General features: G+C 36.7%; 2 protein-coding genes and 2 pseudogenes across 2 annotated transcripts; all 4 read right to left on the reverse strand.

The window, feature by feature from the left end:
- Nucleotides 1-19,291: 19,291 nt before the first annotated feature.
- LOC132268584 (cucumisin-like) lies at nt 19,292-24,048 on the reverse strand. Its single transcript, XM_059769414.1, has 10 exons — nt 23,974-24,048; nt 23,286-23,374; nt 22,132-22,223; nt 21,787-22,027; nt 21,185-21,698; nt 20,866-20,966; nt 20,484-20,714; nt 20,273-20,384; nt 19,971-20,184; nt 19,292-19,815 (listed from the first exon to the last, which is right to left on the reverse strand). The coding sequence occupies exons 1-10, from the start codon at nt 24,046-24,048 to the stop codon at nt 19,292-19,294; spliced, it is 2,193 nt and encodes a 730-aa protein (XP_059625397.1).
- Nucleotides 24,049-26,786: 2,738 nt separating this feature from the next.
- On the reverse strand, nt 26,787-31,483 carry LOC132271247 (beta-amyrin 16-alpha-hydroxylase CYP87D16-like). Its single transcript, XM_059772573.1, has 9 exons — nt 30,241-31,483; nt 29,521-29,845; nt 29,257-29,406; nt 28,920-29,168; nt 28,743-28,832; nt 28,574-28,652; nt 28,376-28,482; nt 28,094-28,221; nt 26,787-27,231 (listed from the first exon to the last, which is right to left on the reverse strand). The coding sequence occupies exons 1-9, from the start codon at nt 30,438-30,440 to the stop codon at nt 27,138-27,140; spliced, it is 1,422 nt and encodes a 473-aa protein (XP_059628556.1). The 5' UTR covers nt 30,441-31,483; the 3' UTR covers nt 26,787-27,137.
- Nucleotides 31,484-33,062: 1,579 nt separating this feature from the next.
- On the reverse strand, nt 33,063-35,932 carry LOC132270035 (beta-amyrin 16-alpha-hydroxylase CYP87D16-like; annotated as a pseudogene).
- A 15,611-nt stretch (nt 35,933-51,543) lies between these two features.
- On the reverse strand, nt 51,544-60,562 carry LOC132270036 (beta-amyrin 16-alpha-hydroxylase CYP87D16-like; annotated as a pseudogene).
- Nucleotides 60,563-64,323: the final 3,761 nt, after the last annotated feature.

The raw sequence follows: 64,323 nt of genomic DNA on the forward strand, positions 1-64,323 counted from the left end.
TGTTATTCAGAAGGTTGAAGGTGTGGTGGCTTTTAGGGTTCCTACAACCTTAGAAGTGCAGATCTTGAGAAGAGAAGTGCAGTCCGTGACGATAGAGATGAACTCAACACAGATGCTATCCAGTCTTGTCATGAATAGCTAAATCCTTTCTTAGGGTACTGATGTAACCCAACCTAAATACTATGGTTTGATTGTTTTAACTCTGGGATTAATTTTAATATATGTATTTTCTTGATTATATGACTATAACCACTTGAGACAACTCAAGTGGTTTTCATACTTTCACAGATTATAAACTGTTACTACCTTGTCTTAGATGTAATAGTCTGTTCTCTATACTCAACCTACCTTGTTGTACGATATTTGGCGGAGCCTTGTCGGACACAAGAATAGAGGTCATATAATGGTACTCTAATGTTTTTTACAGAAGAACGTTTTCATAATCTATGCTTAGGAAAGGTGGTTCATCGCAAAGTAGTTAAAGTTAGTAGAGTAGGTAGGTGAATAGTCCACGCTAACCACAGATAGGTTATAGTTAGGTAAATTTGTAAAATATCTTTCTTTAAAACCCGAATTGATCTCAATTCATTTGGAAAATCTCATTATTAAATTCCCAGAGTTAGTATAATTAACTGTAGTATATGGTTGTGGTGAAGCCAAAGCCCTAAGATTCCTCTCTCTCTAATCACTCAATTTATTTACTTTACTTTTATTTGATATTTTACTTTTAATTCTAGTTTGTTAAACTGTAACAATCAACAAACTTTCCAACCAAGTTATCTGTAAACCACGAAATTAATGTAAAGGCTAATACAAATCTCATCTCCCTGTGGGTTCGACATCCTCTCTACATAGAACTATCATACATGATATCGTTCGATTGTGAGAGACACATCACTTACAGCCTCTAAAAACCCAAAAATACCTCAAAATACATATACTGGTGTATTCACAAAAGGGGAGCCGGCAAGGAGCCGCCTCATTTACATGTGGAGCCGGCTCCACTCCAATGGAACCACCTCCATTGAAGATGGAGCCGCCTCCACTCCTTTCAGACTCCATCTCTTTTGTCTCTAGCGAATTCCAGTTCCTTTCCATTGTTAAGGTTCCTAGGTGTCTAAACTAAGTCCCAACACATCCTTATCATTTATATAACCCAGTATGCATCACTAATACCAATTAAAACACACATTCATGTAACTCAATTCAAGATTAAACAATTTCAAACAAAATCACGTAATACTGTTTTAATTCAAAATTAGCATGCAATCAAGACCAGTTTTAATATCCAATTTAAATCCTAGAGATTAACTAGGCATGTACAGAACACAAGTCTAGGGGGAAAAGTAAGAGATAGAACTTGCCTTTGAGATTTCGGATTAAAATTTTAACGTCGTCTTCCTAGATTTTTCGGCAATCATCGACTGTCTTCAACTCCTCTGTTGCCCTTGGTTCAACCCACGAACAACACCCCTTCTTCCTTTCCTTGGTTCAGCCTTAGTTCCTAGCCAAACCCTAATTCTCCCTCTCTCAGTTTTCTCACAACTCTCTGTTCTTTCTCTCTGCCTCCACTGTTTCGTGAATAGGGTTCTAAAACCCTCGACAGACATATAAAGCTATATATATAGGCTTATAAAAACAAACCCTAATTCTACTTACCTAAGGAAAAGGAAAAGAAAAATAAACTAAATACATATTAAATATATCGGCACCCTAATCTAACGTGATATCATATATATATATATATATAAACTTATATAATTATAAAATATATAGCATATACTGAAAATCATAATTAATGTAACTATTAATTAATATTAATAATTAACAAAATCTTATATACATATATACCCATATATATATGTATAACCATCCATGGATAAAATCATACCCATTTAATCTCCTATCCAAGTAGTCTATGAGACCCAAATGGTTGGTCCATTACTACTATCCAAGCCCAACTCCTTAAAATAAAACATAAAATAAAACCTTTAAAGTCTAACAATTAAACTACACATAGTACACATCATCAAAATAAATAATTCAATTAAAGCATTTGAATTCAAATAAACCAACAAATTATAGAAAACCACTTAATCAAACTAAACATATAACAAATAATCAATTAAATAATTTAAAAATGCAAATAACTACAAATAAAACAAATCAAGAAATGCCGAGACTATACTTTTAAAATTAGGGGTATTACATTAACCAAAAGAATGTTAAGTCCTACCTATATTCAAGTCAGGTTAACTGAACAAGTTGAATGACTTATAAAGGATTACTTTATACTACTAGTTATTGTTGGATTGACTAGGTTGTATACGTGTATCGGATCTCTACTTGGACTGTAGTAGAGTAGAACTTGTTTGTGGGCCTGACCCACTATTATTTTTCAGGTGTTCTTCAGGTGTTGAGGATTGTTCATGCTGAGCAAGAATCAGTCTACTTCACTCTTCCTAGTCTACTTAGGAGATTCATTTATGTTTTATCTTTTAGATGTAGACAGTCATTATGGTTACTTAGTCAATTATATTTTTCTAAGAGTTCACACAGTTTGGATTCCAGAGTTGTATTGGAAGATTTGTTATATCAGAATATTTTATTATTTAATGAAAATTTATTCTATGGGTTTATTAGATTATCATTTTAGTGTTCATTTCAGCATTTTTATTTATTCTTATTTATCCTCTTGTATTCTGTATTCGATTATTACCGATTTGTTTTTGATATCCCTAGGTATTCGGGCGTGGGCCTGGCCAACCCGCATTCAGAAATCTGGGGGTATCACATGTGGTAACTGATGCTTTAATCTGGAAATCTTGTGGGACTTTGGCTGGGTTAGCCATTTGGAAATGGAAGATGCTTAAATATTTGGTAGAGATGTGGTTGTATTGCTTTGATGATGATAATGGCAGTGAGTTGGCATTCTTGTTTAGTCTTGTGGCTCAACCCACTCTTGTCGAACGGGTAATTGAGTCACGTAAACAGTATTCGGATTTAGATGCCGTTTACACTTTGATCTCCAGTGGTGAGACAATGAAGGATTAGATCTTACATATAGATGGAGGTCTACAGTTCAGAGGTTTATTGGTTGTTCCCATAGTTTATTATGAGGATGTCTTATAGGAGTTTCATACTTCCCACTTTGCAGTTCATCCAAGTGGTACCAAAATGTATCACAATTTGAGACGTCAGTATTGGTGGAATGGAATGAAGAAGGATGTTACACAGTTTGTAGCTAAGTGTCTTACCTATCAGCAGGTGAAGGCCGAGCACCAGAGACTAGTTGGTTTATTGCAGCCATTGCAGGTAGTGTAGTGGAAATGGGAGTAGATTGCCATTGATTTTGTTACAGGCCTTCCTAGGTCACGGAAGGTAAATGAGGCCGTATAGGTCATTATTGATAGATTAACTAAGACGGCTCACTTTTTGCCTATTAAGGCAACAGATGATGTAGAGGCATATGGTGTACTGTATGTGAAAGAAATTGTGAGGTTACACGGAGTTCCAGTATCTATTGTGTCGAATAGGGATGCTAAGTTCACCTCACAATTCTGGGAAGGATTTCACGCAGCGTTTGACTCACCGTTGCATTTTAGTATTGCATTTCATCCACACAAACGGACGGCCAGTCGGAACATACCATCCAGATCTTAGAGGATATGCTTCAGGCCTGTGTTCTTGATTTGGGAGGTAGTTGGGAAGATCACCTTCCACTTATTGAGTTTGCCTACAACAACAGTTATCAGGTGAGTATTCAGATGGCTCCATTTGAGGAGTTGTATGGTAGACCTTATAGGTCTCCTGTTTGTTAGACTGAGGTGGGTGAGACAGCCACCTTAGGACCCAACATTATACTCGAGACTACTGAGAAGATTAAGTTGATCAGGCAGAGATTGCTTACGACTCAGAGCTGACAAAAGAGTTATGCAAATAGGTGAAGACGGCCGCTATCCTTTAAGGTGGGTGACCATATTTTTCTTCGGGTTTCTCCACAGAAGGGGCTGATGAGGTTCGGGAAGAGTGGCAAGTTTTCACTACGCTTTATTGAACCTTTTAAGATCTTGGACCGTGTAGGAGATGTTGCCTACAGACTAGCATTGCCACCACAGATAATATAGTCCATAATGTTTTCTATGTATCGATGCTACGAAAGTGTGATTCAGATCCATCTCGCGTTTTGAGTTGGGTTAATGTGGACATTGATGAGAATGTTTCCTATGAAGGGGGACCAGTTCAGATCCTTAACACATGACAGAAGATGCTGAGGAATAAGACGATACCGTTGGTAAAGGTTCTATGGAGGCATCATGGAGTTAAAGAGGTTACTTGATAGCTTAAACAAGAGGTTCACTCTAAGTATCCGAAATTGTTTTTTCCCTCAGGTATGGTTTGATTTCGATGACGAAATCTTTTTAAGTTAGGGAGAATGTAATATTTCCAATTTTTACTATTTTTCATTTTCTGGAATTTTTCTAATTTTTTTGGTTATTTCCGTCATGTCTCGTTTTGCGTGCCGAACATTGTGGGGTGTGTAAGGTGTGTTTGAGAGTTCGTTAGGGTATTTCCTTGAGTTCAGAATTCTTGAAAATGTAATGGTTGTCATTTTGGTATTTTTTTTCATTTTTCGTGCTGGTAGGTACCAGGTGAGACCCGTGACCGGATTTGTGGTGCACAAGTATTATTTTTCGAGTCCAATGTATTTCATTCATTGTTATTCTGTGCATAATTATATAGTTTTATGTTTAATGTGGTTGTAATGTGGTTATATATATATATATATATATATATATATATATAATTATTCAAAAGAGATATTTTATTTTGTGGGACCCACCATCACTTTAACCATCACATATGACCTAATGGGTCATTACAGACCCTCAGTTTCTTTTCTCTCTCCCTCTATAATTCTATTTTCTTTTTCTTTTTGAAATTTCAAGGCTTAATATCTCTTTCACTACTAAGAATTAGACTTTGTCACTGAACGCAAAGTCGACGAGCGTGTCAAGGCCGACGTTTTGATAAGAGTAAATCGCTAATTGGGGCATTTTCAGAAATTTAAATTTGGGGGAATATTGGAACTTTTTCTTCTAAGTGAGGTAGGGGTGCTCTAATACACGTATTTTTTTGCTTTAGTGAGTTTCCCCTTTTAATTTGTTTATAAGCATGCTTAACTTGATTGTTTTATTTATGGCTTTGAGAATTTTATATATTAATATGTTTCTTGAGCTGAAAATACATGTTATTTGTTATGATGTGATGAAATATGCTTTGCTAAAATTATTGGATGACATGTATGTAAATAACTACTGAGATTTAATTTTTGTGAAATATGGAGACGATCCCTTGAAAATTTTCTTAAAAACATGTTGTTTAGATATTGTTATAGTTGAATGTAAATTATGAAAAATTACGTACACTCATGGTTTAGTATGGCATGAGGCATTCATACATTTCATTGGGAAGAAAAAAGGGGAAAAATGTTTTGAAAAGCAAGAAAATCATTTTTTAAAAATGTTTTGAAAATGAGTTGCGAAAACCTGGCAACTCGGAGTTGCCTTGTGGTCTATGGCATTAATATGATATAAAGGGAATTAGGAAGAGACCCTAGTGTGGTTGAGCTACCTAGGCCCAGAACAACGTCATGGAGGTGCCATGTGGTTGGGGATGGCTAGCCAATCCTTCCCTCGTGGCGCCATAGAGGTGCTATGGGTCGGGTTACATTAACGATTTGGAATGGTGAAACGAAGTTATTTTGAAAAATGGGGAGCGACATTAGCATGACATTGCACTTCATTGGATGACATTTATTTATATACTTATTGTTGTAATTATTGATGTGCATTCCCTATAGCATGATCCCGACTACTTTTTACCTATTCTTTGCGTGGATTCACGGGGTCGTAAGAGGTATGTCTTAGACTTTAATAACCCTGTCATTTTCCTTCCCAATTTTTTTCGAGTTTTCTTTTTCCGTCACTTTTCACTATCTTTTCATTTTGCGTAACCTTTCGGGTCATACTTGGATTTGATTCCAACCTTGCATACATTCATTTTACTTGATTTCTATGTGATCTACATTTTTACTTCTGTAGAAAAACACCCTAGATGTTTACTTTAGCCCATAGGGATATAAATGCAAAGATTCTTGAAAATTATTTTCTTTACTTGGGGTAATTTTTGTAATTATCATTTGATTAAATTTTGTATTTAAGGTTCTTTTAAATGTATCTTTTGAATTGAACTTCATTTTGAACATTCTGAGAAATTCACTTTTTGAGTTATTCAGTAGGGGGCATTTGTGTAATTATGAAAAGTTTTCAGAAATGTTTCTCGTTTTGGGTTCAAACTTTCATGAAGGGTTTATTTTCACTTTTTATGGATTTTGGCAATTCCAAAATATTTTTCGGATTTTTATTTCATTTATTTTGAATTTTCGAACTCCGTTAGTTATCAATCTTGCCTGGGGCATATCTTCTCGCTCGGTACTCTGTTTTTGATCTCGTTTCTTCCGTTGAACTTAGAATTTCATTTTAAAACTTTTTTGTTCATAGACTATCTGCATTTGAGCGTGTCTTCACAATTTCACATTTTGGACCCGGACGGGGCCCGTTCGGACTGTTCGGGACACCTTTTTAACCTATTTCGGGTAGGTGGATGAGAGAAAAAGTATCTTTATCATTTTATTTCCTAGAGTAGCAATTGCTGCCGCCATTGTAGAGCTTGAAGGCTGCCACCTCTCTCCTCTTTTCATCTATTTCCTCTTTAATTTTCATCTTCACGGTTTATACTTTTTTACTTTCCTCGGCGATGCGGTCATTTCTATCCGATCAGTTTATGATTTGTAACACTTTAATTTTTAGGCTGGGAGTTCAAGGTTTATATAACTTGTATGCATGTTTAAAGTTTAGATCTAGAAATAGGTTTTGTTTTAATTAAATGATGATTTAATTTCATAGTTGAAGTATGCTTAGATTTAATTAATAATATGATATTTGGAGAGCCCATGACTTGTTGTTTAACATATATTATTTTTGAAATTTTTGAATGACTTTTGAAATCTAGAGATTTTTAATTAATTAAGTTAATAAAAAATTAATTAAGTGTTTTAGTGGCTTAATTAGGCTTTTGATTTGATATTTGAGTTTTTCATGGTATGTTGCTTATTATGTGTTAATTTCATGTCATTTGATGATATTTTGCAACCTAGAGGAATTAATTAATTTTTTTTTTATTAGCTTACATTAAATGAGATGATGATTTAATTGCACTTTTGATGTTTTCAAGACCTATTATGTTACATGATGAGCGCTGAATATATGCATATTCGAGCCCCTAAGTATGTATATGTTGATTCTATCCATTATTAGACTAATTTATACTTAATGTGTGTTTTCAAGTACTTTCCTAGATAAATGGTTAAAACCGGGACTTTATGATATATCAAAGCTTACAGAGTCATTGCCGGTCACCCAGAGCAAGCTGAGAGCTGATTTGGTGAAGTTCGAAGCAATTCAAGCCTTAGAGCTCGAGCCCAAGTGTTGAGGCTCGAGCATCATAACAAAGAAAAGTCAACAAAGCCCAAATGCTCGAGCATCAGTACATTGATGCTCGAGCCTTACTGCAAAGATGCTCAAGCCTTACTGCAAGGGTGCTCGAGCCTTACTGCAAGGGTGCTCGAGCTTTAACAACGAGTGCTTGAGCCTTGACCCTGAAGCTCGAGCATAAAGCGGGGAAATTAATGAGTTGATTTTTATTAAAAGGCTATGCTCCCAGGTCTCGTGCATCACCTCTATGATCAAGCACTATCCACAAAGGATCGAGCATCATCCATTGATGCTCGAGCATTGAGCCCCTGATGCTCGAGTATGGTACCTAGTGCTTGAGCCCATTAAGTTTGGATCGAGCAATGTTAAAGGAATTCAATCCAAAAATATTCTAAGTCTTGAAGAAAAAGACGCTTCAGAAAATAGTTGAAGAAAATTGGCTAAGTGTCAATCTGATGATCGACCACCATATACTGAAGCTCGAGTATCTATCCAGAAATGCTTGAGCGTTTGTTCCTGAAGCTCGAGCATGAGCCCTAAAGCTCGAGCATCCGTGCCTGAAGCTTGAGCATTCCATGACATGTCAGATTAAAAGCTGCGGGATTACTCTCTTTACCAGCCATATCTCATCCTAATTGGGCCAGAAGACCTAAAAGCCCACCAAATACATATTTTCTTCTATAAAAAAAGGCGTAAGCCTTGATAGAAGGGGTCCAAAATTTTAATCTCTTTTACGGTGTTATTCAGAAGGTTGAAGGTGTGGTGGCTTTTAGGGTTCCTACAACCTTAGAAGCGCAGATCCTAAGAAGAGAAACGCATCCCGTGACGATGGAGATGAACTCAACACAGATGTTATCCAACCTTGTCATGAGTAGCTAATCCCTTTCTTAGGGCACTGATGTAACCCAACGTTATATTATGGTTTGATTGTTTTGACTTTGAGTTTATTTTAATGTATAATGTTTTCTTGATTATATGACTACAAGCACTTGAGACAACTCAAGTGGTTTTTCATACTTTAGTAGAATATAAATTGTTATTACCTTATCTTACATATAATAATTTATGTTATATTCTCAACCTACCTTGCTGTACGGTATCTGGCGGAGCCCTACCGGACACAAGAATAGAGGTCATATAATGGTGTTCCAACGTATTTTGCAAAAGAACATTTTCATAATCTATGCTTAGGAAAGGTGGTTCATTCGAATAGTAGTTAAAGTAGGTAGAGTAGGTAGGCGAATAGTCCACGCTAACCACAAATAGGTTATAGTTAGCTAATTTTGTAAAACATCTTTCTTTAAACTTCGAACTGAACAAATGTTATTGAGTTCAGTTCATTTGAAAACAGAATTGGTTAAAATCCCAAAGTTGATTCAATTAACCATAGTATAACGATTGTGGTGAAGTCAAAGCCCTAAGATTTTCCCTCTTTGATCATTCACTTTAGTTTAATTTGCTTTAATTTAATATTTTGTTTAATTCAAGTTTGTTAATCGTGACAACCAACAAACTCTCCAACCAAGTTATTTGTAAACCATGAAATTAATTTAAAAGCTAATACAAATTCCATCTCTCTGTGGGTTCGACATCCTCTTTGCATAGAGCTATATCCTATACGATATCGTACGATTGCGAGAGACAACATCATTACATGCCATGGTAGTTGAGGACCTAGAGCATGTCTTGTGTGTTTTCATAATTTGATTGTGTATGATATTTGATTAAATGCATTTAGTATATGTGTATATACTTGTTGTGCATTATTTGTTGATATTGGAAGCTTGGGGATGTTGTAAGTTTGACTATGGTTAGGGCTTGGCTCTAGTACGGGGGATTTGAGAGCCCTCTATTTTAGTATGCACTTAAGGTCAAACACCTACGGGCTAGTAACCCAAATGATGCTTGGTATCGGTTTTATTCCGGCGTGACATCCATGATTCCACTTGTTTGATTTCGCATTTAAATTCTAAGTTGTGTACTTTGTGAATTTATATCTTGTTATTTGCATTTAAGGTTACGATGTTATTTAATTGCTTATACATTGTGGTTTATGATGTGGATGTTCTAATGTAGTTTAGGATGATCCCTTAGTCTCACCTCGGAATAGACGTTAGGTGGCATGAACCACATGGATTGATTTATTTCAACTTATAAAAACTTGCAAAACTTTAGGTTATATGCATGCTCATTTCCTACGAATAAACTTGTTTACTCACCCTCGTTGTTGGGACATTTTTCAGGTAAAGAACCATGTTTTAGGGATATGATGTTTCCAATTTTCAGCATTTTTTATTTTTTCAGAATTTCGTCGCCGCGAGGGCATTTATGTCTTTTCACGTTTTTCGTACGGGATTTTAGTTTGGTCCATTTGCATCTTAATTATTTTTATTCATTATGTTTTAAGTTGTTGCATGTTTAATGTGCATTTATATGTGTAAAAGGGAAGTCTAAAGAAAAAAAGAAAAGAAAAGATAATTTGGTGGGCCCCACCACTAACCACATAAGTGGTCTAGAGACCACCTTGCTTCCCCACTTTCTCTCTCCTCGTAATTTCTTCTTCTCTCTCAATTCTCTCTTCATTTTTCTTTTCTTTTGGGAACAAGCTTTGATCTAAGGCTTCTCTCTCAATTTTTGGCGATTTTAAGTGTCGTATGAGGCAAAACGGAGAGCATGATGAGCTCTACGCGTGAGTACTAACAATTTCAGTTTTGAGCCTCCTTAGGGATTCTGAATTTCTTGACCCATTTGAGGGTTTTGCACCAAATCAAGGTAGGGGTTCTTAATCCATGAAGTTCTTGTGCCTTAGTAAGTTAATCTACTTGAATTGTGCCTTAGCATGTTTAATTGCTTGATTATAGTTTAAAATGACTTGATTGAGTATATGTAATTGTATGTGGATGGGTGTTAATTAGATTGTATGAAAAGCATGCTTATATGTTGAGTTCTTGTTTCTATTACGTTGTTAACATGCTATAAATGATGTATGAAAACATGCTAAACTATGTTGTGAGAAATTTCTTAATATTATTGAAATTGAAAGCATGAGACACACATAAACACATCATTGGGTTTGCATAGAAAGAAATTGTTTTGAATTGATAAAAAGGGGATTTTGGGAAGAAGTTTTTAATTAAAGTGTTTTATGAAAACCCGGTCGCCGCCGGGGTACCAAAGGGCCGAAAGGTTAATATAGCCTAGAGGGAATTAGGGAGATTGCCCTAGCGTGGTTGAGCTAGATGGGCCCCATAATGACGTCGCGGGGGTACCAAAGGTCAGGGACACTAGCCAATCATTCTCTCGTGTCGTTACGGGGTCACCAAAGGTCGGTTTATATTAACAGTTTGAAAGTGATGATTTTGAATGTGAAAATGGGGAGCGACATCGACATGCATTGTACTCCCATTGCATCATATTGTGTATACTTGAGATTGATTGTTATGGGATATTGTCCCGACATTGTATGATCCCCATTCCCATTGCTCTATTCTCTGTTTGGATTCACGGGGACACAAGAGGCATGTCTTAAGTGCCACCTACTGAGCAAATTGCTCACCCCACATATTGACATTTTACAGGTCATGGCAAAGGGTTGACGGATGATAATCCACCACAAAACTGACGGAGTATTAGAAGCCTTCATTTTGCTGTTTCATACTTAGGCTATACTTTTGTATATCTATTGTTTTGGAAATGTAATCAAGTCACCGGTCATGGCCTTGTAACATAAGAATGAAACTAATGTAATCATTGTGAATATCTCCATGTAATTGTAGCAAGTGATGTTGTAAGATGATTATATGATGGTATATTAGTTCATGATCGTAGAATGTCTCATTTTGATGGTTTAGTTTAAGTATGAATCATTTTAAAGTCTCCGTTTTAGTTTTCCTTTCATTTCCAAAGTGCAGCATTTTAGTTCCAGCTTCAAGGCTCGAAAAAGCCACTTTGATCAACCGAAATGGTGCATCAATCGACCGAACCCCTTTGTTGACTCTCGGGATCTCTTGTTTCAATCGACCGAAATAAGGTTCGGTCGACCGAACCATCCTCTTGCTCTCAGTATCTCACCTTCGGTTTACCGATGAAGGGTTTCGGTCGACCGGTTTCTTGAAGGCCTGCTTCGGTAGACCGAAGCTCCACTTCGGCCGCCCGAAGCACACTTGTTTGGTACTCTCTGCTCCTCTTTTCATGTTAATCTACTCTTGACTCTTGGAATTCGTTTAGAGACTTTGTGAGAGCCTTGTGTTGATCATCAGGACCATGTTTTAACGTTTGAAATGATAAGCTTGACATAGATGACCTCGGGTTAGAGTAAGGACCCGGCTAACTGTTCGAACCTCCGGGTTCAGATCGTCACAAGGGATGTACAACATCCTTGAGCTTGCTTGTGGCTTGATGAGATTGGAGTACTTCCATCCATGCACTTACTAGAATGATTTTGCTTATTTTGGGCTCATTATGTCAAGACTTGTAATTTCTATTTGGGATATGTAATAAATGTCTTAACACATCCTTTGAGACTTATTTGACATGTATGTAATGGGGTCAAGGGCCAACAACCTTATGTTTTATTTTTATTCTACTTGGTTACATACTTAAATGTGTGAAAAATGGAAAAATACGAAGCTTTAGCATGTCCATTTCATTTTGGTTGGTGGGAATTGTGTTTTATCACTTTCCCTAGTGTTCTTTTATTATTTGTGATGTGTGGCCAAGGGCCAAACGGTTCTTTGAATGTATCTATGGTGTTTGACTTCTTAATTTGTTTAGAAAGGGCATTTTTCATGATTTTAGGGTCTGGACATGTCATATTTTGCATTAGGCATATTTGGGGGTCACGGACCATTCCTGCATGTTTTAAAACACTTTTTACACTTGCGTACACAATTGTTTTAGCACACAACTTCATATTTGACCATTTGAACACTTGAAGCAAAATCGTATTTTTAGTTTTTGTCAAAACTAAACATAAAGGAATTTTGGGGTTTTTATGTCAAAAATAAATTTTCCTTCCATCATGGTCAACCAGAAAACGTGATTTTAAGAGGGGTTTCTTCTTTGTGTTTTTCCAAAAAAAATTCATTTAAGCCTTGAAAATTGCATTTTTCAGTAGCCTCAGTCTTGTTTGGGTCACAACCGAACGACCAGTTCTCATTTCGGCCGACCGAAGCACATGACTTCATTTCGGCTGAGTTTTTCCTCTTATTTTGGTCTGCTGAAGTGATTGAGTTCATTTCGGTTGACCTAAATGCCCCAGGCACTCAGCTCTCTTATTTTGGGACAACTTTGTTGCCTGAACTTCAAACAGTCATAACTTTGTTATTTCTAATTCAAATGGGGTCATTCTTAAGCCTAAACTAAAGGATTTTGAGTCAGCTTTCCAATGGTACCAATGTCATTCTTAGATTCAAACCACAGTGTAAGTTATTCATATTTTTTGTGGGATAGTGTCAGATTTTTCTTCAACCGGGAATGGATATTTTGCAGGATTCTTGGCCAAAGTTCTTAGAACCTATTGGAATGTTGTGAAATGATTAGATTAGGTTATATGGGTCTCATTTGACTTCCTTGGAGTCAAATTTTTCCTTTTTATTTGTAATTTGACCATTTTGCCCTTAGGGGCATACTTGGTCCATTTTTAGTCTTTTGCTTCCGCTTTTGATTTCGTTGTGTTCTGTAACTTCATGAAAAGTCACTTGGGCTTCCTAGGGATGCTGTATATCCCTAAAGACTTTGTTTTCAGTCTTCTCTTTCGCATTCCGGATCCGTTATCGAATCAACTTTTGGGTCACATTGACACATCTGGGTTTATGAAAATTCGAAACGTCACATAGACACTTCCTAGTGAGTGGTTGGCTCACCCCATTACTTTAATATTTTCACGACAAGAGAAAGAGGTGGCGGACGACAATCCACCACAAGTTTAGATGGGATTCGAGATTTATATTTTATTATCTTTTGTAATTGAACTTTAATATTTTATAAATATAACCTTAACTATCTTGTAAAACTTTAGTTTAATTTATCCAATGTTGTAAGTTATGAACTTTTAATTTTAGCTATATTTCATGGAGTGTAACTTAATGTAATTAAAGTACGTTCCTTGTAAAGGATTATGGTACTAGGTAGTATTGGATTGGTGTTTCCATGTTTGGATGAGATGGAGGAACGGAATCTTCTTATATGTATGTGTTGATTTTGGGAATGTTGTATATTATTTGAATTGTGAGTTGGGATAGATTAGTTTTAAGGCCAAGTGAGGCCATTGCATTTTATATGTATTTCAGCAGGTCGTAGTAGGACTTTTTTTGCAGAGGTCGTGCCCTTTTTTTTTTTTTTTTTTTTTTTTTTTTTTTTTTTTTTTTTGTACCGTCGATCGGTATCTTTTTGAGTCGTTACATATATATTTTCTCCATAATAATGTTTGATTTTAGATTAAAAACACAGAAATAATATATATTGTTGCGTAAAAGAAAAAGAAGTAAGGGTCAGTTTCTATTACCTGTAGTCATTATTTTTTTTTTCTTTTAAAAACTTAACCACATGTTGATATTTTATTGGGCCACCTCATCATAAGAAGGATGCCTAAAATAAGCATTGTTCTTAAAAAATTAGTACTTTTAATTTTGAATTGTGACAATTATTTTAGGACAATAAAAAATGGTGGACACTAGGAAGTATATAGCATCATGAAATATATATATAATACATATATATTGGCACGTGGGTAGCATAAAAATCGATAAGTGACAATTCGATGATTAATTCAGTAAATATCATTCTCATAACAACAAAAATAATAATAATAATAATTAATATAGGTATTTAATAAAATCGATAAGTGACAATTCAATTACTTATTCAGTAAATGTCATTCTTCATAACCAATGAATTGAGTTTTCATTCTTTCTTTTCTCTTATACTCTTTTTTTTCCTTTTTTTTTTTTTCATCCCACCATTTCCTCTCTTAACACAAGGCAACGATTATTGTGTGTTTAAGTGAAGGAAAAACTCTTTTCTCCATCAAATACACCAGCTTGACCAGTACTTGGGAGTAATTCCACACACCAAACTCAACATGAATCAATAAATACATATATCACCTTGATGTATGTTGAATATGGTTGACTAGCCCCATCGTATCAATTTATTGTCATTATTGACGTGGACACAATTATTGGGGGCTTCATGGGGAACTCCAGACGATAAATTTAAAGATGATACCGAAATATCTTTTATATGTAGTATCCCCATATTTTTTTTTTTGAAAATTATATATTTATATGTAGTATCCCCATATTTTTTTTTTTATAAATCATTAAACTTTCCAAAATTACTATTCAGTAATTTTTGTTTTGTTAATTACAGGGAAACAAAAATTGATATTGCCTGTTGATAAGGAAAAATATAAACCTACCCTACCCTCGATAAGATTGATTAGATTTCATTATCAAAAATAATGAAATCAAATCTGACGTGGTTCAACAAGTAAGAATAATCCTACTATAACGGAGGAGGTCAAAAGGATTAAATCATATCCCGACAAATCTGGTAATAAATCTCCTATGATTTCGCACAAGCGGAAGATAAGGTCAACCATCGATATCAGCGGAACGATTTTGATTCCAATCGACAGCCATAAATAGGGCATCAAGCCATTAAAGAAGGTACGACGTAAAAACTATTGTTAATCCCTGCCTTCTTTTTAGACCTCCGTGACTAATTTGATCGTCGGATAGCTCTTGGCAGGCACCACACCGGTGCCGTCAAGGTTCATCGATCTTCTTCTCTCTTCCTTGCAGGAAAGCGGTATCGTATCGGACTGCGCGAATTTCAGCCTCAACAGTTGGCGCCGTCTATGGGAACCACGATTCCCTTGAATCAATTAATTACTCATTGGGTATATACGTTTGTAGTCCGGTATGGTTACCGAAGGAACACCGTCGCAGGGATCTGGTCAAAGGGTAGAGTCGGGTGAAAACCTGGACGTCCCAAACGACCAGGCACGGCTTGCAGCGTTGGAACTACAGGTTCAAACTCTGAGTCAGGGTATGAACCAGTTGATCCAGCAAAATGCAACGCTCTTGCAACACCTTGTTCCACCGGCTCAACAAAACTTTCCAGGACAAGATCTCTTAAGTCCAAACGGAGGTAATGAAAATCTTGAAGAGAGGGATAATCATTCCCCCCAAAATGAGACTGAAGTGGAACAAAGCCAGGTGGGAACCCGACATAGAGAGGTGGTTCACCTATCTCTCCTACGGAGTTCCCGACATCCTGAAAGCATAGCTTTCTGTCTTAAGGAAAAGACAAAGAAAGTTACCTATCTCGACTTGCAGATCAAGGATCTCAAGGGGAAAATGGAAGATGTAATGCAGGCTATGAAAGGGAAAGGTCCTGCCGCCTTAGATGATCTGGTACAAAGGACCAACTTGCCTTTCAGCCCCGCCGTTATGAAATGTCCACTACCTAGCAAGTTCAGGATGCCCTTGTTCGAAAGCTTCGATGGGACCAAAGATCCCCTCAATCACCTGGAAACTTTTCAAGCTCTTATGCATTTACACGTTGTGCCAGATGAAATCATGTGCCGAGCTTTTCCCACTACATTTAAGGGATCAGCGAGAGTTTGGTTCAACAAGTTGAAGCCAAGAACCATCAACACCTTCGAAGAATTGAGTAAGCAGTTTGTGAGCCACTTCATTGCAGGTCAGAGGCATAGGAGGCCGGCTACCTACCTGTTTACCGTGGAGCAACAAAAGGAAGAGTCGATTCGAGAATACATCACCCGATTCAACGCAGAGATGTTGCAGGTAGAAGAGGCGGATGACAAGGTAGCTTTGACCGCTTTCATAGGAGGACTCCAAACCTCCAGATTCTTGTTCTCCTTATCAAAAGAACCTCCCACCAGCATGATAGAGTTGCTAGTCAGAGCGCAAAAACACATCAACGCTGAAGACACCATGAGTGCACGGAAGGAAGGAGAGGACAAGAAGAGGCCAGCCCCTCTCGCCAGGGATGAAAATAATACCAAATATAAGAAATCGTTCTTCAGCCAGAGTGACAGCACATATCATGAGAATGACTCAGATGAGTATACCGACTAGAAATTGTCTCGCGGCTGGAATTAGCCTTATCAAGTCATTCACAATAAAGACTGGGGGCATCTTAGTTAATCATTTTAAATGGAGGGTAGCTCCATCACGTGTTATTTTGTTTTTAATAATGATGGTCTTTAATAAAATTCCTTTTAGTTTATACGTGCAGTATCCCCGTACTATAAGGGATAGTAAATGAGTGTCCTGTATTACAAGGACCCGGGCTGAATGAATCCCGTAATCCGTATCCCCGTACTAAAAGGAGATAGTAAATGAGTGTCCTGTATTACAAGGACCCGGGCTGAATGAATCCTGTAATTCGTATCCCCGTACTATAAAGGAATAGTAAATGAGTGTCCTGTATTACAAGGACCTGGGTTGAATGAATCCCGTCATCCATATCCCTGGACTATAGGGGATAAATATCTTGTATTATCAGGACCCGGGTTGAATGAATCCCGTAATCCATATCCCTGTAATATAAGGATAATAAATGAATGTCATGTACTACAAGGACCTGGGTTGGATGAATCCCATAATTAATATCACCTTACAATAAGGGATAGTAAATAAAAATCATTTATTAAAGAGGTGAGCTGAGTAAAACTCGTAAAGTTCAATTCCCTTACTAAAGGGACGAAACTCGTATAATTTATTGCCTTATAAAAGGAAGAGTACTGTTCCCTCGGGTGAAAAAAAAAAAAAAAAAAAAAACCCTGAGTTACTATTCACATGAATAGTGCCCGCAGGAATAGTACCCGCGGGTACTGTTCACCGGGGTTGAAAAAAAATATATTATTATTACTATTCATGAACAGTACCCGCGAATAGTGCCCGCGGGTACTGTTCCCTCGGGTGCCAAAAAAAAAAAAAAAAAAAAAAAAACACCCTGAGTTACTATTCACATGAATAGTGCCTGCGGGAACTATTCACAGGGGTATTAAAAAAAAAATTCCCTAAGTTACTATTTATGTGAATAGTACCCGCGGGTACTGTTCACCAGGGTTGGAAAAAAAAAAAAAAGTATTTTATTATTTATTACATTCATAAAGCTAGACGTGCAAGCTTGGGAATGGGGGGCAACGGATAAGGAAAAATATAAACCTACCCTACCCTCGATAAGATTGATTAGATTGCATTATCAAAAATAATGAAATCAAATCTGACGTGATTCAACAAGTAAGAATAATCCTACTATAACGGAGGAGGTCAAAAGGATTAAATCATATCCCGACAAATCTGGTAATAAATCTCCTATGATTTCGCACAAGCGGAAGATAAGGTCAACCATCGATATTAGCAGAACGATTTTGATTCCAATCGACAGCCATAAATAGGGCATCAAGCCATTAAAGAAGGTACGACGTAAAAACTATTGTTAATCCCTGCCTTCTTTTTAGACCTCCGTGACTAATTTGATCGTTGGAGAGCTCTTGGCAGGCACCACACTGGTGCCGTCAAGGTTCATCGATCTTCTCCTCTCTTCCTTGCAGGAAAGCGGTATCGTATCGGACTGCGCAAATTTCAGCCTCAACACCTGTAAATGGTAAACAAATTAAGGGAAATTAGTATTAAAATTATTTTCTTCAAATGAAAAGTGGGAAAAAAGAAAGAGTTTTCTTGAATGACTCTGCCCAGATGCCACTGAGGAGAAGAAGTGGTATTGCATGTCATCTGCATCATCTCCTTTGTCTACATGCTTCATCCTCCATCTTCTTTCATATAATTGCATATATGATACCACCATTTTAATTTCTCTTCCACCAAACAACAAAGTAAGCTACTGCAAAACAGATTGTACAATGTGGACTGATTGTACAAGCAGTCACAAACACCCAAGTCAGTTATATATGTTAGCTTTGGGAGTCTTGCAACAATTAATGAAACCGAATTCTTGGAGATGGCTTGGGGGATAGCCAACAGCAGGCAGCCGTTCTTGTGGGTGGTTCGACCAGGACTAATACGTGGCTCAGATTCAGAATGGCTTGAACCACTACCAAATGGGTTCCTGGAGGCTGTGAGCGGAAGGGGACATATTGTAAAATGGGCTCCCCAACACCAAGTGCTGGCTCATCCTGCCACAGGAGGCTTTTTGACTCACAACGGATGGAATTCAACGTTAGAGAGCATTTGTGAAGGAGTTCCAATAATCTGTTATCCTTGTTCTGGTGACCAGAAGGCCATCGTAAGATACACAAGCCATGTTTGGAGTGTTGGGATACAATTGGAGAATGGGATCGATGGAGAGAGGGGAGGTGGAAAGAGCAATCGGAAAACTAATGGGGGAGAGTGAAGGGGAAGAGATGAGAGAGAGAATAATGTGCTTGAAGGAAAAGGCATATCTTCGTCCTAGGAAAGGTGGCTCTTCATACCAATCCCTAGAGAGCTTGGTCAATTACATACTGCCATTCTAAACTAATTTTCTGACTTGGGGACTTATTCACAATTGTTTGATAATGCTTGATCCTTTGTGCTTTTATGCCATTGTACTTGGAAGCCAATTGGCTAGCTATCTATGAATAAAGGAGGCAATTTTCTTCGTTGTAATCAGAAACACACCATGCTTCTATTTTATTTCATTTTGAAGGAAACAATATGTCGATCAACAAAAATTTATTGTCCAACATAAATAAATTTTCAAAAGGAAGAATATGCCACAATGGGGCTCCTCACTTGATACACCCCATCATCCCACACCAATGACCCGGAAAGTGCATTATTGTTTAGGGCCGCTGTGACTGTAACTACAAAGGATTGCTTCTGACCTATTGACTTGAATGTAAGGACACTCGGCTCAACTAGGATCGTAAGTCCTGCAGGGGCTACCACAGTTGCCTTGTAAGTGGACACCGGTGAACCAACATTGGTGACGGTCCTGTGGAACACACGGGTGATGGGTTGTTTAGTCTGAGAAGAAAGAGCAAAAGAAGGATAATTTAGATCCCAAACAGTTCCATTGTTGGCTGCAGAGCAAGTGCTATTGTCTCCAGTGACCAGCTGCAATGACTTGGTGCTATAACCTTGCCCACACAAAAACTTCACATAGTCAAGCGCTCCGGCATCGTATACTAAACCAGGTTTTGCAGCTTTTAGAGGATCAATGTGACCAGACCCGTATGCAAACTCAGCATCTGTGTTAGTGACTGCACTCATAATAGAAGCTGCAAAGAACAAAAGAAGCATGGTCATGTTAGCTACAAATAATGGATGTATTCTAATACATAAAATTAAACGTCTTGAGTAAACTTTTCCTTCTTTTTTGTTTGGAATTGCTTGCTAACTTCACTTAAAGAAAAATTACAAGTAATTTAATTACCTGTTGTCATCAGAGCAGACTTAATAGCAGCAGGGGACCATCCAGGGTTAAACGATTTCACATAGGCAGCTGCTCCGGTAGCATGTGGGCAAGACATGGATGTGCCGGAAATAATATTATATGGAACTACTCTCTTGTCTCCCTGTTGTCCCGTCACAGTGGTAGCTTGTGACCATGCAGCAACAATGTCCACTCCAGGAGCAGTTAAGTCAGGCTGCACAAAAATATAGTTTTGCGATTTAAAACCAAAACCTATATTTGTATGTATGCATGTACTATATATGCATATATGTATAAGATACCTTGAGAATGTCCCTTGTAATTGGATTTGGCCCTCTTGATGAAAATGAAACTACAAATGGAGCCAATTTGTCTTTAGTCTCGATACTCTTCATAATAGCTGCAGTGGGCCTACTGTAGAGTTGGATTTATCCAAATTGTCAAATGTGTTGTTATTAATAAAGTGTCAAAAGAAATATTGTCTAGAAACCTAATATATATATATATATATACCTAGTTGAATTTACAGTTGAATTTATGTACTGGTAAACACCACTGCCATCTTTAGAGCTCAAGTAGGAGGCAGGCAAAATGTAAGAAAAGCTATAATCTTTGAAGCCATCATCGTTCATTATGGTACCGACTGCACCCGCGGCGAATGCTGCGTCCCCTTCACTCTGCTCATCACATAGAACGATTGTGCCATTCACTAAAGTCGGGTCCAATGAATCTGAAATGCAGTACCTGCATTTTATCATGATCATTTTTTATGCATTTTCCAATCCTCAATTATCTATGATGTAACTACATGATTAAGCTTGATTTTCATTACTATCATCATTGATAAAAAATAAATAAATAAATAGTTTATCAACATTTCTTTTTTCTTCCTTACCTGGATTCAGATCCATCAAAACCAGCTCGAGTATTTGGTACATCCCCACCATAAACTAGAGGGTACTGATCCTTCATGTCAAAAGTGTTTATAGTGTATCCCTACATGTAAAAAGAGTATAGAACTATATCACAAAGCACATTAATTCAAAGGCCAGAGGACAACATAAACTATGACCCATTAATTGGATGGCATAAATCAAACGGATACACCTATTAATGGGTAAGTGATGAATTGTGAATATTATGTCAACAATCTAGAAATACCTATATATATAGAGATATGCAAGAGACGGCATATATCATATATGCTTGCTCACCTCATAAGTCACATTGTTGCCCAACTGCACCATTGTCACAAACTTTCTGTCTATGGTGCTAGCAGCCACAGAGAGAGACCATGGTGAGAAATTTGTGATGCTTTCAGAAGCAGGACCTGAATTACCAGCAGAATTGGATGTGAGTATTCCGTTCTTCATAGAGTGGAAAGCTCCAATGGCAATGGGATCTTCCAAGTAATCCAATGGAAAGGAACCCCCAACCGAAAGTGATATTATATCAACTCCATCAGCAATTGCATCATCAAATGCTGCAAGGAGATCGGCGTATGAACAACCATCAGCCCAACATATCTTGTACACTGCAATGCGAGCCGAGGGAACCCCTCCCCGAGCTGTACCCAAGCCAAGGCCTAATAAGCTTGCATCGTTGACTACGGCCCCTGCTGCTGTAGATGCAGTGTGTGTCCCATGACCTTCAGAATCTCTTGGTGAAGCAAAATCATTTGGACCTACTGGTCCATCACTATGGTAGTATTTAGCTCCTATAATTTTACTGCAGAGTAATCAAAATTTTAGTGGCTGCACAATCAATATATCCATTTTTGCATTTATAGGAATGTAATTGGTATCATGGTATGTACTTGTTGCAAGTGAAATTTGTTGAGGATTGGCAAGAGCCCTTCCATTTGCTTGGAGGTGGACCATATCCTGTGTCATTGAAACTCTCGGATTCAGGCCAAATCCCAGTGTCAAGCATTCCAACAATGATGTCGCTTTCAGCGCCTCTTTGAGCTTCTTGAGGGAAGCCCATGAAGTCCCATGATCGGGTTGTGTGGAGTTTCTTCTTTTCATTAGGGAACACGGACACTACTCCTTCCATGCCTGAATTTTTTTTGAAAGTTAAAGCAGAGTTAGGAGAGGATGGGGAGGACAAACAAATCATGGGTGATAGATTAAATAATTAAATGATATTATAAATCACCCACTGGCAATTTGCTCCTTCTCTTCCTTTGTCAGCTTTGCTACAAACCCACTAAAGCTCTTCTTGTAGCTATAGAGTAAAGATTCCGATGCCCTACTGTTGAACACCACCATTAAAGAAGTTGGTTAATATAAATTTCTAGGGATGTACATGCATTTTCTTCTGCGAGATAATATTGGGGCTATAAAAGGCATTATAGTAGACATTGTCATCTTGTTGGACATTTTAACATTAGTTTCTTCTTGGATTTATGTGACTATTATGAATGTCTTATATCAGAGAAATTTAGTGTCGGTTGGGTACTTACTACTTAGTGTGTGAGAAAATTTTACATGTCAAAGTTTATTTCATCTCATCATGAAACTTGAAATCGAAATATCAATTCCTAAACTATAATTTTCATGTAATTATTATTGGTACTACATATGAAGTAGAGTAAATTGTAATTATCCATCTTTTCGGACTCATCTCTTCTAACAATTGCTTGTTTCTTTATACCATTAAAATTTTGTTACATAATTTTAAATAAATGTCACTTTCTGGAAAAAAAAAAATTAAATAAATTTCTCCTCAATTATTATAAACATTTTGCAGAAAGCAGAGTAACTACTCTAGAGGTTCTTGTAAACGGGGAATAAATTGTTTTTTATCAACATACTTTCGTACTTGCCAAATAAAAACATCTAGAGGATATATGGCACTTTTTTTCTGACAGCTTGGAGAGTTTTTTTCATTTATTCAAAAGGTGAAATACATAGACATACTTCCAATGGCAAAAGAAATTTCTAAGATTTTAACTGGCTGATGGAGTTTTTTGTTTGATTGAAGAGGACAATGATGAGATTTAAGAGGATATTAAATATAAAGAAGGAAAATAAAAAATAAAAACGTATTGAATATCACAATCTTCTTTGCCAGTACAGAACCTTTCTTTCTTATGTTATTACTTCATGGTTAACAATTTGTGCCAGAAGGATTCAATGCAAATGTGACAAGAAATTGCATTGAGCATGTTCAATTTTTTGAGTACCGCATTACAAAACACCACTTAAAATCATATTAACTACTGACTTTTGACATGTTTATATATATATATATATATATATATATATATATATATATATGGTCTCTACTATATATACAAGTATATGTAGTGACCTGCCAACAACTTCTTGTAGCGTGCTCGTATGGATGGATGATGCAGAGATTTCACCCTTGGGAAGATCACCCATGTACACAATGTATACCTGCAACCACAAAATTATCAATTCTAAATAATTCTATCAGCACTGACGTTTCTAAACCAAGATCAAATAATTAATCTCCATATTTGTGTGGGTGTCAATGTTGCTTCAGAATTGGTTCTTTAAGCACCATATCAACCTTTTTTATTTCAACCAGAGAATATCATGATCCATTTAAGCATGGTAGATCAAAGTCCCAAGGCAAAAACAAGCAATATTTTGTTCTAATTATTCAGCATTGCAATAGTATATTAGGTTCAGCCCAAGGCCTAATCTTAAATAAGCAGAATGTATCCAGAAGAAAGCTAGAAGAAGCTATTCCAAGCCAAAGGCCTGTAATATAGCGAGCACAATGCAGGATCAAATTAATATATATATTTGGTATCATCCTCGAAACTGAGATATACCGTAAGATCAATAACATAATACGAGGTCTCACTACCAACATCTTGGTCATATAAAAAAAGTAATCTTTATCGATGAAGTTTGTTGATAATGCAACTAACTAGCGGCGTTCATGGCATAACCAAGCTCTAAAAACCTTAAAAGCAATATGAATCATAATATAGATATATACATGCCTTTTGATCTCCATCAGATGCTCTGATGCAGCTAATAAGCAGAGCACAAGTAATGCTCATCAGGATAAGCCATGAAGGAGAGGTTTGACTAGCCATTAGAGGGGTGTCTCAAAAGCTTGAGCTCTTTTGCAGATATTTCCATGGAACGAAGAATGGGATTTTATAAAATGAAAAAAGCACATGTGGAACTAGTACTCCACACATCGGTTTCTCAAACTGAAATTGTTACACCCGCCTAACAAGAAAACCCGTCCAAAGCCGGCTTTAACAATGTATTTGTCTGAATTTTTATTTGTCTGAATTTCTCCTACAGAAAGTGATAAGAAAGTACCAATGATTGACTTTTTCCATATCTTTCAAATAGAAAATGACATTTGTAGTGGGAACATTATGTCCTCTTGTGGTGTAGAAAACTGGAAGGTTGGATAGACACATTTGGCATACACAAGGTAAATCATCATTGGCCATCTAACTTGGTTAATATGGAAATATCCAATGCTTTGTGCAATGAAAAAAAGGTTGAGTTGATAAATTTGATGAGGCAAATTCAAGTCTTGAAGTCGTCATTTTTATACAAAATAAAGTAGGCTTTCTCTCCAAAAGTCCACATCATTCTCTAATCTTAACTTTTTTTTGGAAGTTCAAGTTCGAGCTATTCATGAAAGTAAAATGCACTCCTACTCAAGTAATTATTTTATAATAAGAAAATAGTTGATAATATTAAAGATTAATGACAGATTTAATTATTTCTATCTTCTTATCATTTTTGTTTTTCAATATTTGTAGGAGTCTCATCATGGTAACCTCCCACAAAGTGCACAGGAAGGAACGAGTTCGAATATTTTCCTCATTGTTAGAGGAGTATTCGGAAAGCTATTTGAAAGCTTGCACAAGGTACTTTTTGTTCTTCCATTTAATTATCAAACTTTTGCATCATGTGGCAACACAGTAGACTTGGTCCATCACTTATCTTTTGAGCGAATTATTTGGGTAATTTACACTCGATTACCCAGGTAATTATTTTACAATAAGAAAATGGTTGATAGTGTTAAAGATTAATGACAAGATTTAATTATTTCTATCTACTTATCATTTTTGTTTTTCAATATTTGTAGGAGTCTCATCATGGTAGTGCACAAGAAGGCAATGAGTTTGAATATTTTCCTCACTGTTAGAGGAATATTCGGAAAGCTATTTGAAAGCTTGCATAAATTACTTTTTGTTCTTCCAGTTAATTATCAAAGTTTTTGTATCATGTGACAACTCAGTAGACTTGGTCCAATGACTCATCTTTTGTGCAAATTATTTGTGTAATGACAATTAATTGGGAGATAAATTATATCATTTGTGCTTAGATAATGATTACATAGTTATTCAGCTTCAATATAACATCACAAAATTTTCAGCTTGTTTTTCCATCATTTTCTCAATTTATTACAATTTTTGTACTTGTTAAATTAATTTATTACAATTGGATTCTACCCAAATGTGATGTACAATTAAAGGCAGGCTGGATAGAGAGCAAAGAGAGTGGTCTTCTGGAAGCGAAGCAAAGCAAAAAAAAATAATAATAAAATAAGTGTTCTGCCGACACATTTTCATCTTCAATACAACGCCACAGATTTTATTTTTATTCAATTTATTACAATTTTTTTTACCTATTAAAGTAATTTATTACAATTAGATTCTATGTACAATAAAAGACAAGTCATAAAAATGGCTGGAGAGAGAGCAAAAGGAGTGATATTTCGGAAGCAAAGCAAAAAAAAAAAAAAAAACACAAAAAAACACAAAAAAAAAAAAACACAAATGAACAACTGCTCTATCCAAAAAAACAATCATATTGCCGGGTCAAATCCATTTTAGTTGGGTATTATCCAACTTAAGTTGAATAGGGTTGAAGGACACTTGTCATGTTCCTTATTAAGCCACATACCCAGGTTGGACAAACTTCATCCAACCTTTTTTAGGTTGCAGTGTTGCCCTTTCACTTGGAACAATACAATTGTAGTAGACCTAAGGTGAGAAAAAAACAATAGATTTGTTGGTGTCCCCACCAAGAGAATACATTCCTTGGTAACTTCAAATACATTATTATATAAACTATATATGATTCATTAACGACATTATATGATTCATTAAGAATAGGTGACAGGAGTATAAAATTTCGTACTAGGAATCTTTCTCAAATTAAATAGCTATTCATTTGGATTTGCACCGGCCAAGATTCCTTGGTTACTTTCCATACATTTTTAAATAAGAATTGATGACAAGAGCATAACATAATGGCCGCTTGATTTGCGAGTCAAAAAAGCAGTTATCGGGAACTGTTTTCAAAAGAATTATACGGGATATTTTTAACATAAGGGGCGCTTGATTTGCGAGTCAAAAAAGCAGTTATCAGAAACTATTTTCAAAAGAATTATACGGAGTACAAATATTTTTTTAAAAAATATTTTTTATAACTGAAATTTTAGAAGTAAGCAATTTTTTTTTTTACAATTTTCTGATTTTAAATTCTATAAAAACATATCATTAGTAGCTCAACAGATAGATCGCTTCCTGTTGTCTTTGCTAACCCGATTTTGAACTTTCACACTTTTAACTTCTAATCTTATACATCATTCATTTTATGCCTTACAAATCAAGCAAGCCCTAAATTTTGTAGTACATTTTTGACAATACATGTGTGTCTCCCCGAGAGGCTACATTTATTGCAAATTTCCATACAATATTATTATATACACCATATAAGAAATTAATAATTGATGACAAGAGCATAAAATTTTCCAGGAAACATCCTTCTAAAGGAAATAGTTCATATTGAAAAAAACTGAAAATAACAAACCCTTGAATTACTTGTTCTTTTCAAAGACTTTAAAGTGAAACCTCGCATCCCTTGATTTTTGTTCATCTACATTTGTCTGACATGCCCACCAGGAGGCTACATTTACTGTCAACTATATACATATAAAATAAACCAGCTAAGAATAGATGACAAGATGCATAAAATTTTAAGAAGATGACCCTTAATTTAGCTTGGAAATCATCCCATCATTCCTCCATTCAGACTTAAGAGGAAGCTTATTCAAAGGAATTCTAACAACGGAAAATAGAAAATTCTTCGGTAATTCTTTTCCAAGGAAATATTCAGGGATTCCAAGAATTGAAAATAGCGAACACCTTCAATTATTCTTTTCAGAGACTTTGAAGTGAAATCCGTTTGGGAATCTCATCATAGGAGATCGCATCACCTCACATCCGTTGATTTTTGTCCATCTACAGTAACAAAAATAGAAAATAAAACTGGTTAATCCAACATGCATTCAGGCTTGGCCGATTAAATGAGCTTATATACACAACTAAGATACACAACTAAGAATGCGACAACATTTGTGGGTTCACAACATAAATATAAAATGAGTGTTTTATAACATAAATATAAAAATGAGTGTTTTATATGTTTTGGTTTGTTGGTGGAATATATATATATGTGCGTGTGAAGATAACACACACACACACATATATATAAGATGTAATAATGGAAGGGATACACGTGAGGTCCATATCATAAATATAAGATGAGAAAGATAAAAGGTGGTTTGGTGTGTGCAGATAGATATATATATATATATATATATATATATATATATATGTGTGTGTGTGTGTGTGTGTGTGTGTGTGTTAAGATGAGTCAAAACGTGAAAGTTTGCCGAGCAAAGTGAGTTTGCAGTGTGAGTTTAATAACTAATAAATGTGCTGAAAAAAATAAAATAAAATAAAAAGGCAGGAGAAGGGTTTGGTTAAAGTCGAATATTGCAAGTTATAGCTAAAGTCCAATTTGTCTAGCAAACTTGCATATAAATATGTATGATGTATTGAAAAGAAAATCACCCATCTTGAAAATGAAAAATTGAGTAAGAATTATAACACTTTTGTGTTTAGATTTTTTGCTCTGTTACAATTTGAGTGTGAGATTTTATCTTTTAGGTTCCGCAAAGTTAATGTGCCTCTTTGAAGTGTTTGGATAGCAGAACACTAGACAAACTTAATTGTTAAAATTATTTTGCACAAAGTGGTTGCCAACATGCAACTATATACTCTAGTCTTTACGTACAGAAAGTATTAAGAAGAAAAATACCTGTATTTTGTGACCAAGACATGAAGAAAGGTGGCTATAAACACCTTACTATACTCTGAGCCTGCACATTGCTTCATGCCTGATCCAAATGGCATGAAGTTCTTAGCTAAAACAGATGACTCAAGGTCCTGTTTTTCATTTAGAAACCAAAAAATAAAAATATGTCAATTGATTCTACAATCGAATGCCACTAGAAGTTAGTATACTTCATGAAAATGAAGAAATTTAAAAGGTAAATAAAGCCTGATTCAATGTTTAGCAGCTCATGATCGAATATCCCACCTTCCAACGCCTTGGGTTGAATTCGAGTGGATTCTCAAATTTGTCAGAGTCCAAGTGAAGAGCAGAAGTGGCAAGCACAACTACCCAGCCTTCAGGAATTGTGTATCCTGCAAACAGATATCCCAAATAGGGATCAATTTCAGTTCAACTCTGCAAAAAAAAATTGAAAAAATTATATCAATTTTTGCGCGAGTGTACCTTTTACTTTGATATCTTTTAAGGCTTTTCGAAACATCCCCAGTGCAACATTTGCCAATCTAAGAGTTTCATTGATAACCTGTAATATATAATAGACCAGCGGGTTCTTAAGTACATCAATGTAGGTTATAATAGAACAAGAAAGCACTTAGAAAATTGTGTAATTCACCTTAAGTGTAAAAGTCATCGACTTATACTCTTCCCATGTTATTGGGGAATTTGAATTGTCTTTGTTTTTAAGGACTGTCTCATGCTCAGCCTGATGAACAATTATTAGCAGTATAACCGAGCAACAAAATTATATGTAAATGTAGCTCGAAAATCCCTAAAATATAGTTAAACATACAGTTAATTCCTCTAACACCAAAGGATGTTCCAAGAGTAACTTCAGAGCTAATGCGATTGTCATTGAAATGGAATCAGAGTTGACGAATAAAAGACCAAACATTAGTTGAATAATGAAATCCTCTGTCAAGAACTTCTCTGTGCTCATGTCTTGAATGACACGATTTAGCAAGTCCCTTTGATCACTCTCGGTTGAAAGGAGCCTCTTACTCAAAGCGTCCCTCACCATGTCTAGCACCTTTTTGTGGTCCTGAACAAGTGTGTTTTTTTTGGGGATTCAATCAACATCTATTTCAATAATATAGAATAGATTGTTGTGAAAAAAATGTCTTAGTTACCATCAAACATCTATGGTGTGCTGTACCGGGGATGTTCACAGGAAAGGACAGGAGACCTTCGACAAAATTTCTGAAGAGATCACTTAGCTTGACTGGTGATTCTTCTGGATCATAGCTAAATAGTTGCTTTGCACAAAAGTCTATAGACATCTGTCATGACCAAATATTAGAAGTGTTATAATCTCATAACAAAATATCACACATATAGATATGCTATTTCGGTTTATTTAGTGTGTGACAGTGTGTGAGTGAGCTTGAAGTTACTTTTGCAGCCTCGCTTTTCGCTTCAATGGAGTCTTGGTTCGACCAAGCACCAAGAGTTTTGCAAACCATTCCATTCAACTGAGGAAGAAGCTTCTCCTTGAGGGTGTCTACACCAAAGTGATTCAACACCAAGTTTCTCACATATTTTTTAACTTGAGCACCATTTGGCCTAGACTCCCCCTGTTCAAATATTTTGGCAAATGTGTCGAATGCCCATGATTCGACCAACTTCCCTTCTTGCTGGAGGAGAAAGTAGTTGAATTCAGGGTCAGCTGATACAATGACAGACCGACCTGCCACATTTGTTCGGAAGATTGGTCCATACCTGCATTGAGGAAGGAAAAAAATTAGTAGATGATGAACCATTTTCGTTCCGTATGCAAAAATGGAGGAAGTATTCATATCAGTTGATACAAATTCATCCACCCCCAAAAAAAGAGTTTTCTTTACAATGTTACTGATGACTTTTTTGATCAATGTTGGCATGTATTCCATAAGATATTGTCATTGGGTAGTACAAATTGTCTTTCCTTAAGTTATTTTTCGACTTCTATTGGGCATTAAAATGTGGAAAGAAAAACTAATTTTATTGCATTGCAAATTTCAAGAAGAAAGATAAAAAATAATAATAATAATAATAATAATAATAAATAAATAAATTAAAAAAAAAAATTAAGGCAATAGAAATATATATAGCAAAAGTTTATACAGTTTCAGTACCTATTCAGTCTTTCTCTTAAGAAAGGTGGAAGTTCCATAGAGTAACTGGGAATGATTAACTGAAGGGTCTCCCCAATAAGAGGGAGGCCCATGGAACCTGGAGGAAGCACTCCATTGCATTTGGGATTCCTCCATTTGTAAATCCAGTGAATAATGCAAATGGTAAGCACTGCTACAACACACAATCCAACTGACCACATTTTGGTTATATATATGTGTGTGTGTGTGTGTGTGTGTGTGTGTGTTTTTGTGTGGAAATGTGTCTGAGTTGATGGAAACAATTGTATAGCAAGCAAACAAGAAAGTGGTATGGTAGGAAGGAAGCCACAAATAGCAAACAAGGAAGAGACTAAATTGTGAACACAAATATACTAGAAACTGAACTTGTAAATGTAGAGAAACTGATAATGTTGAGTAAGTGGTATGTTTGAAGCATTTTATGGTGCCAAAAAGTAGAAAAAATCACAACCCCAAATCTCACTTTCATACACCCACCATTAAAAAAACTTTTATTTTCTCTCTCTTTGAGTGTGTGTGTTTTATTATTGTTGTTTTCAATAATTTTCTTCTTATCAGTACTCATATTGGGACAAGTCGTGTGCAGAGCCTCTCTTATTTAATCCAGACAAAAGACATAACAAAAATGTGCTTCTTGTGAATGGTGGTTCAAAGCTAATGGTGTGGTCATGGAAGGCAGAGACCGTCTAAAAATGATGGAGAAATCTTCCTTTATAGATTTATTCACAGAATGTTGAGTGGAGTTAATCACTACGGCCAAGACCACTCAACTCCACCATTTCTTTGCTATCATTTGGCCATGGGGCCAGATAAAGTTGAGGGGTCACTTCAAAAAATGCACCCTGCTTTTAATTTATCTACCACAATAGCAGCATCCGTAATGGCAGGAGGACCCAGTAATGACCCTGAACACCTTCGGGTCTACTCTGATGCCACTTGTAACGGGTCAAAAGTTTGCCATTTGATCTAAAAAGCTTAAGCTACTGCTCTTATACCCAAAACCCTCTATCTGATCTGATAAGGAACAAGAACCTATAGCTCTTGGATGTAAGTCGAATGGTACCAAACGAATCCGACCAGAATAGGAATTTAAACAATCGGATTGGTCTCATGTTTAATTTTCCAACTCGAGCCCGTTTTGCATTGGAATCGGGTTAGAGAAATTCTAACCAGAATCCAATTTGAGTTTTAATATATTTAAATTTCTGGTTGATGATGTGAGTAGCATATACCAAAATCTGATTCAAAAGTAAGCTCATTGACCAAAAACTTACCAGAATGGGTTTCTTTGGATGCAAATCTCCTCTTGAAACTCCTCAACAACTTTTGCTGGCGTTCCTCTTATGATAATTGGTACATTTTGTTTCTCAGAAACCCTAATTTAGTCATCGTCGTCCTGGTCATAGTCTTCATGTTCGTCTTCTTCTTTAGACTCGAACACTGGACCAATTACTGAAGAAGAGACCAACCCAAGACTGTCGTTGAGGTTCACGAGGGACCATAGAGTGTTCCGAGCCCTAATGTAGCACGGCTTAGGTTGGGGCTCTAACACTCCGGAAATTTTCTCGTTTTTCGAAAAAGACTTTGTACGGCGAAGTTCAGGGTTTGGTTTTGTTTCTTTGTTGTGTTCGGTGGTGGTAGTGGTGGTGGTTGTGCCGGGGACTTTGAAGATTTCTTTGAGCGCCTCCGGTGCGGGTGAATAACTAAACAAGAGGCAAGCAAGGCACGGGCCAACCCGTCCAATCTTGCAATTTGTCAAGTTCGGATTTGACAACCTTAACCTTTAGATTAGGGACCGGTTGACTACTTAAGTCGCATACGGTTGGATCGAGCGAGACCATCCCCATTATGCAATACAATACAGTAAAATCAAAGTCATACCAATCAGATAATTGACTCCGAAATAGCTAAGTAGACCATCCCCATAATGCACCAGAGAGACCATTACAAGCAAACAAATAATAGAGGAAAGGGTTCTTATTCAAAAGTTCCACAAACTTGAAGGTAAAAAAGAAAAACACACCCCAACGCATACATACAAACCTGCAGTGTATTGACGGAGACAAATCTAACTTTTGATATTATTTTACATAAAGTAATCGTTTAAATTCGAACGTTCAACCACGTGCACAAATCTCTATGAATAAAAAATATAAGTAAGAATAATCATGTAATTTGCGACCAAGACTGGAAAACAATCTACTAACCCTGAACCAACGCATAGATCCATACGGCATGGAGTTCTTAGCTATAACAGATAATTCAAACATTGGTAGTATAACCTTGGAACCAAATTATGACTGAATGTAGCTACAAAAATTTAAAATATATTTAAACATACAATTAATTCCTCTAATACCAAAGGATGTTCCAAAAGTAACTTCAGAGAAAGAGAATGTAATACAGAAGTTGAGCAAGACCAACCAAATAGTTACAAAGATTTTATTCTGGACAATAAATTTGTCTTACATGCCCACCAGGAGGCTACACTTACTGTGAACTTTGTACATACAAAATAAACCATCTAAGAATATTTGACTAAGATGCATAAAATTTTACAAAGAAGACACTTAAATAGCTTGAAAATCCTCCCCATCATTCCTCCTTTCAGAGGAAGCTTATTCAAAGGAATTCTAAGAACTGAAAATAGCGAACTCTTCAAGAATTCTTTTCTAAGAAAATATTCAAAGGATTCCAAGATCTGAAAATATAGAATACATTCAATTATTCTTTTCAGAGACTTTGAGGTGAAATCAGTTTGGAAATCTCATAATAGGAGATCGCATAACCTCACATCCGTTGATTTTTGTCCATCTACAATTACTGAAAAAAAGTAGTAGTTAATCCATCATGCTTGGCCGATTAAATGTGCATATATACACTACTTGAATATATGCCTCCTTTTTGAAGTGTGTGAATATCAAAGCTAAATCCCTACTGTTGAGACTCCACATGCAACTATACAAAGTATTAGGAAGAAAAATACCTGTATTTTGTGACCAAGACATGGATAAAGGGGGCAATAAACAACCTACTATACTCTGAACCTGCACATTGCTTCATGCCTGATCCAAATGGCATGAAGTTCTTTGCTATAACAGATGATTCAAGGTCCTGTTTTTTATTTCGAAAAAAAAAAAAAAAAAATGAAGTCTGATTCAATGTTTAGCTGCTCATGATCAAATCTCCCACCTTCCAACGCCTTGGGTTGAATTCGAGTGGACTCTCAAATTTGTCGGAGTTCATGTGAAGAGCAGAAGTGGCAAGCAAAATTACCCATCCTTCAGGAATTGTGTACCCTGGAAACAGAAATAGCCGAACTAGTTATCAATTTCAATCCAACTCTGCAGAAAAATTTAAAAAGCTAAACCAATTTTGACACGAGTGTACCTTTTACTTTGATATCTTTTATTGATTTTCTAAACAACCCTGGTGAAATATTTGCCAACCTAAGAATTTCATTGATTACCTGTACTTTACAATAGACCAGCAGGTTCTTTAGTACATCAATGTAGGTTATATTAGAAAGAAAAAAAAAACACTTTAGGAATTTCGTAATTGACCTGAAGTGTAAATGTCATTGATTTATATTCTTTCCAGGTGATTGGGGAATCAGAATTCTCTCTGTGTTTTTTTTTTTCTTTTGATAAGTCAGAATTCTCTGTGTTTTTAAGAATTGCCTCATGCTCAGCCTGATGAACAAACACCAGAAGTAATTGCCAGATAAGGAAGTTATATATAAATATAGCTCCAAAGTTGTAAAAATATAGTTGAACTTACAGTTAATTCCTCCAACACAAAAGGGTGTTCTGCAAGTAACTTTCAAGCTAATGCAATTGATGTTGATATCGAATCAAAGATGACAAATAAAAAGCTGAACATATGCTGAACAATGAAATCCTCTGTTAAGAACTTCTCGGTGTTCATGTCTTGAATGAAATGATCAAACAAGTCTCTTTGATGCCTCTCCGTTGACATGGCCTCCTCCTCAACTCATGCCTTATCATCTCTGACACCTTTTTGTGAATCTAAACAAGTGTTTTTTTGGTCAGTGTCAATAAGTAACTATTTTGATCATTCAAAACTGATTATTAGGTAAAGATTATCCCACTTACCTTTAAACATCTATGGTGTGCAGCACCGGGGATGTTCAAGGGAAGGGACATGAGACCTTGTACGAAATTTGTGAACAATTCACTTAGCTTCACAGGTGATTCTTCAAGATCATAGCTAAATAGCTGCTTCACACCAAAGTCAACAATCATCTGTCATGACCATATAGAATTGTTACAATCACATAATAAATGCATATGAAGATTCAATTAGCTTTTATAGTGAACGTATGAGCCTGAAAAGTACTTTTGCAGCCGCGCTTTTCATCTCAACGGAGTCCTGCCTTGACCAAGCACTAAGAGTTTTACGAACCACTTCATCAAACTGAGGAAGAAGCTTCTCTCTGATGGCTTCTGCACCAAAGTGATTCAAGACCAAGCTTCTCACATATTTTTGAACATCAGCACAATCAAACCTGGAGTCTTGTTCGAAAACTTTTGCATATGTGTCCAAAGCTCATGATTCAACCAACTTCCCATCCTGCTGAAGTAGAAAATAGTTGAATTCAGGGTAAGCAGTTACAATGACAGGTCGACCTGCCACATTTGTTCCGAAGATTGATCCATATCTGCATTAAGGAAACAATTAAGAGAGAGCGAATTATTTTCCATCCAAATGCAAAGTGGAGGAATTATTGGCATCATTTGATACAAATTCATCCAACCAAAAGAATAGTCATCTGTACTATGGTAGTAAGGACTCTTTTGATATTTATATATATTGTCGTCTTTTATAAGATACTGTCTTGGGGTACTGGGTAGTGTACAATGAGTTGTAAAACAAAGAACTCAATAAAGACACAAGAATAGGAAAGCAACCAACTGAAAGGAAGAACAGTATATGAAGACAAGGAACCTATGTATAAAAAGTGCCCAATTCTGTGAAAATCATAAATCCAAGGTTAAAAAAAAAAATAAAACATGATGTGATCTTTATGATCCATTGCAAAAGAATGTGGCATGTGTAATTGTAACACAATCAAGGGCAAACGTAGTGCACGAGGCTCCCGCCACTGTGGGGTTTGGAGAGGGTAGATGTATGGAATCTTACCTCTGCATGCAGAGTGACGATTTCTTTTTTTCGAACCGGTGACCTCCCGGCCACAATGGAGCAACCTTACCATGTAGTCATTCTCATGTAATGGTAACACAATGAAGGGTCAATTCAGTGACTTTCTAGGTACTAAGAGTTTTTATGTAGTCATTTTTGTGTTAACAAGAGTTCGATCCAGTGAATATGCAGATACAAAAAGAAACCAGTTCTACCCCATTGCTTTGAAAGGTCAAAAAGGACGTATGGAAGAACAAAATCAAAGTAAATAGGAATATATATATAGCAGGGTATATATAGTTGCAGTAGTACCTTTTCAGTCTATGTTTAAGAAAGGTGGCAATTCCAGAGAGTAACTGGGAATAATTAACTGAAGAGTCTCCCCAATAAGAGGGATGCCCATTGAACCAGGAGGAATCTCTCCATTGCATTTGGGATTCCTCCATTTGTAAATCCAGTGAGTGATGTTAATGAGAAGCACTGCTACAACACACAATCCAACTGACCACATTCTGGTTATATATATATGTATATATATATATATATGAACAAACAAGAAAGTGGCAAACAAAATAGCTACACAAAACAAGCAAAAACAAGGAAGTAAGTGTAACTGTGAACACAAATGTACATTATACAAGAAACTGAACTGGTATATATATGTATATATATATATATATAGAGAGAGAGAGAGAGAGAGAGTACTTAGAAAACCTGAATCATAGTTTCATCCACCATTTAAACTCTCTATTTTTATTTTTTATTTATTTATTTTTTGTTTCTTATTACTGTTTTTTGCACTACTATTATTTTTTCTTGTCAATACTCATATTGTGGATGCCTTCAATGCAGTTTTTTGTCTCCATTTTCCCTCCACTTTCAAAAAAAGGAAAGCCTAGTAATCATATAATAATAAGACTTGAAATGTGATCCACCACTATCTGGTATGTAGTCACATCAATAGACTAGTTCTATCACATGAATTTCTATGCATCATCCAATAAAACTTAAAATTTGGCACACATAAAACTCTAAGTTCATAATAAAATATCTTCTGCTTAATTTAGATTTGTCTCCACTCTCCAGTCTTTCTTTCTTAACATTGTAGGTAAATGAAACCAACAGAGTCATACAATATTTGTGTCCCCTAATCACATTACACATCAAATATTGTTGTAATTCACAAACTTGGACTCATATTAATTACTAAAGAACAAGGATGGATCATCAATGCATTACTATATTAGGCTTATTAGCACAATCACAAATTCTTTAGGTCTCAACTATGCATGCGCAACTGTGAGAAAGGATCAGAATAGATGAAGCCTCAACGATTCAAATAAATAAAAATTCAAAAAAAATAAGAAACGACACAAGTCTGAAGACCTCCTGGTCCTAGCTTGAACACCAATACTTTAAAGCTAACTGTTAGTTTATGTAACGACCCGAAAAAATACCAAAATAATAATAAAAATCTATAAAAATTTCGGCATGACCTCCGCAGAAAATGTCCCTCAACAATCTGTAGAAATACAAAAAATAAATGCAATGGCCTTAAATCTAACTTATCATGTCCTTAAATCTAACTTATCATGTCCCAACGCACAATTCAGATATTATATTACATTCCCAAAATGGTTGCATACATACAAAAGTCCCGTTCTTCCATCTCATCCAAACAAGGGACATATCCGTTACATCAAGTTATAGTCCATAATTGTAGCTAAAATTTTAAAGTCCATAACTTACAACATTATATCAACTAAACTAAAGTTTCACAAAATATTTAAGATTACATTTACAAAATATATATTAAAGTGCTATTACAAAAGATAGCAAAAGATAGCAAAATAAAATAGATCTCCAAGCTAGTCTAAACTAGTGGTGGATCGTCGTCCGCCACCTCTTTTCCGTGTCTTGAAAAATATTAAAAAATAATGGGGTGAGCATAAACTCAGTAGGAAGTGTCTAAGACACACTTCTTATATTCCCGTGAATCCCACACAAAGAATGGATAAAAAGGGGCGGGGTCATACCATGGGGAAAACGTAATCTCAATCACAACGACAAGCATAGTATAAATAACATCCAATCACAAATTTCTCACATGTACCATGAAGTGCAATGTCATGCCTATACCACTCCCCGTTTCCGAAACAATTCCGTTTCAACAACCAAACCGTTAATGTAATCCTACCCAAGGCACCTCCAAGGCGTCACGAAAGGAAGGTTGGTTAACTATCCACGACCACAAGGCACCTCCAAGGTGTCGCATCCAGCCTAATTAACTCAACTATATTCCTTTCTAGACTACACTAACATCACGGACCACTAGGCGCATCCTAGGCCTCCGGTTTTCGCAACACTTCTAGAAAATTATTTTTTCAAAAATAATTTCGTTTGTTCTAAAAATATATATATATTTTTTTCCTTCTCTTTCCCAATGAATGCATAATTGCTTGTGCTTTAATTTATCAACCCAACCATATAACTTTCACACATACTATACAAGACAAATTTATAAAATACATGATGGAGCTCTCTTTTAATATTAACTTTGCATAACTAGCATGTAAAATATAAACTCAATTTCATACAAACATGTAAACATGCTAAATCACCTCAAAACAATTATCAAATAGTCACATACATTCCATGCTTATTATTCTACACAAATCTTTGCAAGAATTAGCACTAATTGAACATGTTAGGCATCACTTTAAGCTAGAAACTCACAAAAATACAAAAATTCATGCATTAGAACACCCCTACCTCACTTAGATGCAAAACCCCCAATTTTGAGCCCAAGAACCATAGAATTTCGAACTCCCTAGACTTGGCCAAACGGTGATTGACTCCTATCAAATTGACGGCCTCGATGAGCTCTCCAACTTTGTTTCACAATGTTCTACCAAAATCCAAAACTTTAAAGCTAGATCAAAGCTTGAAATTGCAAAAAAAAAAAAAAAAAAAAAAAAAAAAAAAAAAAAAAAAAAAAATTGCCGAGACTGAATGCGCAGAGAGAGAGAGAAAAAATAGCTAGGTCATGGAATGGCCTTATGGCCTTTTGTGGTGGTTAAAACATTGGTGGGGCCCACCACTTTATTTCTTTTTCTTTTATACTTATTTTTTAATATCATAAATATATATATAAACATTACATTCTCCCCAACTTTAAAAGATTTCGTCCCCGAAATCAGGCCATACCTGAGGGAGAAAACAACTCTGGATACTTGGAGCGAACCTCCTGTTCGAGCTCCCAAGTAGCCTCTTCAACTCCATGATGCCTCCAAAGAACCTTTACCAACGATATCGTCTTTTTCCTGAACACCTTCTGTTGTGTGTCAAGGATCTGAATTGGTCCCTCCTCGTAGGAAACATCCTCATCAATGTCCACATCAACCCAACTCAAAATGTGAGACGGATCTAGCTCGTACTTCCATAGCATCGACACATGAAAGACATTATGAACCCTGTCCATCTGTGGTGGCAATGCTAGTTTGTAGGCAACCTCTCCTACACGATCCAAGATCTCAAAAGGTCCAATAAATCGTGGCGACAACTTGCCACTCTTCCCGAACCTCATCAACCCTTTCCGTGGAGAAACCTGAAGAAACACATGGTCTCCCACCTCAGAGGATAGTGGTCGTCTCCGCTTATCTGCATAACTCTTCTGTTGGCTTTGAGCTGTAAGCAATCTCTGCCTGATCAGCTTAATCTTCTCGATAGTCTCAAGTACAATGCCGGGTCCTAAGGTGGCTGTCTCGCCCACCTCAGTCCAACAGAGAGGAGACCTACAAGGTTTACCATATAACGCCTTAAATGAAGCCATCTGAATACTCGCTTGATAACTGTTGTTGTAGGCAAACTCAATAAGTGGAAGGTGATCCTCCCAACTACCACCCAAGTCAAGTACAAAGGCTCGAAGCATATCCTCCAAGATCTAGATGGTAAGCTCCGACTGGCCGTCCGTCTGTGGATGGAATGCAGTACTAAGGTGCAACGCTGAGCCAAACGCTGCTTAAAGTCCTTCTCAGAGCTTCGAGGTGAACGTAGCATCCCTATCCGACATAATAGCCACTGGAACTCCGTGCAATCTCACAATCTCTTTCATATAAAGTACACCGAGTGCCTCTGCGTCATCTGTTGCCTTAATAGGCAAGAAGTGAGCCGTCTTGGTCAATTTATCGATAATGACCCATACGGCTTCATTTCCCCTCCGTAACCTGGGAAGACCCGTCACAAAATCCATTGCAATCTCCTCCCATTTCCACTGCGCTACCGACAATGGCTGCAATAAACCAGCTGGTCTCTGGTGCTCGGCCTTCACCTGCTGACAGGTAAGGCATTTAACTACAAACTGTGCAGCATACTTCTTCATTCTATTCCACCAATACTAACGTCTCAGATTGTGATACATTTTGGTACTACCCGGATGAACTGTAAAGCGGGAAGTGTGAAACTCCCATAAGACGTCCTCACAACAAACTGTGGGAACAACCAACAAACCCCTAAACCGTAGACCTCCATCTGTATGTAAGGTCCAATCCTTCATGGTCTCACCACTGGAGATCAAAGTGTAAATGGCATCCAAATCTGAATTCTGTCTCTATGACTCAATCACCCGTCTTACAAGAGTGGGTTGAGCCACGAGACTAAACAAGAATGCTGACTCACTGCCATCATCATCATCATCAAAGCAATACAATCCCATTTCAGCCAAATCTTCCAGCATCTTCCATTTCCGAATAGCTAAACTAGCCAAAGTCCCACGAGATTTGCAGCTTAAAACATCAGCTACCATATTTGCCTTGCCAAGATGATACTACAAATCAAAGTTGTAGTCTTCTAAGAATTCAACCCATCGCCTCTGTCTGTTGTTCAAGTCCTTTTGGGAGAAAAGGTACTTGAGACTCTTGTGGTCCGAGAACACCTCAAATCTCTCACCATACAAATATTGTCTCCAACACTTCAAAACAAATACAACTGCCGCTAACTCTAAGTCATGAGTAGGGTAGTTAAGCTCGTGAGTCTTCAACTGTCGAGACCCATAAGCCACTACTCTATCATCTTGCATTAGTACACAACCCAAACCATCACGTGAGGCGTCACAATAGATCATATAACCCAAGCCACGCTTAGGTATCACTAACACCGGAGCCGTAGTCAACCTTGTTTTCAACTCTTGAAAGGATGACTCACAGGCCTCATTTCATGCAAATTTGATCCCTTTTCGGGTCAATCTGGTTATAGGAGCTGCCAAACGGGAAAAATCCTTCACAAATCTCCGATAATAACCCGCTAGGCCAAGGAAACTCCGGATCTCAAAGACATTCTTGGGTTGCTCCCAATTAAAAACTGCATCTATCTTTGAAGGATCAACTGAAACCCCACCTTCCGAGACAACATGTCCCAAAAATTTCACCTCTTGTAGCCCAAACTCACACTTTTCATACTTGGCATACAAACGGTGCTCCTGTAAAATCTGCAACACTATACTCACATAGACCTCGTGCTCCTCCCGAGTCCGTGAACATACAAGAATATCATCTACGAAAACTACCAAAAACTAATCCAAGTAATCGTGGAAGACATGGTTCATTAGATCCATGAATGCCGCTGGTGCATTAGTCAAGCCAAAGGGCATAACAAGAAACTCATAATGTCCATACTACGTACGGAAAGCGATTTTTAGAATATCCTCCTCTCTAACCCGCAACTGATAATAACCTGACCTCAAGTCAATCTTTGAAAAATAACTGACTCCCTTCAACTGATCAAATAAATCATCTATCCTTGGCAAAGGATATTTGTTCTTGATGGTGGCATGATTCAACTTTCGGTAATCAATGCACAACCTCAAAGAACCATCTTTCTTTTTAGCGAACAAGACCGGTGCACCCAACGGTGACACATTCGGCAGGATAAAGCCTTTCATCCTTAAATCATCAAGTTACTTCTTCAATTCTTCTAATTCAATCGGTGTCATACGATACGGTGCCATAGAAATTGGCGCGGTACTAGGCATCAAATCAATAGCAAATTCCACTTCTCGGTGTGGAGGTAACTCAGTCAAGTCCTCCGGAAACACATCCAAAAAATTGCGCACAACCGCTGGATAATCAACCCCATAAAACTCAACGTCATCATCGGCAAGAAGACTAGCCAAGAAGAATGTCTGCCGATCCCGACCCCTAACACCATAAAATGAATGAGTGAGAGGATCGCACCGATCTCCCACAAAATAGAAACAATCCCCATCCGGGGTACACACTGAAACTCTGTTCCTGAAACAATCAATATCAGCTCTGAAAGACGACAACTAGTCCATCCCAAGAATGACGCCAAATCCCATCATCTCGAGAAGGATAAGATCGAACTCAAGAACACGTCCGGCAATCGTGATGGAACAACTCCTATAAACTCTACCAAAAATGACTGAATCCCTAATAGGTGTGTCAACACAGAGCGGTCTGTCTAACTGACTGGCCTCCAAACCCAATGCCCGTGCAAATGATGAAGCAATGAATGAATAAGAAGCACCGAAATCAAACAATACACGTGCCCAAGAATGGGACACAAGAAACATACCCCTGACAACTGAAGGACTGGATGGTGGCTCGGCTGGAGTAAGTACAAACACGCGACCCTGGGTCCTCTACCCCTGAGAATCGTCTGCCTGATAACCAGACTGCTGAGTGGGTTCACTCGAAGAAGCTCCCCTACCAGGTCGAGAACTCTAGGCTGACATGACTGGCTGAGACGGCTGAGGTGGTGGTGGCGGTCGAAACCCTGACTGAACTATGGCAAACTGCATCTGCCTCTACTGGGAACCTCCACCTCTACCCAAACCACTGCCCCGCTATAGACAATCTTTCACCCTGTGGCCCTGCTGGCCACACCCAAAACATCCACCAAACGCCACCTGAATCTGAGTACACTGGGACTTGTGATGCCCTTACTGCCCACACTTGAAACAAATCATCTGAGCTACCTGTGTCTGAGTGCATTGGGACTTGTAATGTCCCAGTTGTCCGCATCTAAAACAAGTAACATTATATGTAGAAGACCCCATGGACACTGAAGCTGTGGGGGCGAATCTGACTGGCTACTGTCCTCTGAACCCTGACTGCTCATGCTTCTGCTTCTTACTTAATTGACCCTCGGAGAAAGCACTCATACCCCTGTTGTGCTTGTAGGATTCCCTGATAGCCTTATTGTCCTTGCTTTCAGCCTCAACTATTAAGGCCTTTCGCACTGCTTTTGCGTACTCTATCGATTCTGAGGCAACTACAATTGGCTTGATGGTGAGATTAAGACCATCAACAAACTTCTTTATCTTTCCTTCCTCATCATTAGCAATCCCTGGTGCAAACCTCAAGAGCGATGTAAACTTATTCTCATACTCTGTAACTGTCATGCTTCCTTGCTTCAACCCATCAAACTCCTTCTTTAGTTCCCTCCGCTTAGGCGCCGGAAAGTACTTCTCATAGTACAACTTCTTGAAAGTAGCATATGTCATAGTATCCAGATTATGGGTGTGAGAAACGGTCTTCCACCAAATCTCAGCATCGCCCATAAAATTGTAAGTAGCCAATGTAATCTTCAACTTGTCTGTTACCAAATTCATGGCATTAATATGCTTCTCCACCCTACCCATGAAACTATCCGCAACAAGCGGATCTGGACCGCCCTCAAAGAAAGTTGGCATCAACTTCACAAACTTAACAATGTGGTAAAGAGTATCATCTAACTCGTTTTTCTTTGGAGGTGATGGTGGTGGTGCCGGTGGTGGCACAAACTATGACGATGACGCACCTGTCGGTCGATATGCATCAAAAATAACCTCCTGAACGGCTAACCTCAAGTGCTCCCTATTTATCTGAGAAGGTGGGTCAACGGTACCCCTCGCTTGTCCCTCTCTTAGTGGGACCAAATCACGCAATAAGATATCTTTCTCAACTTGCTCTTGATCCCTTTCCACGGGATTGGAGCTAGAACTTTTCCCGGGATCCTTTCGTGTTGGCATGACGCTATAAGAAAAAGGAAACGGATCAATAACGATGACACTAAAATGCACACAAGAACGGAATCCTCACATGGATGACTTGACAAATATGGAAACACATAAACACCTTCCTTGCTCCCAGAATACCCAACTAATGAGAAACATGATCATGCTAATAATATACAACAACATTAAGCACTTAGCCCGTAATCATATAAGCAATTAAACAATTAAGCATGCCTTTCAAATAATTAAGCACCTTAACACATAGGCATATAAGCATGCAATCACGTAAGCAATTAAGCAAGTAAACAAATAATTCAACTCCCCATGCAATCCTAAGTAGGCCTCTACCAGTCATCCTAATGGTATTCAAACCATCGCTCTGATGCCAAATTTGTAACGATCCGAAAAGATACCAAAATAATAATAAAAATCTATAAAAATTTCGGTATGACTTCTGCAAAAATTGTCCCTCAACAACCTGTAGAAATACAAAAAATAAATGCAATGGCCTTAAATCTAACTTATCATGTCCCAACGCACAATTCAGATATTATATTACATTCCCAAAATGGTTACATACATACAAAAGTCCCGTTCTTCCATCTCATCCAAACAAGGGACACATCCGTTACATCAAGTTACAGTCCATAATTGTAGCTAAAATTTTAAAGTCCATAGCTTACAACATTATATCAACTAAACTAAAGTTTCACAAAATATTTAAGATTACATTTACAAAATATATATTAAAGTGCTATTACAAAAGATAGCAAAATAAAATAGATCTCCAAGTTAGTCTAAACCAGTAGTGGATCGTTGTCTGCCACCTCTTTTCCGTGTCCTGAAAAATGTTAAAAAGTAATGGGGTGAGCATAAACTCAGTAGGAAGTGTCTAAGACACACTTCTTATATCCCCGTGAATCCCACACAAAGAATGGATAAAAAGGGGCGGGGTCATACCATGAGGAAAACGTAATCTCAATCACAACAACAAACATAGTATAAATAACATCCAATCACAAATTTCTCACATGTACCATGAAGTGCAATGTCATCCCTATGGCACTCCCTGTTTCCGAAACAATTCCGTTTCAACAATCAAACCGTTAATGTAATCCGACCCAAGGCACTTCCAAGGCGTCACGAAAGGAAGGTTGGTTAACTATCCACGACCACAAGGCACCTCCAATGTGTCGCATCCGGCCTAGTTAACTCAACTACATTCCTTTCTAGACTACACTACATCACGGACCACTAGGCGCCTCTTAGGCGTCCGGTTTTCGCAACACTTTTAGAAAATATTTTTTTCAAAAATAATTTCGTTTGTTCTAAATATATATATAAAAGAGAAGGAAAATATATATATATATATATATATATATATATATATATATATATATTTTCCTTCTCTTTCCCAATGAATGCATGATTGCTTGTGCTTTAATTTATCAACCCAACCATATAACTTTCACACATACTATACAAGACAAATTTATAAAATACATGATGGATCTCTAATTTAATATTAACTTTGCATAACTAGCATGTAAAATATAAACTCAATTTCATACAAACATGTAAACATGCTAAATCACCTCAAAACAATTATCAAATAGTCACATACATTCTATGCTTATTATTCTAAACAAATCTTTGCAAGAATTAGCACTAATTGAACATGTTAGGCATCACTTTAAGCTAGAAACTCACAAAAATACAAGAATTCATGCATTAGAACACCCCTACCTCACTTAGATGCAAAACCCCCAATTTTGAGCCCAAGAACCCTAGAACTTTGAACTCCCTAGACTTGGCCAAACGGTGATTGGCTCCTATCAAATTGACGGCCTCGATGAGCTCTCCAACTTTGCTTCACAATGTTCTACCAAAATCCAAAAGATTAAAGCTAGATTAAAGCTTGAAAATGCAAAAAAATAAAATAAAATAAAATAAAAGAAAATAAAATAAATAAATAAAATAAAAAAAAATTGCCGAGACTGGATACGCAGAGAAAGAGAGAGAAAATAGTTGGGTCATGGAATGGCCTTATGGCCTTTTGTGGTGGTTAAAACATTGGTGGGGCCCACCACTTTATTTCTTTTTCTTTTATACTTATTTATATATATATATATATATAAACATTACAGTTCCTTCTCAGAGTTTGAATGTATATTCAACAAACAAAAACAAACCGAATAGGAGAGCCAAATGGGTTCCGTGGATTAGTTGGGGCAAAGCCACGGACACTTGGGTTACTGAAAAAATAATAATAATGGAACTGAAGTGCTCCCCATCCACACAAGGCTCCCCATTAGGCCATCCTATCACAACTCATTTCATTTTAAAGAATACATCTGTAGATGGCCCCCCACGAGTCTACATTCCTTGGATACCATCCGTACATTATTAAATACACCATGTAAGAAATAAAGAATAAATTGTTCTAAATCATATGAGAGAGAGAGAGAGAGATCGTATCTTGTATTTGCAACATATCTAACCTAATAAGCTTATGCATGCTTATATAAAGATTACAAGTCTTACTTAATAACACAAGGGCCCTATCAACTTTCTGTAATTATATAATAACCCAACACTTATATATATATATATATATATATATATATATATATATATAACATTCTAACACTCCCCCTCAAACTGGAGAATATATATCAAATAATCCTAACTTGGAACAGATAGTTCTTAACTGGTTATGACCTAATGCTTTGGTAAACATATTAGCTAATTAATCTTCAGACTTCACAAATGGAGTAGAGATGCTCCCACTTAATAGTTTTTTCTCGAATGAAGTAACAATCAACTTCAATATGTTTGGTCCTCTCATGAGACACAGGATTTGATGCAATGTGAACTATTGCTTGATTATCACAGAACAATGGAGTAGGAGCTTCAACTGTCAACCCAAGTTCTTTTAAAAAATGTTGTATCTATGTCAACTCACTAGTGGTATGGGCCATTGCCCTATACTCAGCTTCAGCACTAGATCAAGTTACCACCGTTTGCTTTTTACTTCGCCATGTAACGAGATTTCCTCCTACAAATGTGCAGTATCCTGTAGTAGATCTCCTATCTGAAGGAGAACCAGCCCAGTCAACATTTGTAAAACCTTCCACCCTGAGATGACCATTTGATTTATATAGTAACCCTAAACCTGAAGCTTGCTTGAGATACGGATAATCCGAAAAACAGCAATCCAATGTGGCATTCTAGGGACTCCCATGAACTAACTTACAACACTAACTGCATATGAAATATCAGGTCGAGTGATAATGAGATAAATTAATTTCCCAACAAGGTGACAAAATATGCTCGGGTCATTAAATAGATCACCCTCATCAAACACAAGTTTTGTATTTGAATCTATAGGAGCATCAACCGGACAACCACCCAATATACATGTCTCTTCTAATAAGTCCAACACATATTTTCGTTAAGATAAACTTATACCCTTCTTGGATCTAGCAACTTCAATACCCAAGAAATACCTAAGTTTACCCAAGTCTTTAGTATGGAATCGATATTCCAGAAACAACTTCAACTTAGCAATGCCTTCAGAATCATCACTTGTGATCACAATATCATCTACATACACCACAAGGAATATGAAGCCAGCTTTAGTGCATTGGTGAAACACCAAATGGTCGGTCTGACATCTGTTAAGACTAAATTTTAATGCCACCTCAGAGAATTTCTCAAACCAAGCCCGTGGAGATTGTTTCAATCCATACAAAGCCTTTTAAAGGCGACAAACAGTGTGAAGATACTCCCCTTGAGTAACAAACCCAGGTGGTTGCTCCATATAAACCTCTTCTGTTAAGTCACCATGCAAAAAAGCATTTTTAACGTCTAACTGAAATAGAGGCCAATGTCGATTAGCAACAAGAGAAATCAAAACACAAATAGAAGAAACCTTAGCAACGGGGCAAATGTCTCATCATAATCAATACCATAGGTCTGGGTATAACCTTTGGCAACAAGACGTGCTTTTAAACACTCAACGGACCCATCTGGAAGATACTTCACAGTATATACCCAACGACAACCAACAGGTTTGGCACCCGAAGGTAATGGAACAATATTCCAAGTGCCATTCTTATGCAAAACATCCATTTCATCTTGCATTGCTTTCCTCCAGCCTGAATCAGATAAAGCATCCTGCACAGTCTTAAGAATAAATGTAGTAGACAACTTAGAGGAAAAACATAAGAAAGATGGCGATAAGGAATTATAAGAGACATACTGAGCAATAGGATGTTTAGTAACACACGAGCGAGGAGCTTTACGAAGTGCAATAGGTAAGGATTCAGACACAGTGGAAGGTGTAGGATCCAAAGACTCTGAAGACGATGGAAGAGGCACGACAGCAGATGGCTTTGGTCTTCAAGTGTAAACCTATAACAGGACAGGCGAAGGAACTAGAGATCGAGGTTAAAGAGAAAGTGAGGGAAGAGGAACTGCAGAAAGAGATGACTTAAGAGTGATATCAAGAAGTGAATCAGTATATGAAAAATATGAGATGGATTCACAAAATGTGACATCCGCGCTAATAAAGTACCGTCGAGAAACAGGACTCTAGTAGCAATAACCTTTATGAGAACGAGAGTAGCCAAGAAATACACACTTTATGGCATGTGGGTCTAGTTTGTCAAAACCAGGACCAAAATTGTGGACATAACATACACATCCAAAAATCCTAGGAGGAAGAGAAAACAAGGGAGAATTAGGAAATAAAATAAAAATGTGGAGATTTGTCATCTAATACAGATGACGGCATACGGTTAATAAGATGACAGGCAGCAAGAACAGCATCACCCCAAAACCGTTTAGGCATACGCATATGAAACAAAAGAGCACGAGTTACTTCTAAAAGATATAGATTCTTACGTTCTGCAACTCCATTTTGATGAATAATTCCTTTATCACTAAGATATGTATCAAATGGAGTTGAAAAATATTCCTTAGCATTATCAGAACGTAGAATATGAATTAGGCATCCAAATTGAGTTTTGATTTCTTTGCGAAATTTTTGAAAAATTAAAAACAACTCAGAACGATCTTTCATTAGAAACAACCAAGTTAGGCGAGAATAATCATCCACAAATGTCACAAAATAATGAAATTTATTGATTGAAGAATGTTTTATTAGACTCCATACATTTGAATGAACCAAATAAAAAGGACTAGAGACACGATTATTAACCCTAGACTTGAAAGACACGCGATGGTGCTTACTAAGTTGACAAACTTCACATGACAAGAATTTCAAATGACTAAGACTAGGAACTTGACGCTTCAAAACTTGAAGTGACGGGTGACCAAGTCGACAGTGCCACTGGAACGGAGACAGAGAAGACTAAAGAGCCACATGATAAGGTTCAAAATCAAAATAATATAAGCCACCAGCTTCATGCCCCATACCAATCTTCTTCTTCGTCTTAAGATCCTGAAACACACAAGAAGTAGGATCAAATGTAACAGAGCACTGGAGAGATTTAGTAAGCTTACTGATAGACATTAAATTAAAGGGAAACTACTAAACATGTAAAACAGACGAGAGAGACAATGAATCACTAAGTTGAGTCGTCCCCAAACCTGAAACCTGAGTGGATGAACCATTAGCAAGAGTAACACCTTGAGAAGGAGGTACAGAATGAAAATCAGATAGAAGAGAAGAACATCCGGTCATATGATCAGATGCTCCAGTGTCTATGATCCAAGGACTGCGAGTGGAAGACAATAGACATGTGTGTGCAGTACCTGACTGGGCAAAGGTAGCCGTGGAAGATGAATTAGATGCTTGCTTATAAGACAAAAACTGAGTATACTCATCACGTGGAACAGGGACCGTATCTGATTCAGCTACGTTGTGAGATCCAGAAGCAACATCATTCGGAGAAGAAAAAACTTGATTGGCATAACTAAATGGTTTCCCATGAAGGTCCCAACAAAAGTTCACAGTATGATTAGAAAGACCACAATGAGTATATTTTCTTGATTCCCTGCCACGGCCACGTCCTCCTCGTGAATCACGACCACCACGTGTGGAGCGTCCCCCACGACCTCCACGGTAAGCATTATGTTCACCCTTTGAGACTACCAATGCTGAACGCTCACTACTCTGTCCAGCATTCAAATTTGATGTATCACTTGCAACTGTAGCACGCTGAAGTCGAGAAAACACCTCAGCAAGAGATGGAAGTGTTGGACTGCCCATAATCTGTGCACGAAATGGCTCATATGTTGATGATAAACCAGTAAGAAAGCAGACAACATTAAAGTCCGCACATTGTTGTTGCATACTGCGAACATCAGCAGTAATGGGCTGATACATATTCAGCTCTTCACAGACTCCCATAACTTTGGAATAATACTCTTCTATACTTTGAGTACCTTGTTCAGATTGAAGAACTGCTTACAGAGTTCATAGGCAAGAGTGATATTACCTGTCCCAGAATACAATTACAATCTGTCCCATATCTCCTTAGCAATATCCAAATAAAGTAACGTTGAACTGATTTAAGGTTCAATGCTGTTTATCATCATAGAGATGATCTGCTCATCTTCCTTTTCCCATGCATCAAAAGAAACATCAGTTGCCTTGAGTTTCTCTTTAGTCAGATGAGTACCAAGACCTCTGCCTTTGAGAAAAATGGCAACAGATTTAGCCCACAGTATGTAATTCTTCCCATTGAGTTTAACTGAAGTCATGGGAGAATGAAAACTGTTCGTGGGAGAAAGCAAATCTGAACTAGATGCCATGTTGAATCCAGCAAAACAGAGAAAAAAAAAAAAAAAAAAAGCAGAATCTGTATTATGGCCGAACCTGAAAAACTTGCCGGATCTGGGTAAACAGATCAGATCTGGTTAAACGGGTCGAACGGACCTGATCTATCCCAGGTTTAGTAAACCAGAGTTAGAATAGCTATATCCGTGTAGCCAAACATGGGTCTTCTTCTTCACACCTTCACAGACATCCGGTGAACAACGCAGCGGAGACGACGGCAACCCACTCACAATCAACGGCCGAATCAATAAGCAGCGACGCAAATCGAGACTGTAGATGTCGACGAATCAAAAGGATGAACCTCACCTCTGCGAATCGAGACTACCGATGTCGGCGAGATCGCTGAAGAACAAAGAGGAGCTGCCGGGGAAGACGAACAAAGCAGAGACGACGACGAACAAGCTTCAGATCTGACGATGCTACAGATCTAACGACAGTGAAGCTGCCGGTGAATAACGCAGCAGAAACCACCAACACCACAATTGCTCCGATCTTATACAAGAACAACCCAATTACAAACTCTCACACCCATGATCGCAGTGCTCTGATACCATGTTCTAAATCATATGAGAGAGAGAGAGAGAGAGAAAGAGAGAAATCGTATCTTGTATTTGCAACATATCTAACCTAATAAGCCTATGTAGGCTTTATATAAAGATTACAAGTCTTACTTAGTAACACAAGGGCCTTATCAACTTTCTGTAATTACATAATGACCCGACACTTATATATATATATATATATATATATATATATATATATATAACATTCTAACATAAATGACAAGACATAAAATTTTATAAGAAGCATCCTTCTCAAGGAAATGGTTCTTTATTGAAACATGTACTAGGTAGAAAAGTTGAGCAAGACCAACCAAGTACTTGTACATATTTTATTTTGGACAATACAGTTGTAAATGTCCCCCCAAGAGGTACATTCCCTGGCAAACTTCCATACATTGTTAAATTCACCATGTGAAATTAAGAATAAACGAAGAGCATAAATTTTTTTGTATGGAAATCATGGTTCTTTTTTGAACAATACCAACCAAGTATTTGTACGAGAGAGAATTCAATCTTATGCACAGGTGAAGGGTAGAGATCACCCACATGAGGTGTGGTATTCAGAGACAACGTAAGTGGGTTCACGGTGCGTATTTGTATAAATTTCATTTTGGACAATACATTGGTAGATCTCCCCACAAAGATGCTACATTCCTTGACAGCTTTTCATACATTATTAAATAAAACATATAAGAAATTTTAGAATGATACGAGCATAATTTTTGTAGGGAACATCCTTCTCAACGAAATTGTTCTTGAATTACTTGTTCTTTTCGAAGACTTTAAAATGAAACCCATTTGGGAATCTTATCATAAGAGATCGAACAATCTTGCATCCCTTGATTTTTGTCCATCTACGGTGGAAACAAAAAAAAAAAAAATTGTGAGTCCATCATGCTTGGACGATTAATACACACTCACATATACACCAATCTTTGACTATTATTGTAATTACTATATGTCCCCGCCTATGTAAAGCATTTGGAGAGAAATGCAACATACAAACTTAAACTCTAACATTATATTGCACAAAGTGATCATTCTGAGACTCGAAAATGCAACTTTTACACCAGTCTCTAAATACCTGTATCGGGTGACCAAGATATGGAGGAAGAAGGCAATAAACACCCTGCACCTGAAATGTAGTTCTTAGCTATGACAGATGATTCAAGATTCTGTTTTCCATTTAGGAAAGAAAAAAAAGAATAGCTGTAAAGGGATTGCACAATAGAATGCTACTAGAAATCAGTAACTTATATGAAAATTAAAATAATAAAAGGATAAATGAAGTTTGATTTAATGTTTAGCAGCTCAAGATCAAATCTCCCACCTTCCAACAACTTGAGTTGAATACAAGTGGATTATCAAATTTGTCCGGGTTCAAGTGAAGAACAGAAGTGGCAAGCATAATTGCCCAGCCTTTTGGAATTGTATATCCTGCAAAAAGATATCCCAATTCTCAATTTCAATTAAATTCTGCAGTTGAAATAAGAATGTTAGCAAAACCAATTTTGACGAGTGTACCTTTTACTTTGATATCTTTTAATGCTCTTCGAAACAACCCTGGTGCAATATTTGCCAACCTAAGAATTTCATTAATAACCTGTAAATTATAATAGAACAACAAGTGCTCAAGTACATCGATGTTGACTATAATCTTTGTTTTTAAGGATTGCCCCATGCTCAGCCTGATGAACAAATATTAGTACTATTACTTTAACAAAATTATATGTTAATGTAGCTATAAAATTCTTAGAATACAGTTAAACATACAGTTAATTCCTCCATCACCAAAGGATGATCCAAAAGTAAAGTAACTTCAGAGTTAATGTGATTGTCGTTGAAATGGAATCAGAGTTGACAAATCTCTCTATATTAAATGTAAAAAGGTATTGTGGTAAATTTGTTAAAATAGTTTCTTTCTCTTTCTTTTATCAAACACAGATTAAAATGTTGATTATTATTTTCTTTCTTTTCCCCTCAACTAATACTATCATCTTCTTTCTTTTATTTTTTTTTTTTCTCTCCTAACTAATTTTTATGGAATCGAATATAATCTAATGTTTTCTTTTCTTTTTCTCTTTCTTGTTATACCAAACATTTTTCTTTTCTTTTTCTTTTCTTTCTTGTTATACCAAACATTAGCCAAGGGAAAATGAAAGAGTATATTGTTGGAGAAAGCAAACAACGAATATGGAAGAAAGAGAAGTGATTTCAACATCAATAAAGGATTAGGATAACGGATAACGCCTCCATGTGCAATAGTTAGGCTGGCTTTACAATGCCTTCACATCACACTTCTGTTTGTGGCATATTTATTGTAAAAGCTTCTTGCCCTTTTTCTTACGTCCACACTTCTCTTGTATTCAGAGCTAACTGTTTTATGCCTACTTATTGTTAAAGTTTCTTCTTCCATATGATCTACTACCCCATTTGACTGCTATAAATGTTAGGAACTCCAATCTTTTATTTCCCCTTTTTTTTTAATGTTTTTTATTCACAGGTAAAAAGTATCAAAAATTGTTTAGAAACATGTGGTAGCAATAAAAAGTTAGAGAACCATCTGTCTACCTTTGTGAGGAGTCACTGCTGGACGTGACACCGAATTAATAATGGAGTTGTTCTGATGTAACAAATTGGGGCTTGCTATCTTTTGTTGTCATCGGGTTGAATTGAGCCAACCCGACCCGATAGCATATTTCTGCTTTTGCCTCCATTTGAACCATTTCTTGCTGAATACGGAGGGCCGCAGAGCAAAAACCTACCACAACGGGTTTCTTTGGTTGCGAATCGAGATCTATGTGATCTTTAATGGGCTTAATCTCCTCTTGAACCTCCTCAACAACTTTGGTTGATGCCCCTATTACGATGGTACATTTTGGTTTTTCAGAAACCCTAATTTCGTTATCGTCATCGTGTTCGTCTTTTCCTTTAGATTCGAACACTAGATCAATTACTGAATAAGAGACCAAAACTCTAGATTCCGAGTCTCTACTTCGGTCTTCTGCTTGCGTCAGAAATTTTCTCGTTTTCGTAAGCCAAAGTTCTGAGAAGGATGAGGGTTTGGTGTTGAATTGTTTCTGTTGTTGTGTTCGGGTGGTGGTTGTTGCGCCGGGGACTTTCGAGATGGCTTTGAGGGCCGCCGCTGCGGACGAGGTTTGGTGGTGGTGGATGAGGGTTTGCATGCGGCGGAGGAGGGCAGTGGGTTGTGCTCATTCGATGAATCTAGAAGATATTTTTTCAGTGGAACAGTAATTCTGGTTCCGTCCTTACATGCTGTGTTTACAGATTAAATTTTCGATATTATTTTGTTTAAAATGGTCACTTAAAGTCTAACATGCAACCATATACACCAGTCTCAATGTATAAAAAACATTAGGACGAATAATAATCCCTGTTATTTCCTACCTAGACATAGAGACGAGCCATTTTACGGCGAGATAATTGGCCCAAAACGTCTGATATTTAAGAATATGATTTTGAATCACAAATTGATAGATAGGAATTGAATAATAGTAAAAGCATTCGATTACCATAAGTATGCAACTTGGTATATCTGACACTACGAATGAAGTTTGGAATCTTTTTTACTTATGTTGGTTGGACTGAAGTGCAAAAAAAAAACACTTCTATAATTTAAAAAAGAAAAATGATATTTACGCCGAGGGATGTAGCCGACTTGTTAGGCAAATTCTAACCGGCAAAAAGAATGGGCCCCGGTCTCTCTCTCTCTTCACCCACCTGCGATTTTCGCTCTAGTTTCAGTTTTCTCTCTAGAAGACCGGGAATGCCAGATTTGGGGTGTCAAAGATCGAGGGCGGTGTCGGCAACGGAACTCTGATCAATTTTTTTTTATTATTCGATTTCTTTTTTCTACTGTTAGCCAAGGACTGTTAATAGGATCCGTGCCGTGTATCAATTATGCAAAAATGTTCCACTCTGCTCAAAACCCATTTGTAAAAAGAAAGCAGATTAGCGACGGAGAGACACATACGATGGAGAAAACAAGTACCGGCCGGCGGTTTATGGTTGCCGACAGTGAAATCCCGGCGAGGACGGATTGCTGTGGATGTCGCCGGAGTTGAGTTAACGCATGCAAATTCGTCAGGCGTGTAGTGGATTGTCGGCGCGTGTTGGGGATTCGATCTGGAGGATTCTGTCGTTTGATTATCGGAGCGCCGGAGTTGATGGGTCATTCAATGAGCTTCACCATTGAAGAAGCACACCTAGACTCTGTGCTTTCCTTGGTTGGTTGTTGATCGGATGCTTGCCGGACTTGAACTTGAGAACGCAGGAAATGGGTTTGATGAAGCTCTGCATTTGGATCGAGTACGCTAAAATAGCGTTCTTCATATTAGTTTGTTCCGAGGAGAGAAGATGAATGGACAACGTGTGATGATGTTGATGCCAAATTGAATTAATTTTTTGCCAGTTGTACGGCACATGTATTCTAGCACCCTTTAAAAAATATATATCACCACGGATTATGTAAACTGTGAAAACTATCCATCTAGCATGTAAAGTGTGCATAACATGAAAAAAGTGCACTGTAGACTGTAAATGCACGTCATGTGACCTCAAAACCCTCAATAATATCGAATATACCCTTTTGTGTTCCGAAATTACTCCTCATCTCACTTTTCTCTTCCTTCTATCTCTCACTTTTCTCTTACTTCTACAGCCTCCACCCCTCATCTGTATATATATATCTATACACACACACAAACACATTAAGCAGACACAACTCTGTCTTCTTACCATTTGAAAAAACTGTCTTCCTATATATTAATTACTCATTTACAGAAAAAAAAAAAAAAAAAAATTCGCATCGGTAATCAATTGGCGCATGAGTTTGATTCATCTTTAACCTTCTTCTCCAACTGCTGAAGCACCGATTTTAAATCGAATTCGCATCAGAGTGAAACAGAGCTTCATACGAAGGTTTCTAGATCAGATCCATTCGGTTCTCCTAAATTAGTATAGAATTGACATTCATTCTTAGTTCTATTTGTCCCAATTACACATTTTTAATTCCAAGTCTGAGGATGATATTTATAATTCCATTCCAAACAAGTGTGAAATTCAAAATAGGTGCTAATATTGTTTTGCTATAGTATATTAGTCTTTGAAAATACTGTGCCTTACATTTGTGATTGATTTAGCTTCTTCCTTGTAAACCTTGAACTCGATGTAACATATTTATTCTTATTTCAATATATCTACTTTTCTTGCCGTGAAAAAATAAAAAATAAAAAAAATAACATTTAAAGATTTTAATAATTCTGAACAATTCATTTGTCTTGCATGCCAACCAGGAGACTACATTTGCAACAACCACCACCAAAGCCTTTGAGTCGATTACATGAATACTGTGCTTCCATTCAGGAGGTTACATATATTTACTATCAACTTTATACCTATATAATACACCATCTAAGAATGGATGACAAAATGCCTAAAATATTAAAAAGAAGACTCTTAAATAGCTTGGAAATCCTCCCATCATTCCTTCTACCATAGGAAGCTTATTCAAAGGAATTCCAAGAACCCAAAATAGCAAACCCTTCAATTATTCTTTTCAGCGACTTTGAAGTGAAATCCCTTTGGAAATCTTATAGTAGTAGATCGCATAACCTCACATTCGTTGATTTTTGTTCATCTACAAAAACAAAAACAAACCGACAAACTGGTTAATCCATTATATAAACTAGTCAGAACTTTACAAGATGTCGTCTCTACATCAACATTATTTTGTAAAAAGTGACTGCTCTAAACTCCAACATAAAATATTCGAGAAAAAAAAAAATACCTTGTGACCAACACATGGAGAAAGGTGGCAATAAACACCCTACTATACTCTGAACCTGCACATTGTTTCATACCAGATCCAAATGGCATGAAATTCTTCGCTATAACAGATGATTCAAGTTCCTGTACAATAGAATGCCATTAGAATCGAGTAAATTTTATGAAAATGAAGGAATAAAAGGATAAATGAAGCCTGATTCGATATTTAGTAGCTCGTGATCAAATCTCCCACCTTCCAACGCCTTGGGTTGAATTCGAGTGGATTCTCAAATTTGTCAGAGTTCACGTGAAGAACAGAAGTCGCAAGCATAATTACCCAGCCTTCAGGAATTGTGTATCCTGCAAACAGATGTCTCTGAATTAGTGATCAAATTCAATTGAACTTTGCAGAAATATTCTAAAAGGTTAACCAATTTTGACCCGAATATACCTTTTATTTCGATATCTTTTAATGCTTTTCGAAACAACCCTGGTGCAATATTTGCCAACCTAAGAGTTTCATTGATTACCTGTAATTCACAATAGACCATCAGGTTTTAAGTACATCAATGTAGGTCATATTAGAAAAATTAAGCGGGTAAAATTTTTTTAATTGACCTGCAGTGTAAATGTCATTGATTTATACTCTTCCCATGTGATTGGGGAATCAGAATTCACTCTGTTTTTAAGGATCGCCTCATGCTCAGCCTGATGAACAAACACCAGCAGTATAACCACACAGTGAAATTATAACCATACACAGTGAAATAAGCACCCAAAAATTATAGTGTTAAAAGATGGTTGAACTTACAGTTAATTCCTCTAACACCAAAGGGTGTTCTGCCAGTAACTTTATAGCTAATGCAATTGACGTTGAAACCGAATCAAAGATGATGAATAAAAAGCCAAACATATGCATAACAATGAAATCCTCTGTCAAGAACTCCTTAGTGTTCATTTCTCGAATCAAATTATCAAGCAAGTCTCCTTGACGCCTCTCAGTTGACGTGAGCCGCCTCCTCAACTCATTCCTCATCATCTCTGACACCTTTTTCTGAATCTAAACGTGTGTGTGTGTTTTTTTAGCTCGTCAGTGTCAAATCGGTAATTATTTTGATCATTTAAAACTGATTATTAGGAAAAGATTATCCTACTTACCGTTAAACATCTATGGTGTGCAGTACCGGGGATGTTCAAGGGAAGGGACATAATACCTTCTCCGAAATTTCTCAACTCGTCACTTAGCTTCACAGGCGACTCTTCCGATTCATAGCTAAATAGCTGCTTTGCTCCGAAGTCCATAGTCATCTGTAATGACCAAATGGAATTGTTAATCATAGAATTAATATATAGATGTTTTTGTAGATGCAGTTATTTTTTTTTTAGTAGTGAAACAGATGAGCCTGAAAAATACTTCTGCAGCTGCACTTTTCATTTCAGTGGAGTCTTGACTTGACCAAGCGCGAAGAGTTTTGCGAACCGCTTCATCAAGCTGAGGGAGAAGCTGTTGGGAAACGTGTTAGTTTTAAAACTTTTCGAGGGATTTAAATTCATAGATCTTGATTCATCACATAGAGACAAGTTTTATGCAAAAATAAAACATGATGTATCGTTCAATTAAAAGATTGAATACTTACATCAAGGTTTGAGTAAACCTTAGATCTCTCCTCTAAAGTGAATGTTCTCACTTATTGTAGATCCCTTAGCAAGATGCATTCTCCTTGGATCTCCATTTTCTTGGTAATTGGTTTGCCTTTAGGAATCACTCATATGCCTCCATGAATGACCTTGGAAAACTAGGCTTGTGGGAGCCTCCATTAGATGAGAACCTAAACCCTAATTTTCTAGAGAGAGAAAATATATTCCTTTTTTTCTTCTACTAAAATCACTCCTAAAATATACATAAACCATATATATTTATAGGCAACATAAAAGTAAAGAAAAGGAAACAACGAATCCTTCTCAATCTCTAATTTACATGTTTCAAATCTAATATGATTCCAATATCAAGTTGGGCTATGAGTGAGAATCCATTGGGCCTATTATTTTATTGGCTACAACGAATTAATGATTGGCCCGGTCCATGGATCCAATTAAATTAATTCATAAATTAATTTCTACTCCACTAAAAGAAATTAATTGAACTCCAATTAAATAATAAATAACCTCTAAGTCAATATTGCACTTTGACCCCTCTATGCATAATTAGTTATCGGATAAATATAACCATCAATCCGACTACTTAATTAATATATTTATTTTGATACCTTTGATTATTTCTGACTCGATCACAATAAAATATTTGTTTGACAAAAATAATAATTTAATAAATAAATATATAATAAATCATTTTGTCTAAAATCATACGAAGGCCTTCGAATTTACTTTGTGATCAACCATAATCAATACAAAATAAATACAAGTAGCAATGATGCAAATATTGAAAATATAACCCTCTAACTATTAATTACATAACTACCCGAAGTGTCGGTCTAAGGATCCGGAAGAATCCGCCGAACAAATCAAAGTAATTATTAATTAATAAAAGAGTCTATACTTTTCTCATGCTTAAGAGTCAAATACCATGACGGTGATAGGGAGTAATTGCATACGACGGCTCTCGCAATATATCTCAACCTAACGCGGATCCAGTTCAAGTCTTAATTAATTATGAGTCCATCCATAATTACCGACTATGAACAATTTATAATTACTATTTATATATCATGCATTGATTGCCATCACATACATATATATAAATATTTCTTGTAATTACATGGACACTATCAATTTCATAGTGAATCGAAATATAATACATTAAATTCACCAATTGTATAAAACATAAATATTTTAGAAACGTCAGGAACATATGTCAATTAATCCAAACAGGAATTTGCTATGCCAGGGCATATAAATCCCAACAGAAGCTTCTCTCTGACGGCTACTGCACAGAAGTGATTCAACATCATGCTTCTCATGTATTTTTCAATGTGAGCACGATCAAGAGTAGAGTCTCGTGCGAAAACTTTTGCAAATGAGCCCAAAGACCTGATTCAACCAACTTTCCATGTTGCTGAAGGAGAAAATAGTTGAATTCAGGGTCAGCTGATACAATAACAGGCCGACCTGCCACATTTGTTCGGAAAATTTCCCCATATCTGCATCAAGGAAACAAATAAGTTGACGGTGAATTATTTTGGTGATACGTAGACCACTAAAATAAAGGACTTTTACTTGTGTAATGGGATACAATTGGTTGATGGTAGTGATCATATGACTACTAAAATAAAACTCTTTTGCTTATGTAACCTGATACAATTGGTTAATAACACATAGTGCATGAAAGTCTTCCTCCTTCTTACTTTTCTTATTCAATTTTTTTTTTTTTTTTTTAATTCACTTCAAAAAAAAAAAAAAAATTGCATTTCCTTTCTCCAATCAAATCTTATTTCTTTTTTCTTTTTTTCTTTTTTTTTTTTTCTTCAAAGTTTTTTCATATTCTTTGTTTTTACTTAAAAAAATTATTTTATAATGTGTTAGTGTACCCCTCAATTAAATTCTTGACTTTGTCCCTGAGCATACATAGTAAAAAGAGTTTTTTATCATTCATTTTCGCATTAGCAAGACTTTTTCTTTTCTTTTTTTTCTTTTCTTTTTTTTTTCTCTTTGTATCCCATTACTTTGTAAAGTTAAAATTAATGGATAAATGAAATAACAAATCAAAGTTAATAGGAATATAGCAGCAGGTTGTGTACAGTTGCAATACCTTTTCAGTTTTTCTTTTAGGAAAGGTGGAAGATCCATGGAGTAAGTGGGAGTGATCAAGTGAAGACTCTCCCCAATAATAGGAAAGCCCATAGAACCAGGAGGAAGCACTCCATTGCATTCGGGATTCCTCCCTTTGTAAATCCAGGGAGTGATGCAAATGGTAAACACTGCTACAATACACAATAATCCAACTGACCACATGATGATTTATAAAATTGTGAACATATAAACCTACAAGATATCCTTAAAGTCTTTAAGTAGGGATGGGGCTGGGGTGGGAGAGCGTTTGACTTGTGAACCGCGGCGCGGGGCGCCGCGGGGGGGTGGGGGGGGGGGGGTGGGAGAGTTTTTGACTTGTGACGGGGCGGCAGTGGTGTGATTGGATTTAAGGGATTGTTTAGATGGGTTGATTTGAAGGGATAGAGAGAGAAAAGAAAAGAAATGATAGGATATGGTGTGAGTATGTCTGGGTGGATTAAGTGGAGAGAAAAGAGAGAATAGGGAGAGATATCCCTCCCGATCCCTTATTTGGCTTCTCTCCCATTTTGAGAAGATAGGAAGAGAAAGCATAGTGAAGTAAGTGGTATTTTGATAATACTCAAAATAGCCTCCACAAATCAATATGCAAAAATGTTATTCCATTCAAGTCCCAATTATTATGAAAGGATAAGATAGTAATTTGGTCATTATCCTTTCTTTTCTTTTCTCTCCCTTATCTTATCCAAACAAGAATAACTATCATTTATTTTCTTCTCTCTCCTATCTATCCAAACATGAATAGAAATTATTACTATCATTTCTTTTCTTTTCTTTTCTTTTCTCCCCTAACTAATACTATAGTTTCTTTTATTTTCTCTCTTATGTCTCCAAACACACCCTAAAGTCTTTAGGGGAGTTAGGTTGGGAGAGCGTTTGACTTTTGATTGGATCAAAAATTGAGTTTGATTTTGATATCAATTACGGAGTATAAGATATGAGGTTTTCATCCTCTAAGTTAAGAGTAGTTTAAGTCGTAGAGTAGTGCCGGATGTCACCCGAAATAAAAGATTACCAATTTCCCCATTAGCTAGGGCTGGTCAAACTCAATCTCAATACCCAATACCAAACTGATAGCACATCACAGCAGATCAACCTTATTGCAAACACCACGTAACAATATACCTCATTTTAGCGCAAACACACCCTACAGGGTTTGTTTGTCTGTGGCACGAATGGCATAAGTTTGGAAACTAATTTACCAAACAAAACTTAAAACACGTGGGTGGCAGAGGAGACTGCGGTAGACTTGCTCAGTATTGGGGAAGGTGACATTGGTGCTGCCGAGACAGAAGCTCGGTGAGCTTGAGCATACAGTTAACATGAGTACATCTTGTTGGAGAGTCTCTTTTTCCATTGGAGTTTTGATGGACTCTATCTGATTTTTTTTTTTTTTTTGGTCGCTCTAGTTGGATTTGCCTAGTTTCAAGTGGGTTGCAGCGAATGACCATGGTGAGACCTCCGGCAATGGCAATTTGTGAACGAAATTTTGGGCCTTGGGGTTCTATTCATTTATTATCCTAACAAAAGTTGTGTGATACCCCTCAATTCTAGAGCCACGGGTGATCAAATCCGAGCACATAATACAAGGGATATCAAATAATTAATATTTAAACAAACATTGGAATACAAGATGAATTAAGAATAAATAAATAAGCTGAAAAGAAAACTAAATAAATAATCCTCAAATAAAAAAAATAATTAAAAATCCAATAATAAAATCCTTCAATCTTCGGATACAAGTAATTAATTAAACTGTAACTCGGGAATCCATACTGTGGACCCCTAATAAAATCCTAACTGAAATGACTGAACTAAAATAAAACTAATAACTAAAACATGAAGAAGAGTCCTACGTAGAGTCAAAAGAGTGAATGACTGTCTCTGCTCGGCATGAACAATCTCTAAGACTAGAACTGACGAACACCTGAAAAATAATGGTGGGTCAGGCCCGCATACAAGTTCTAATCTACTATATCCCAAACAAAGACCCGATACACGTAGACATCCTAATTAATTCAACAATAACTAAATAATCCATATATAAATATATAGACACTAAAGGAACCTCACTAGACTATAGAGTTGTCTCAACCTGAATAGTAGGTAACACGTAAAACGCACATATAGTGGGTATGAGTACCTAGACCTCTCAGGGTACATAACTATACTATATGTAACTACACATCCCTGGCAATATACGCACCCTAACCATTGATCTAGGGATAGCAATGGGGCGGTTTGGGGCGGGTTTTCCATTCCCCATCCCCGCCCCTGTTTAATTTTGGTACCCCCAAAACTGCCACATAACCGTTTAAGTTTTTGCTTCTAATCCCCATAATCGCCCCCGCCCCGCCCCGCCCCGCCCCAGCCTCCCCCGCCCTCGCCCCCGCCCCATAACCGGTTAAATTTAAAAATTCTAATTTTTTTGATTTTTTGATTTTACACAAGTTCTGCAGAACCACATAAATCTGAGAAAGAAAATGGAAATAGAACCACGTCATCGTCGTATCAATCTGCAAAACCATATCATCGTCGTATCAATCCCACAATAAAATCAGCCATAAAATAAATAAATAAATAAAAGAAACCCCTAAGTTGTCATAGATTGAGAAAGAAAATGGAAATAGATTCATAAATGGAAACAATATTCAGAAACCCCAACTTATCGGGAAAAAAAAAAAAAAAAAAAAAAAAAAAAAAAAAAAAAGAGGAATGTTCTATCAGACTATTTTAGATAGAGATATCAAGAAGAAGATGTAAACATATTTAAATATATATATATATATATATATATATATATATATATATGTATAGAACTATTGGATCTCTGTGTATAGAGAGAGAAAGATATACGCAACAGCTAGATGAAGACAATATCTAACCCTAACCCAAGTATCTCTTTAAATCCTCCAGACAAAGGTGGAAACACTAAATCAAACCAATTAAATCCATGTAGGTGAGTTCAATCTTTATTACAGAAACAGACCAAAAAAAGAAGAGAGACGGAAATTCTATGTATAAAAATTACCAATCTATGAAGCCAAGACCTAAAAAGAGTAGCAAATCTGAGGGGATCTTAGAGGAATAACTTTTGGGATAAACTTCGACCACTAAGAAACCATAGATACTGGGATTTTGTGAAGAATCGAATCAATCGATGGTCAGATCTATCAGTGCCGACTGCCGCCTCACTAGTGAAGTCTGAAACTGAAAGTGAAATCTAGGGTTTCAATATATATATATATGTGGTGAAGGTTAATTTTGTAAATATATTAACATGGAAAGGTATACTAATAATTTAGTATATTAATCGGGGCCGATTTCGGGGCGGATGCGGGGCGGGGATCTGAGTCCCCCGCAACCGCCCCAAAATCGGCCAGTTTTTTTCTTTTAACCCCCATCCCCACCCCATTTAAGTAAATGGTTCTTCAAACCCGCTTTAAATGGGGCGGGGGCAGGGCGGTGCCCCACCGGGTTGGGAATTTTTGCCACCCCTACACTGATCCTAAGACTCAAGCTCATACCATAGTGTATAATTATATATGTAAAATTCGTCATATCCAACTATCAAAAATAAACTATCCAATTATTATTTTAATAATATGTCATTCAACTATTCCGTTAACCTGACACAAATAAGTAGGACTTAACTATATAGTTAATTCCGTTCCCCTATAAATATAAATAGGTTGGACTTAACTATTCCGTTAATCCATTCCTAAAGTGCCCCCATCCCATAATGGTGCAATCATGATTTCAATTATATATGCATTAAATAAAAGTTAATGAATCTATTTACATTAAATCATACACTCCGATTCTTAATGAATCTATTTTTATTAAATAAATATTTAATATTGATCCATCAACCAAAAACCACAATACTAGTTTTAATATCCCAACATTTAATCCGATTAACATTT

Source organism: Cornus florida, unplaced genomic scaffold, assembly GCF_030987335.1.
Source record: "Cornus florida cultivar Cherokee Brave unplaced genomic scaffold, ASM3098733v1 CherokeeBrave_3.0.0_Hap2_Chr08, whole genome shotgun sequence".
NCBI classification, from domain to species: Eukaryota; Viridiplantae; Streptophyta; class Magnoliopsida; order Cornales; family Cornaceae; genus Cornus; species Cornus florida.

Coding starts and splice junctions, on each gene's coding strand:
- LOC132268584 (XM_059769414.1), bottom strand. CDS start 24,048: ATGGCTAGTCAAACCTCTCCTTCATGGCTTATCCTGATGAGCATTACT. Junction 20,715..20,865: donor TTTGATGGATCTGAATCCAG/GTAAGGAAGAAA, acceptor GATAAAATGCAG/GTACTGCATTTCAGATTCAT. Junction 20,185..20,272: donor TTACAAGGGACATTCTCAAG/GTATCTTATACA, acceptor ATTTTTGTGCAG/CCTGACTTAACTGCTCCTGG.
- LOC132271247 (XM_059772573.1), bottom strand. CDS start 30,440: ATGTGGTCAGTTGGATTGTGTGTTGTAGCAGTGCTTACCATTTGCATT. Junction 28,653..28,742: donor CGATGACTTTTACACTTAAG/GTGAATTACACA, acceptor TATATATTACAG/GTTATCAATGAAACTCTTAG. Junction 28,483..28,573: donor AAAAGATATCAAAGTAAAAG/GTACACTCGCGC, acceptor ATCTGTTTGCAG/GATACACAATTCCTGAAGGC.